The following is a 72,089-nucleotide window of genomic DNA, read 5'->3' on the forward strand; positions in this document are numbered from 1 at the left end:
TGTGAATCATCAGGGACATGCAAATCAAAGCCACAATGAGATATCATCTCACATCTGTTAGAATAGCTATAATCAAAAAGGCAAGAGATAACAAATGCTGGTGAGGATGTGGGAAAAAGGGAACCCTGGTGCACTGATGGTGGGAATGTAAATTGGTATGTCCACTATGAAAAACATTATGAAAGTTCTTCAAAAACTTAAAAGTAGAACTATCATATGATCCAGTAATCCCACTTCTATGCATATATCCAAGAGAAATGAAATCACTGTCTTGAAGAGATATTTGCACTTCTATGTTCATTGCAACATCAGTAACAACAGTCAAGACATGGAAGCAACCTGTGTCAATCAATGGATGAATGGATAAAGAAAATATGATATATATATATACAGACACACATACAATGGAATATTATTCAGCCACAAAAAGGGAAAAATCCTGCTGTTTGCAACAATATGGATGAACTTTGAGGCCATTATGTTAAGTGAAATAAGTCAGACAGAGACAGACAAATACTGTATGATCTCATTTATACGTGGAATCTAAAAACATGAAACTCATAGAAATAAAGAGTGGAATGGTGGTTGCCAGGGACTGAGAGGTGGGGGAAATAAGGAGATGTTGGGTAAAGGGTACAAACTTTCATTTATAAGATCAATAATTTCCGGGGATCTAATGTACACCATTGTGACTATAGTTTACAATATTGTATTGTATAGTTGAAAGTTGCTATAAGAGCATAGCTTAAATGTCCTCACCATAACAACAAGAACAAAATGGTAATTATGTGAGGGGAAATATGTATTAACTAACCTTATTGTGGTAAACTTTTTGCAATACATACATGTATTGAAGCATCACATTGTACACCTTAAACTTACACAATGTTATATGTCAATTATATTTCAATAAAGCCAGCAAAAAAAAAAGAACCAACAGAAATAACAGGCGTTAGAAAAGGCCTGGCGTATAATTCAAATGTTGGAATTATCATACACAGATTTTGAACAACTCAGCTCACCGTAGCTAAAGAAAAATGGATGAGCTTTAACATATTTTCAAGGTGACCTATTAAATTTGAATAAAGAACCAAACAGAACTTCTATAAATGAAAAATATAATAACCAAAATTAAAAACTGTCAGACAGCAGATTGGATTTAGTAAAAAAGATAATTAGAAAAATTGAAATCAGGTTAGAAGTGATCAAATTTAGCACAAACCCCACATGTATCTTCATTTATCAATGTGACCATCAAAAAATGGGACAAATTGGAAACAGAGTCATCCCTCCTCCAAAAGATTAACCTCTACCTAATCTGAATAAAATAGGTTCAAAGTTGAATAATTTCAACAGAGGGAAAAAATTCATGAAGCAAAATTTTTATGAAGTTGGAGGCAAAATTATCATTATTTTCAAGTTATCCTTGACCTAGAAAAAGTGGAATCTGCTGAGACCCATTATAAATAATACGAGACTCTAGTACAGTCATTGGTTGCAAGTGAACTCTCCTAAAATCAAGAGCTTTCTGACACATTCAAAATAACCAGCTAGACGTTATATAACACGCGTATTAAGATAAATAATATTTGTGAGAACTAGACATGAGAACTACTTACCATCATACATCTTACGTTTCTGGATGGAAAAAATAAATAATATGAATATGAATTTTCTACAAATGAATCTACATCCTTATGTAATCTTAATCAAAATTCCAATTTTAATTCAGGAAAAGAAGGCTATATATACGTAAAAATGTAAGTTAAATATATATGTAAATATAAATATAAATTAAATATATATACATACACGTATACACGTATACACATGTATACGTGTATGTATATATGAAACACTGTTGCAGGAATATATGGAAGTTGGTATACAATAAAAGAGGCCTTTCAAATCAGTGGAGAAAGATTGAGTTTGTCAGTAAGTGGAGTTGGCACAAGTGACAAACCATTTGGAAAAAATTGTTTCTCTGTCTTGCACTTTTACATGAGAGAATAAAGATGGTTTAAAAATTTTTAAAAGTTGTTTGTGTTTACTATTTTTATTATAATTATATACAATGTTTTATAACCTTGGAGTTTGGGAAAACTTTCTCAGCATGACACAAATGTCAGAACAGGAGAATATTTATAGATGTTACTATATAATAATTTTAAAAGTCAGAAACAAATTAAACAATGAAAAATGAAGTTTACCACATATATAACAAAACGTTATCATTGGTAATCTGTAAAATCTTTTCTAATTAACAAGAAAAAGATATACATGTCAACAGGAATTTGTTTTAAAAGAAGAAATAGAGGTACTTTGATAAGCATAAAAATAATATTCAAATTCACTAGTAGTCAAATCAAAACATTTTATAGACTGGCAAAATAGAAAAGGTTGGGTTGGTGGCAGTGTTGGGAAATGGTCATTCTCGTTCCCATGGTGACAGAACCTGTCTAGGAGTCACTTAGGTGACATGCATCAAATTGTTAAATATATACACTTAGCTTTAGAGAACCTACTTCTGGGACTCTGAATTCTATAGGAATATCTGAAGGCATGTGCAGAAACCTACGTGCACGCATATTCATAGCCAAGTTATGAAAACTAGAAACTAATCTATAATCAATATGATTGTTTAAATAAGTTAGGGGCAACCTTTCAAAATCTCTCTTTCAACATCCATTATATGATGTTTAACATAAAAAGCAGGTTACCAAACATCATCAATATTAAATAATACTTTAAAAAATTTTAGTATTCTGTGCATGAATATTTATGTATATAAAAATGTCTGGATAATATATCTAAAGTGTTATTAATACTGAGGTAATGATATTTTTATGTATATTTTTCTTTTGTACTTTGTTATATGATTTGATTTTTTCCCCACAGTGAGCATGTCTTGCTTTTATATTTGGTAGAAAAAAAAATTTAAGTTAAATAGTAAAGCAGAAAATTAGAATCAGGGCTTTAGGAGGTAGGCCTCAGGTACCTGGAACATTCATATACCAGAACTCTCGTTCACTGACAATGGTTAAATTAATAAAGCATTACTGTGTTTTGTGTGTATAGAACCAGCTGCTGAAATGAAAAATAATGTGCTTACAAGGAATATTTTCAAGTAAATATCAGGTTAATGTCTCCCAAAATATTTCTTACCTTTTCTCTTAGGAGAATCACTTCAATTAAAGAACTCCCAAAACTTGTTGCATATTCTTCTCCTCAAGTATATGTAACTGTCTGGTTCGTATCAAGGTTCATTGTGCTTGTGTCTTTCTATCCTATTGAAATACCACCTCTTCACCTAATACATGAATAAATAATACAATTCACAATAAATTTCCCAACTGTATTCTTTCTATGTTAAGGCATTTGCCTTGAAGCTGAAATATATTGTCCAGGGAAGTGGAAGGTGAATTCCACCCAGAACAAAGCAATCTCCTTAGTCTTTGAGTTTCAAAGTAGAGTTTTTAAAGGCCATAGCTAGATAATAGTCTAAAATTAATGCTTTTGATTTTCAGTAGCCAAGTTTCATTGGGAGTTGAGATTTATATACTAAAAACCAAGCCAGAGGGTATGGAGCTTAGATATTTTCTAGACGTCATAGTGTAGGCAGAGCAATATTGGTATAAAATTTTCTCTTACTGCTTACATAGGACTAAAGCCATTTCTGGGATTGAGGAGGAAGGGAAACTAATTAGACCTGAAAGTCTTGGCTCTTTTCTTCTTCTAAGTTACAAATACCTGTCATGAGATTTCCTTCTCTTCCCTAAACAGGTTATAGGTAAGCCAGGGTCCTGACTTCCTCAGCCTTTGGGGGGCTGATCAGAGACTACAGTGTCAAGACTCCCAGATCTTTGGCCTCTGGCTGTGAACAACCTCATCTATCTACCCAGTGTGCTTTTATAAATGATCATTTTCAAGGAGTGACATGGCCCAATGAAGATTGAGAAACACTGTTCTATAGACAAACAAATGTAAACCAGGATAACTACGTGGTTTACTTTTTTAAAAGGTTAATCTGTCAGTCCAGTGCCATACTGACTAATATCTGAATCATCAGGGTAACTCATTAAAAATCACAAATTCTTGGTTCCATCCAGGGATGAAAGGAGTGGGCTGAGAATTCTTTTGCTTTGAAAACTTCTCAGGTGATTGGATGCCCTATCAAGCTGAGTACTCTTCAACTACCTAGAAATGAATTTTCACCCAATCCCACCCAAGGATGAGATCATTCCCATTTTTAATTGGAAAGAAATCATAGAGATATTCAGAAGGTTATTTTCCAGAGCACTCAAGTGAAACTTTTGCTGGAAGAAGTCGTTAAATCAAGTCCCTCTGCTTTGTTATAGTCTTGTTCGGGAGGGGTTAAAAGCTATATTCTTTCCCTTTTTTTTTTGGCAAATGAAACTTTTGGTTTCTGTGTCTTGGTCAGAAGAGCTGCAGACTCACTGTGGTGGCAATGCAGATATTGACAGCTGCCTACAGAGTATCACAGGACACGTAATCACTACTCAGCTTCCCCTGCACATGTTCATTCCCCTGCAAATGTGTGATTTCTGAGACTATAAAAAGCTCCTCTGAAATTTGGTTTACTACCACTCTGTGAATGAGTTCCTTTATGGTGGGAAAGGAGGCATCCATGGATTTCTTATAGCAAGAGAAAAAAGTTTTTACCTTTGCAGATTTAGCAGGATATGGGGATCAGGATTGGAGGTATAGTTTGCTGTCTTCTGGGGGTAGATACTCTTTCTTAATATAATGAAGACGTAATCTAAAATCCATAAAACACAAAATTTGACTCTTCCTCTATTTTGCCTAATATGTTGAGGGCTTAACTTCGAACCGTTCCCATATGTGACCTCTCTGACTTCTTCAGCCCACAGTGGTTTCTCCTTGTTCCAGATTGGGCAGATTCCTGTGCAGATTGTCCACTGCATACATCTAGGGGTGCTAGTTACATTATATGTTTTGTATATGATACTTGCATATTTATGTAATATATATTAAATAGCAGTAAGATGTTTCCTGGAAGAGGCACAATTTTCTAATTTGCACAAAGGAGGATATGGGCTAGCAATGGGGCTGCCTTATTCTGGCTTTTTATAGTATTTATAGTGTGCATAATGGGATGCTACAATTCATCATTTATTTTAAATCGGCACATATCCACGTTTCTCGTTCCAATGAAAATGTGAGTTTCTCATATTAGAAGCTTACATTACACGTCTATATTTACTTACAGCACAAATAAAAGGTGGAGATGTAGTACGTTCTCAACAAAAAGATTCTTAAGCTGAGTCACAAGCACATAGAATATTAATGGTAGAAGAGACGACTGTAACATCCATGGGTTGAGGTCTTTCTGATTGAGATCGAGCAAAGTGAGAAACTTTTACTTTACTATCTTTGATTTATACTTAAAAAACAATGCAGATTTAATTTTTGGACTTCAATTTTTTTTTCCTGGGAATTTAATAATGAGTCACAGTTTTCACGTTTTGGATATTTAATAGGCTGATATATCAGTTAGCGATTGCTTTTAGCTCTATATAGCAGAAATCTCATCCCAGTAGCTTAATAAAATAGGGATCCATTTTTCTCATGTCATAAGGACTAGTGGTAGGCAGTTCATGTCTGGTCGGCTGTTGAAGGACTGAGGCTCTTCTGTTCCTGCTCTGTCATCTTTGGCATGTGGCTTTTGTCCCCATGGCTGCAATCTGGTTGTTGCAGCACCAAGTATCATGCTGCAATCCATACAGGAAAATGAGAAAGGAAAGAACAAAATAAGTTGGTCTGTTTTCAAGGAGTATTTCTGCGAATCCCCATTCAAAATCTTTCACTTAAATTCCATTGGCCAGGACTGTGTCATATGGCCAACCTTCTTGGGAGAGAGTCTGGAAAGGTGAGGATTTTTAATTAAGCATATTGAAGTTCTGTTGGGAAAGAAGAAAGGGAAAACGGATATTGGGGAGGCATTTTCTGCCATGCCTAATATTTCGGTTTTTATGCGTATTTTTATGGTGTCATTTGAGCTTATCTTCCCAACTACATTTAAATGTTGGTTGGGCTAGACACTGTCCACAGGGAATTCGAATGACTAGGGAGTTTCAGAGCTGGAACAAGAGAAAAAAATGAGCCAAATCACAGAATGAGTTTGGGGATACTAATAATGTAGGTAGTGGGGCCCCTTAGCAGGCCAGTTCAGAGAACTCTCAGGAGTCACTGTGTGTCCATCTGTAATATACCTTCAACTGCTTACTTCGTTGGTGGGAAGATCCAGATCTGATGACAATTTCCCAGGTCCTACTTACTTTTCAGCTTTAGCCAACAAAGTCATAGGATTTGAAGCTGTTGCACAGCTGACCAGTGGAAATCAAGATAGAGTAAAATCGGTTCTGCTGCTTATAAGACACGTGAAATCTTCATCTACCATGTGCAAATTTCAATCATTTTATTTTTACATGAGCAAATAATATTTGCCTTGTTGTTTCATTTCATTCTTAATTTTTTGTTATGGAAAATTTCAAACAAACACAAAAGTAAGGAGAGCGCATAAGAAACCCCCATGTGCCCATCACTTAGTATCAAAAATTGTTGACTCATGACCAATACTGTTTCATGTATAGCAATACCCATTCTTTTCCCAAGACTATTTTGAAGCAAATTTATGAAATATTATCATTTTTAATAAATATTTTAGTACAATTCTCTAAAACTTAAGGATCTTTACCCAGTCTGAATTTAGATTTTCCCATTGTCTAAATTTTGACGAGGATTGTCTGGCCTGATACCCAGTTGTGTGAGCAGTGCGGGATAGGTTGTGGAGACACCAAAGAAAAGACCTGAAGATGACAAACAAGACATAAGGGTTTATTGGGTCTTACTTATAGGGAGTGTCCAGGAGTGGCTGGCCGGACGGAGTTGTGTACTCACTTCCGTGGGCAGAGAGGGATTGCTTATATAGGCAGAGGACAAAAGCTACATGCTGCCAAGAGGGACTGTCCTTGGTACAGCTAGCATTCCCAGGAATGGCAGCTCATGTGGAAGTGCTCCGTGTTCCTTCAAGACATGTTCTTTGAGATAAGTTAGGATCTGGGTTGGCCAGGCCCTAGATCATTACTATTCCCAGAAGGACACATGGGTGCTATAGGACACGTAGGCTAGTGCTCCTACAAGGATCCAAATAAGAAATGTACATTGTAATTCATTCCTATGTTTCTTAAATCTCTTTTAATCTACAGGGTCCCCTCCTTTTTTGTTTTTCCTTGCAGTTTATTTGCTGAAAAATCCAAGTTCAACAACGTTTACAATCTTGTACATCTTGCTGCCTGCATCTCTGTGGTATCAGTGTACATGTTTCTCCGTGACTTGTTTATCCTGCAAGCTGATTGTTGGAACTGAAGTCTTGACCAGATTTAGGTTCATATTTAATGACTTTTGTCTTTAAGGAATTGAAATCCTTCTATAAGAATAAATTTAACTGTTATTTTTCCTATATATAATCTTTGCAGATAACACCTTCTTAACGTTAAAGAAAAATACTTCGAAGGAAAGGGTAACTGTCTCAATTCTCAAGCAATTTGAAGTTTTAAGTCCATACGGTTTAATTTTGCTGTTGGGTTTGATTTTATTCTGTGTTGAACTCAACAGATATTTTCCAAATAAAACAAACATTATTATGATCAATATTCTTTTTTCCATCCCTCAATATAGGGCTCCTTGACACATTATGGCCACTAATATCAGGTAGTTCTGATTTTGCCTGTATGATTATATTATAGTTAGCTATATATTTTTTCTAATATCTAATTTAGCCCATACTTAGGTATAGTTAATTCAGGTTGAATTAAAAGAAAGTTACTCTCAGTAATTAAAAAAAAATCCTGTATTAGACATATTGACACATCATTTAATTTTACATAAACCAACTATACAAATATGACTCTTTACTAACAATGAATGAGGGCTCATCCCACGTGCTTTAATCAGAATCACTTGTAAGTATCAAACTGTATGCAAACTTAGCCTGAAATTGGGTCAAGATTAAACCTGCCCTCATGACTCCTCAGTACTTTTCCTTGCAATCTATTTTTTTTTCCCCCACACATAGTGAAAAGGTCAATGTGATCATGATTCAGGTCTACATTGCCATAAACGATCAATTTATGAGTTCTCAATTCATCCAACTTACCTATATTTAAGTGTTTTAAAATGACACATTCTTGTAATTTTTTTCTAGTTATAATTTGGGCCAATTTATGGTCGTAGTCTGCAAACTTTTTTTTAAACCATGGGGTCTATTCTACTTTATTTTAGGTAAACATTTTGTAAAAGATCTCTCTATGAAAAATAAATACAGGGAGAGCAAGTCTACTTAAATCGGGGCGGGGGGTCTGGAGCCCTTTCACTTTGGTACCTCTTGCCCCTCTGTAACTGCTCTGAGTATCTCACATATTTCCTGAAGGTCACTGAAGCACCATTTGAAAATAACACCTTAAGGTGTCCCAGGCTCCATATTTCTCCATTATTTATGGAGGGACTGTGTTAAATATGAGAATGAATGAATAATGCAGGTGGAAGTGATGGGGTCAGCCAATGAGACAGTAAAGCGTCTAAGGCTTTTTGTCCTGGGTTCATCTCAGGCCTGCTCTTCTTCCTAAATGTTTCTTTCACGGGAATAAGGCAACCTCCGAGTGATATCTGGTTTCTAACATCAGCTCTAGAGTTAATTATGAAATGTAAATTTGAGCTTGTAAATCTTATGAGATATTTTATGTAAATTTTAAAATTAGTTGTGATTCAGAAATTCCTGTTTAATGAAATGTTTTGAATGCTCTTTGATGAATTCATTTTGTAGTACTCTAGAGAAAATCCCCATAACCTGGTTTTCACCATGCATTGTGAGTTTAAGTACCCATCAGGAGTCTTTTGGTCAACAAGCCCAAATTAAATTAAGCAACTTTTCTAATTAAGACAGAAATGCAGAGTACTTCATGCAATCGATGAATTGTAACTGAAAAAGGATAATTAAGTTTGGAGTTCATCATCTTAAATTGAATTGGTAAACTTGAATTCCCCACAATTTGAATTTGAATAAAATATTTAGAATTCAGGCCTTCTTTATTTTCAGAGCTATTCATTTCCCACCTTATTTTATATTACTCATTTGTCTCTCAGATTCTCTTCTCTAATTTATCCAGAATACCAATTTCTAATAAAATTTACTTTTAGTTAACAGTATTTTTATGTAGGATTCCTTTCAGCTCACTCTAGGCAATCAGACCAAATTGAAGCTCTCTTAAGGCCGTGTCAGCTGGCCCTACATACAGATCTTAGCTTCCCTTATCATGGCCCTACCCTTCCATTTCAGCTGATATTCTTAGTGGTCCAGAGCTGATATTCAAAATGTTTAACAATTGCTATAGCACAGGCACTGATCAATCAGAACAGACAATAGTCATAAGATTAGATCATTTCTGGACACTCAAGATGCTGGGGTGGCCCAGGCAACAAGGCAGTGGCTGGTTATACCAGAGATAGTAAAAGTATTTCAATATTTTAACCACTGGTGTGGTGGATGCAACCGCTAGTCTCTTTAGTGAATGTCTCAATGGGAAAGAGCCACACCTTTCTGGGATTGCCCCTACTCAGTGACTGATGGATGCCGGGGTTTAAGTGTCTGGACTTTTCAATTCTACTGATGATCACTCTGAGTGGGTGTTCTAGTTCTAGAGACCACATGGGATTGGCCAAAGCTGTCATTTGGCCTGAATCAGCTTTATTTCTCCCTCTGCCCAATACTGCTTCCTTCCCTTTTATTTCATAAGTGTGATCTCAAGGGCCTCCCCTAGTGAATGACCTGCCTGTTAAACTCCACCTCAGAGTCTGCTTCTCAGGAAACCCAACCTGAGACAACTGGTGTGGCTGAATATAATCCTGTACATATTTTTTAAAGTAATGAGTAGTAGGAAAAATATGTGCTAAACGAATATTTGTTGATAATTCAGACAATTAAGTTTTCTTGGAATAAATCCTCTTTACAACAAAGTGGCTCATCATTTTGTTGCCTGGTGACACTTAAATCGTCTCTCTGCTGATCTTAGTTTGTGCTTCAGCAGAAGACCATTGAAGATAAAAGACCTTAATGGCATGGTGAGATGTGGTTATTCATGGCTATAGACGGGGGCGTGGGTGCTATTTGATGTAATCAAACACTTTATTCCTAAGAATCCTCTCAGTTGACCCTTGGGAGAACCAGCAATTCTGCCATCTTAATCTACTCACACTAAATTTTGTACATTCTGAGATCATGGATAAACGCATATATTCTGGGAGACATCTTCATTGGCATTATCAATTTTTTTTTCTAATGTGAAAAAATGGAGTACAACCTGGGCAAGTTTTAAAGAAAAAAGTTTATACTGTCTAAGAAGGGACCTTCTCTGGAGAGTCTGGCCTGTGTGGGATGTCATGAAGTAAGATTCTGAGCAATCGGGTAACAGCAGAGGGTAACCAGCTTTTGGGAGACACGGGAAGGAGCGCAAGTGGGAGAAGAAGAGAGCTGGAGACAGAAGTCACTAGTTATAAATGTGCTGAGGACCAGCCTAGGGTGTGGCCATAGATTGAGTCTTATCAGAGGATTCAAAGAAGAAGGAATATGTGATGCTACCCTGGAAGGATAGATGTCATCAGGGCCAACTTTATGTGCATGTGACCTGTACAGTTGTACAGGACTCTGATTCAAAAGGGCTTCAGGTTGAGAAGGGCTCTGTGCTCAGAAGAGCCTCTTGCTTGGCTTAATGCTCTTTTCATCATCTTAAAATTCTTTTTTTTTTTTTTGTGAGGAAGATCAGCCCTGAACTAACATCCATGCCAATCCTCCTCTTTTTGCTGAGGAAGACCAGCCCTGAGCTATCATCTATTGCCAATCTTCCTCCTTTTTTTTTTTCTCTTTTTCTCCCTAAAGCCCCAGTAGATAGTTGTATGTCACAGTTGCACATCCTTCTAGTTGCTGTATGTGCGACGCTGCCACAGCATGGCCGGACAAGCCGTGTGTCGGTGCGGGCCCGGGATCTGAACCCGGGCCGCCAGTAGCGGAGCGCGTGCACTTAACCGTGAAGCCACGGGGCCAGCCCCCATCTTGAAATTCTTAATACTTTTTTAAAGAAAGGGCCTCACGTTTTCCTTTTGTACTGGCACCCAAAAATTAAATAGGGTCTTGGGTATATATGTATAGAATCAGCTGTGCTCTGTGGGAATGAATGAGACTCTGTCCCTATGCACAATGGCCACCAGAGCCACAGTCACCTCCCAACCCACACTCAAACATTGATAGGTACAGCAATTAAATGCCTGCTCTAAGTCCTTGAACATCTCGTGCCAAGAGGCTGTGTGCTAGAATTTAGCCCATAATTTTTCACCAGAAAAATGAGATCGCAAATTGCAGAAAGCCTAGGTTTACTTGATTTTCAGGTGCCAAAGAAAACAAGTAAAGCTTTAATCCTTGTTGTCAAAACATGGAACTAAATCTCTGCTTCTCTTCTTTAAGTGGAAAATATCACATTCTTTTGGGCTGTGGCCAAATGCACTGCTTTTCACAACTAAAGGCACAATGGGTTAAAGCTTACATTATTTCTACTCCCCTTTCACCGCCATCTCTCGATTGTACTGGGTTATGGGGACACCGTGAGATGAGGGGCACTCCTGTCTCTCTGGATGATCTCTGTCTTGGAAGCTTGGGCAGAGCCGCGCCCACAGTACCAGTTTATAATCTATTTCTCATCTCTCTCTAGCATGTCAAGTTTACAAAATATTTTCACACTATCTGATAAATGCTTCTTGAATTGAATTGGAACATGTTCATAAACATTTTAGAGTCTGAACTTTCAAGAGAAACTTATTGAAGTTCTGTTCAAATTATAGCCAAGGTCTATAAAGCAGCAAAATTTTCAGACTCCAGAATCATTTACGATTTGGTATCAGCCCATGAAATAGTGTTTTCATGATTTAAAGCCCATCTGTCTCCTATTCCTCAGGGCCTTTAAACTTTTAACAAATGCCTGGAGTTTCTGTTCAATGACTTCATACTTCAGTATTAAAAGGCCACTTTTTAGTGTAGGCTCAATATAGAGGGAGAGACTCTACTTCTCCTTAGGTTAAGTGCCCCGACATCTTCACTCGGATGTTTTTTTCCTGGTGCAGTGATTAGAGAAAATGATCTTTTTCCATTTGCCAAGCTGATGTCTTCTTGGAGGCTGCTTGATTATGTGATCATCAAGGTAAGGTAAGAAAAGCTGCCCTCATTCTTTAGAGAACATGAATGATGTTTGTCATTATAAAAATTTAAAAATAAAAGTCAGAAAGAGAAAATGATTTACTCATGGTTTGATCATCTAGCTATCTAAATATCATTGATCTTCTGGTGATTTCACTTCTAGTCCTTTCTTCCCTGGCATAAGTTTTCGTTGGTATTGCAGACTTGTGGTTATGCTCCCTGTATATTATTTTGTCTCCTGTTTTTTTCATTTGTCATGGAAGCAAAAATATTTTCATATTATAAATTATTTATAAATACATTTTATGTCATTACACAAAATCCATTAGGTTGGTGTACCAAGGTTCTTATCCATATTTCCATTGTTGGGCACTTAAGTTATTCCAAAATGTTGCCATTATAAATAGTTATGCAACAATATACTTTTTCTGTTTTTTTTTGTGAGGAAGATCAGCCCTGAACTAACATCTGATGCCAATCCTCCTCTTTTTTTGCTGAGTAAGATTGGCCCTGGGCTAACATCTGTGCCCATCTTCCTCTACTTTATGTGGGATGCTGCCACAGCATGGCTTGACAGGCGGTGCATCCATGCATGTCTGGGATCTGAACCTGCGAACCCCGGGCCGCTGAAGCAGAATGGGCGCACTTAACAGCTACACCACAGGGCTGGCCCCAACAATACTTTTTTATAAAGCTTTTTTTTCCTTCTCCACACATATCAAGTAACTAGCTAAGGATAGAGTTCCCAAAATGGGAGTTATTGTGACAAAGAATATTGGAACTTTAATTTATGTTCTTTATACTCATTGTTACATTGCTGTATTCTATTATATTCCCAATTATAAGATATGAAAAATATATCCTTCATATCACACTTTCAATTTTGAATATGCTTTTTAATTTTTGCTAATTTGGTAGGTGAAAAGTCAATAAGCAAAAAAACACAAAAATGTCACCAAATATTGCATTATTTTTACATTTGTAATAAATGCAGCTTTTTACAGCGTTATGTAACTCAGTTTTTTTGGTTTTGAAAACTTACATCTATCTCTGTGAAGGAGAGAGAATGTGAAAGGAAGTATTGAAGAATGGGCAAAAGGTGGGCCCTCAATGGTCCTTTGTACCTTTCAGGAGGGCACAAAATAAGTTTCTTCTTGTTGCTTCCAGAAAATCTCCCAGCACATGGTAGTTGTAGTAGCTTGTCTGCAAAATGGCTGCCGACAATTCCTTCCATCCCTGCATGGGTGTACCATTCTCCCATTGAGGGGTGGAATCTTTTCCTCAGTCATCTTAAACGTGGCTGGCCTGTGACTGCTTTGACCAATGTAATATGGCAGAAGTGATGCCAAACCTGTTCCAGGCCTAGCCTCCAAGAGAAGTGGTAACTCTGCCTGGCTCTCTTGGAATGCACACTCTGGTGGAAGCCAGCTGCCACGTAAAAAGTCTGAGTACCCTGACTACCCTGCCATACTCTGGAGAAGCTCATATCCGATAGGTGGGAGAGGCCATGTGAAGACAGAGATGCTGATCTGATGGCACCTCTTGCAGTCCAGGCACTAGATATGTGAGTGAAGAAGCTTCAAAGGACTCCAGCCACAGCTACCATCTGAATGACCCTGGCTGACAGACGCAAAGTGAGAATCTTTCCACAGATACTCATCAAGCCTCATAACCATGCGAGATAAGGGCAAAATTATTGTCGTTTTAATCCCATAGGTTTGGGGACCATTTGTTTTGCATTCACAGCTGAGCAGAACAGAAGTCAAAACAAAATAATAGAGTATTTAAAGTGCCTTCGCTCCTAGTAATTTTACATAGTGTCTCCTTCTGCTCTGAAATTTGACCATAAAAAATACCCATCACTCCTCCTTCAACCCATGAAACTTGCTCTCAGCACTTTGATTGGAACAGAGGGTTTATATGACTAATTAACTGCCTTGGAGTCAGGGCAGGCAGGTCTGTGGGAATTTTCCAACTTCAAACTGATGTGGCCTTGATCTAATGTGGTAGGGACAAGCTGCTCTAATGCTGGGAATTTAATCCAGTTTGCCTTGGGAAGCTTTCTATTCTGTATCTCTCTGGGTGTGTGTGCATGAGTGTATGGTTAATTGAATTTTTAAACTTAGTTTTAATTTATATCCAAGCTATACACAAACATGGTTTATTTTATAGAACATTTTTGACAGTAATCTCCCAAAACATCTTCCATATTTCCCACTCTTTAAACACTTATGAAATTTTTATCTATATTTCTAAATAATAGCTATATCTCTAAATAATCAAATTAATTTTTCTGTTGTAAGCATTATCTATTGACTTCCCACTACTAAAGAAGAGGATTTAGCATTTTCTCACACTTCTGACACAACTACACACAAAATGAACCCACACACATACCTGTTTTCCATTACTTTCAATAAATTCCCATTGTAATTACAATCACGCTAACATGCAGGATTTACATTATTATTACTATGTAACTTTGATTACTAGCTGAGCTCTATAGTTGATGAGTTTTCCTGTCTTGATCAACTTTTATTTCTCTAAAGTAATAGTTTTCTTGTGTTATTTTTTATTTGTTTAGTTTTTTATTTATGTGGACTAATTTACTCCCAAATTCTCTTCTATTCTATGGTATTCTCTTCTTTTATCATTGCAATATCTTCTTATCTCTGAGGACAAGAGTAAGAATTGTTTGTCTGTGAACCTTTCTTCTGTATTCATACTATTTTCTCAAAGTTTTCCCTTCCTTCTTTGGTGTGTAGGCTGTGTCTTTAATACTCAAGTTCTCCTGAGATTCTAGGCCACTGTCTGATCATACTTAAGAGAGGGTCATAAAAAACTCAAAGTTTTGTGTTCGTGCATGGGGTGTTTGACTGTGGTCTTTCCTATAGATTGATTTAACCAGCATCTTTCACTAGAGAATCTTCAAATCAGAATTTCTGGATTTTTTCTTGTGGGCTGGTTAGATTTCCCAAAGACAATTTTTCAATTGCCTATGTGGAAGGCAAAGGCTGGCCCCTGGTTTCCCACCAGGCTGTTCCAAATTTCATTTTAATATCATTAACTAAATCTCTGGCTTCAACACATCATCCTTGACTGTTAGTATCTATTTCCTCCACTCCAGATAACAGACTTCCAGTATGCCTCTAGTATTCTCTTCTGAAGACCAATTCTTAAAATATATGTATTTTCTAAAGTTGAAGACAGTAGAAGAAATGCCTCATTGTGATCTGAATACTTACAAACTGGATTTACTCAGTCAGGGCCAGGATAAATTTACTTTCGGCCAAGGCTGGGATTAGAAAAGCTTTAAGGTACGATTTTAACTGTCCTGAAAGATAGGTAGGAAGAAAGGCAAGAAAAGGACATCAGAGGCAGGTGTCAGACTGGGAGAAAGACCACAGAAGCAGTTAAACTCCTTGTGTTTTCGGTAGACTGTGAGTACAACACATTTAGGATGGATTGGAGAGTTAAAAAGGTGACTCGTTGAGGCTGTCTAGAAGGGTAGTTGTTTTCAAATGCCAGGTTAAAGGTGCCGCTGAACGTTTTTCAGTAGGAAACCTCGTGATAGAATGCATACTTTAGGGAGATTCATCTGGTAGTAATAAGCAGTATAGATGGAACTGTGGAGAGAGGTGGTTAACCAACATGCAGGCTCTTTCTTCACCCAGAATTAAAGTGACAAGGCCCTCAAGTAGGGTGATGGCAGTGGGAAAGGGAAATTGTAAACAGGAGAGTTACTACAAAGGCAGAATTGACAGGATCTGGTGAGTGGTTCTTATGGGAAGACATAACCCCTCCTGCCTCCTTGCAGAGGGAGACATCATTCTAGAGAGACGCCACCCTTGAGTTATTGTCTTCTGGAAGCTGGGTAAATTCCAGCTAGAGCTTAGTTTGTCCTCCATTGGTCTGAGGCAGATTACCGCAAATTAAATTTCATGCTAACCTGCTCTAAGCCAGGGACACATCATTAAGCTTCAGGGTTATCTAGTTGATCATACTAAAAAATCTATCTCCACTGTTCCCTTGATGACAGTTGTGAAAATATTTTAATCGCAGTGTGAAATCATTTTGCAATATTTCACCAAAGCAATTATGCACTCTCTGAAATGCAATACTGAAAGAGGCACATGGGATGAAGCCATTACTTCTTGGTTAGCAAATGCTCCAATTTCTAGGAATGGCGTTGACAGGGTTGCTAAAAACCAGGTCCACTCTTTAAGCCGGGTCTGCACCAGCTAAGTGAGGTGGAGAATTGAATTACCTTGGTAGAAAATTAATACTCTCCTCTCTCTCCTGCCTCCTATGTCTATCTTGCTCCTTCAACTTCCGATAAAATTTACACTCCTCTGCAAGCCCAGAAATACTGGAGCCGATGTGAGTTCAAATTGTGACACAAGGGAGACAGAGAAGAATCAAAGCGTGTGTGTGTGTGTGTGTGTGTGAGTGTGTGTGTTTTTGTTTACCAGGAGATAACTGAAGATTGCAGTAGGCAAGCAAGAGCCTTGACATTTAATCAGGGATTTAAAAGTTTACCAAGTGTTTGTACTGTTGTCCAGAATCAGTGTTAAACCTTGAAACCTTCCTGAAGAATGCAATGGAAACATGTGTGATGCTCTTGTAAAACTATACCCTGTGAAGATAAAGGCAAGTGTTTACCAACGTGAGGATCAAGAAATCAAAGCCAGCTAATTCAAAAGGATAAGAGAAAATATGAGTTATCTGATGAAGAACACACCTTAACATGATGAAGCTTTTGTGTCTGTGTGCCCTCCGTTTAGCATGTCATAGATGAGGTGGCCTCCCAGGCAGTTAGGCAAGCATATGAATAAGGAGTGAACAAGTATGGAAACATCGGAATTCATTTAGCCTCTAAATGACTGTGAATATATTGGATTCAATCTATCCAGATGTATTAGTCTGCTAGGGCTGCCAAAACAAAATTCCACAGACTATGTGGTTTAGGCAATAGAAATTTATTTTCTCACGGTTCTGAAGGCTGGAATTGCAAGATCAAGGTGTTTGCAGGTTTGGTTTTCTCAGGCCTCTCTCCCTGGCTTGTGGATAGCTGCCTTCTTGCTATGTCTGCAAATGGCCTCTTGTCTGTGCATGCTCGTCCCTGGTGTCTCTTCCTCTTCTTGTAAGGACACCAGTCATATTAGATTAGGGCTCCACTCTTAAGACCTAATTAACCTTAACTGCTTCTTAAAAGTCCCTGTGTCCAAATATAGCCACATTCTAAGTTACTGGGGGTAGGGCTTCAACATACGAATTTTCGGGGGGACACAGTCCAGTCATAACACCTGAATTCTTAATTTTTATTCCCCAAACCAGCTCCTTCCCTAAGCTTCATCATCGTTGTAAATGGAATTGCATCCTTCTAGTTGGTCAGATCAAAAATCCTAGGTCAATCCTGGCTTTTATTTTCATATTCCACATCCAATAAGCAAATCCTGTTGGATTTATCCTCAAAATACATGCAGAATATGATCCCTTCTTACCACTTCCAGTGCTCTAGTCTGATCCATTTCATAGGATGATAGCCTCCTGAGGCAGTAGCCTCCTGAGTGGTCTTCCAGCTTCTGCTCTTGCCCCTTCAGTCTAATCTCCACATGCTCTATATAAAAAGCAGACACCAACAATGTTTTACCTCACTATAGATCTCTTCCTAGCAGTTACCGGCACTTGAAATGTGTATATGTGTATGTAAATACGTGTACATTTTGTAGTGTATGTGAGCTTTTGCTCACAAAAGCAAAGACTTTGTTGTTTTGTTCCCTGACATATTTCTAATGTCTTGAAAATGTCTGGCACACTAAAAAAAATCATGCTTCATAAATATCACTTGAATGAGTAAATGAACTTATGCTTATATCTGCACACTCTGTTAGCTACTCTTTGCCTTGCCTCTCCCTCTTCTGTCTCAGTTGGTGCCTCCTGGAATAAAGGAGCCATTAGGAAGCACATCAAATGCCTACTGTGTGCCAGAGGCTATGAAAAATAAATATAAGATTCTGGTCTAGTAGGGGAAAAAGACATAAAGAAATGAAAGTAAAGGTACAAGAATGCATAAATGTCAAGAAAGTGGGAGAAAGATTAAATACTTGGTCTTCAGGCAAAGGCTATTATTATGGGTCAAGGAAGGCTTCTTAAAAATAGAATCTGGACTGAAGAAGGGAGTCAGCTGGGTGAAGGATATTAAAAGTAATAAAAAATGCCACACTTTTATGTCCTTTCCTAGGCTACTAGAACAATCGTTGCTAGTCATGGGTATTTAGAGAGAATTCCCAGGTTCAAGACTGATTTCCCAAGTTGTAAGAGACAAACACCACCAAGTCTGTATTGTTTGTAAAAAATCTTTGGAAAAATACAACTCAGGTGGCAGTAGTCATATTATTCTCTGTGTTGAGCATTGGATTTTGTACTTCTGTTGACTGATTTCAAAGTAAATCCCAGGAAAGAAATCTTTCCTCCCCCAGTCTGTTTTCAGAAAAAAAATTTTCAGAAAGTGGAAATAAGCTTTCATTGCAGTTAATTTAAACTAAGAAAAGTTATTTAAGTTTACAGATTACATCACATATATCTAATATAAAGATAGAGAAATCAATGAACCTTGTGTTTTGTCAGAAGAAAAAAGTATACATGACTAGTTTTGATATGTAGGTATCCATTTTTTTTAAAGCTGCAAATTTAGAAATACCTGAATTGGTACAGAATTAAAAGTTTGAAATAAATTACAATTGATTATAAATGCATATTTGCATATATCCGTAAATACACATAATGGTTTTCTTTATAAAATTTGAAGATAATGAAAGTATTTATTTATTTATACATTAAATAGCCAGTAAAAGTTTTTACTCTTAGATACCAAATTATATTGTTGGTGATATTTTGTTTTTTTCAACTTTGGATTTTTCCCTATTAACATTGTGATTTGGCTTAAGGGAGATTTTCAGTAAATGTTAGTGCAATTGAAATTGAGTGACAGTAGATGTGCTTCTCCAAGTCACACATAAAAGAGGCAATTTAGTATTTGTCTAAGAGGTAGTTACACTGCACGTATTATTTAGAAGGTAGTATTATAGTCTTTGATTTATAAATAAGAAAACAGAAGCATAATGAAAGAGATAGCAGAATTCATATAGACCATGAACAAATCAACAGCAATAATAATTAATACTAAATTCTGGGAGAATTTTGGTTTTTCAGAATATCTAATAACACTTACCCTCCCTTGATCCTATGGGATAATAAACTTAATCCCATTTTACAGATCAAGAGAATGAGATCTGAGACAATAGTCATTGCCTGAGGACAAACTGATAATTAAGAGAATGAGGTGGGGCTGGGTGGAAGCAGCATTGTTCTTCTGAGATGAATTTTATTCCTCTTTCTATTGGAGCACGTTATCTTTTGACAAATAACATTTCTCCCATCATTCCATCCTCCCTTTTGTACTTCCTAGCAATTAGTATTCTGCATGCTTAAGTGTGTGGGCTGCAGCTAACCAGAGACATATTCACTTTCTTACTGTTAGACACAAACTAAGCAAATTAATACTGTTGCTCCCCTCATGTTTTCCTCAAGGTAGGAATCATTTAAAAGCATATGCCATCATAGTTTTTTTTTTTTTTTTGGTGAGGAAGATAAGCCCTGAGCTAACATCTGTGCTAATATCTATTTTGTATGTGGGACGTTACCACACCTGACTTGATGAGTGATGCATAGTTCCACACCCAGGATTTGAACCTGCAGATGCCGGGCCGCTGAAGCAGAGCATGCAAACTTAACCACTATGCCACCGGGCTGGCCCAGTCATCGTAGATTTTTGACAAGGGTGCCAAGACCATTCAATGAGGAAAGGAGAGTCTTTTCAACAAATGGTGTTACGAAAACTGGATATCCACATGCAAAAGAATGAAATTGGACTCTTACTTTAGACTGTATATAACAATTAACTCAAAATGTATCAAAGACCTAACTGTAAAAGGTAAAACTATAAGATATTTGGAAGAAAACGTAGGGGGAAGCTTCATAATTTTGATTTGGCAATGATTTCTTGGAGATGACACCAAAGCACAAACAAGAAAAAAATAGAGAAACTGACCTTCATCAAAATTAAAAACTTTTGTGCATCAAAGGACACCATAAACAGAGTGAAAAGGCATGGGAGAAAATCTTTGCAAATCATATAGCTGATAATGGATTAATATTCAGAATATTTAAAGAACTCTTACAACTCAACAAAAAAACCCCCAAATGTACTTGAAGAGATATTCACGTAGCCTCAAAGTACTTGAATAAACATTTCTCCAAACAATATATACAGATATCCAATAAGCACAAAAAAAAATGCAGAACATCACTAGTCATTAGGGAAATGCAAATCAAAACCACAATGAGATAACACTTCACCCTTATCAGGATAGTTACTTAAAAAAAGCACAGAAAATAACAAGTGTTGATGAAGATGTGGAGAATTTAGAATCTTTGTACACTGCTGGTGGAAATGTAAAATGGTGCTGCCATTGTGGAAAACAGTATGGTAGTTCCTCAAAAAATTAAACACAAGAGCTGGCCCTGTGGCCTAGTGGCTAAGTTCAGCATCCTCTGCTTTGGCAGCCTGGGTTTGGTTCCCCTGTGCAGACCTACACCACTCCTTGGTGGCCATGCTGTGGCGGCAACCCACATACAAAATAGAGAAAGATTGGCACAGATGTTAGCTCAGGGCAAATCTTCCTCAGCAAAAAAAAAAAAAAAAAAAAAAAAAAAAAAATTAAACATAGCCACCATATGATCCTGAAATTCCACTTCAGCAAATTGGAAAGCATTAATAGAAAGTAGAGACTCAAATAGTTATTTATACCAATGTTCATGGCAGCATTATTCACAATAGCCCAAGGCTGTAAACAACCCATGTGTCCATTAACTAATAATAGATAGCCAAATGTGGCTTTATTAGAACCACATATAACGGAAAATTCTTCGGTCTTAAAAAGGAATGAAATTCTAACACATGCCTCAACATGGATGAAGCTGAAGGCATTATGCTAAGTGAAATAAGCCAGGCACAAAAGGACAAATGTTGTATGATTTCACTTATACGAGATACTTAGAGCAGTTAAATTCATAGAGACGGAAAATAGAATGGTGGTTGCCAGAGCAGGGGGAGAGATGAGAATGGGGAGTTACTGCTTAATGGGCACAGAATTTCAGTTTGGGAAAATGAAAAAGTTCCAGAGATGGAAGGTGGTGATGGTTGCACAATGTGAATGTACTTAATGCCAGAGGACAAACAGACAAAATGGGGGCTGGCCCTGTGGCCTAGTGGTTAATTTCAGTATGCTCCACTTTGGCGGCCTGGGTTGGGTTCCCGGGCACAGACCTACACCACTTGTCAGTGTCCATGTTGTGGTGGCAACCCACATACAAAACAGAGGAAGACTGGCACAGATGTTAGCTCAGGGCGAATCTTCCTCAGCAAAAAAAAACAAAAAAAAGTTAAAATGGTAGATTTTATGTTGTGTCTACTTTCTACAATAATAAGTATATGCCATCATAAAGAAGACCTATTTCTACGTTCAGAACTCTATATTACAGAGACCAAAGGACAAATCTTTAATGTAGAAAAAGTTACTGTTATAGTCAAACACAAGAATGTATTTACCATAATGGAGACAGAAAATATTATACAGATCATGTCCAGTGTCATTTAGCTATTAGTTTCAAGCCCTATTTCCACTATTGAATGGCCAGAGGGAGGAGTTAAAATAGCCTTTCTTCTTCTGCACATGTTCTGGAGGAGGAAAGAGCAGCAGCTGAGATTGTGTGCGCATGGGAGAGACACTTACTGTTTACTCCTTTCTCAATTGGCTTATTCTTGTTTATCTTCTCTGAATCCCAGTTCCAAGAGTCAATATGCAGCATGTCCAATGCCTCCCTTTTCTCAGATTGGGCCTTTGACCAACACAACATTCATTAGCTACCAGGCCATCCTTTACAATGAAGAGCCTGAAAAGGGTTCTTATCGGGGTAAACATTAATGGTAACAAGTGGGCTTCAACCAATCCTGTGTCTGTAATTTTTTATTCAGGCACAACTGAGTGAAAGAGAATGTTCCTTCCACAGTCATTTTGTGACAAGGAAAAGAATCAGTTTCTTTTGGTTTTATAAACAACGCATAAAGTAAAGTAATACTTTCGGGCTTTTCTCTTGCAATCTGTTTTCTACACCTTCCCTCTGCATTCTTTCTAAACTGCATATTGGAATATGTAATCTTTTCCTTTCTGGTAGATGGAGTCCAAATTCTTTAGCACAGGCTCTAAGCCCTTCCTGACTGGGAATTTTCTTGCCTAGCCTCATGTCTCACAGTGTCACCACAGTGTCCCCATGCTCCAGCAATGCTCAATGCAGCACAAATCTCTAAAGGTGCCTTACGTACTGTAGCTCCCTCCCTCTTTGCCTCTGTAAATTAAATGCTGTTCCCTCTGTGTAAAACACTTGACCTTCTCTAACACTAAGTGTCACCTCCTCTGTGAAGCCTACCTGCTCACACCAGGAAGAATCAAATGATCTTCCTCAGTGATTTCTCAGCATCTTGTCTATCTTTCCTATAGCACTGATAACACTGCTGTCATTTGATGATATGTTTGTGTCCCCTGCTGGAAAATAGAGACTTTTCTACTTGTCTCATCAGATACCTGGTCTGGCACACTTCAACAGCAGTTTTTTGAACAAATGAATGAAAAAATTTCCCATAGCCTGATTCTTTAACAACAGCAAAACCAACACTGGAGATCATGGGCATCTCATTGCCAAACAGTAAAGGTGAAAGTAAAACATGCTGATCAAAATTTTAATAATTGTAGCAAAAATTCTAAAGTGATGGTATTAGTCACCCCATCAACAGATATTAATGGAGTGTCTGCTATTTACTGGTTTGATCAGTCACCACTTCTGTGCCAGTTGCGCGCCACACATCTACGCCAACTGGAGAACTGAGAGAATATACAGTCCAACTTAAGAATGTACCAAGATTCTTAAGATTATAGTAGAAAATCAGGTGATTATGTTAATAAAATAGTTTTCTGATTTCTGAAATAGAAGCTTTGAGCAAAAATGATTTCCCTTCTCAGTTATACGGTTTGGGTATCAAATTGGATACTTGTGCTCCCAAGGCAATTGCTCAATTATACTAACCTACTCAATAGGCTCAAATTGACTTGCACTAGCCTGAAGCAAACCTCAGACTCTCTAGTATCATTTCAGCAATTCTAGAAATATTAGCAATAGGCACTGCCTGGTTTTGTCCTGGTCCGGTTGAGTTTCTTTCAGGACAAAGACTTTGGATGATTTGCTGATTCATATAGTGTTAGCACTGGAAAGAATCCATTGTGGCCATCTTTGCTCAACGCTCTCATTTTAAAGATGGGAACCCTGAGTCCTAGGTGAGTCAAGTGACTTGTAGAGAGCCCCAAAGCCAGCTGGTGGCAGGCATGGTTTAGAGTTCTGGTTTCCTACCTGTGAGGCCAGCGTTATGTTCACTACTGCGCTGCCTCTCACAAATGACTTATGGCTTTATGTATTCAATCCTGGGCAGCGCAAGTACATGGAGCCATGTGTGCATTGAAGGCTTTCAAATTGTATCTTCAAAGTTGGAGTTGGTTTAGGCACAGGCTTTGAATTTATTTACAATTTAGGAAAACAGATGTATGTGATATTCTCAACTCACTGAACCATAATCTTTCTACAAAATACTCCTGAAATACACAGTGTGATTCAGCTTCTCATCACTCTCCTCCCTGTGTGCACCCTCCTTCCATCTGCAGCACTCATTTGAAGGCAGTGGCATGCATACAGCCCCTTCCAGATAACCTTCATTACAGAATGTGCAAGACAAAGACCCCTTGGCCATGGGGGCATCAACCAAAGGATTTAAGAATAAGAATATTTTACAAAAGAACTGAAACCAAATAAAAAAAAAAAAAGCATGACAGTTCAGAAATTCTCTTCTAGAAAGAGAGCTGAAAGGAAATGAATCCAAGAATACGTATAATTTTAGCTGACAGAGAACATATAAAGCCCATGATGTCTCAATACAAACGAGAAGATTGTAGCTGCGTTTCTGAAAAGAAAGACCCTTAAAGACTGAGGCTTATGGGATTTTGGAGCAGTTTGAGTTTAATAAGATGGAAAAGGGAAACCAATGGTGGATGGGAGAGTGGAATGGCAAGGAGTCCCAGGCTGAAACTCAGAGCTAATATTGCTCGTCGCGTGCTGAACAATCTAAGCCCTCCAGAGGGCTCCACCACTGGTAGCAGAAAGAGCAGTGAGCCTTGAGTCAGGAGATGCATGGTTGAGGAGAGCACTTTTTCTCTAGTGGCGGATGTCTTATCTGGAAAATACTGGGGCAGGATCAAACAACTTTATAGCTTTTGCATTCTGGGCTTGTGGAGACCTTATCTTCTCTGAGTTCACGCTACAAAGAAAAGTGATAAAAGAAAATATGCTGGAGTGTTGCTTTGATTAATTCCTGGTCTTGGACTGTTCACTCTATTTAGGCCTTGGCTTGATGATTGGGAATCACAGAGGGAAAGTCTAGAGTAATCTCTCTCTCTCTCCATCTTACGGATGATCTAATCAAGTCCTTCCTCAAATATGCTGCTGAGCTTAGTCAATATCTGCTCGGGGCTCGTAAGTCAAGCTGCCTTGATTGAAATACTGGTACACCACTTCCCAACCATGGACCACCGACAAGTCCTTTATGGATCTTTAGAGGCAACTAATTCATAATTCTAGAAACTTCTGCTTTCACAGATAACTAATGTTCACCTCCCAGTAACTAATCCAGTATGTTAGTAAGGGCTACTAACATTTCCTCTTAATTTAAAACTACTGAATTGCTAGTATTTACTGAGGCCTGGAATTCAGAACTCTGCTCAGAGCCTTGTTGCAAAGCTTCTGGGCACAGGCATATGTGCAGAAAGTGGGATGGCCTCTTAGATATTGGTGGGGCATCCTCAGTTATTGTCTTGCCTTGGTGATGGTTTTCAATGGCTATTTTTGCTTTGTAATTATAAATTACCATTATATCATCACCATTTAGTTCATGTGTAGTTAATCTTTCAGCCTGTAAGTCTATATTTTTCTAAATCAAGTTTTAAGATATATTTGCACTGCTGTTCACTTATATCCAAATTTCTAAAGGAGGCACAATCACAATGCTCCCGTACTTTGTTTCTCCTATGACAGTTCATTGTCAATCAGCTGACTGTGAATTACCTTGCAACATACCATCAGAGTAAGTCTTATAAAATTAATCAATTAGTTTTAAGTTCATAGAGCATTGTTATTCATATAAGATCAGTGTGTATCATACTATACTTGTTTTAAACCAGGGATGGGCACATTATTTCCTATGAAAGTCTTGATAGTAAATGTTTTAGGCTTTGCTGGTCATATGGGATCTATCAAAACTACTCGATTTTGATGTAACACAAAAGCCACGACCCAATATGTAAACAAATGGATACGGCAGTGTTAAAATAAAAACTTTATTTACAAAAGAAGTTGGTGAGCCAGTGTGGCCTACAGACCACAGTTTTCTGATCCATGTTTTAAAAAGTAAATGATACGTAATTTGTACATGGTCCTCTCAAATTCTTTTTCATGCTATTCTTTTGCGATTGGATGTGAGAACGAGTTCAGCATCGGATCAGTTGATTTTTGCCTAATTTAAATCTGCTGTGTTCAAAAATCTTTGAGAACTGCTAGGATACAAAAGGCAGATTAGAGCTATCCGTATGGTACAAAGAGCCAACTTCATTCTTTAACTGGAGTGTTGGAGGCTGGCTTTTGTAAAACCAAAAAAAATTTCTTTATGTATTTTTGTGGGGAGGAGGGGGCATGGATAGAAGGAATAGGAAGGCAGCAAACTGGGCTAAATAATAATCAAAGCTTAAATATCTGTTTATCAGAATACAGCAGAGCACTCAAAAAATAGTGATAGAATTTCTTAAACTTCTTATTAAATAAAAATGAAACTACATCAATTCTGCAGGCAAGAGATTGGATTTAAAACTAATGTGCATCTTTAAACTAAGAATGAGACAGAAATATTTATTTTATTAATAGAATATGATTTTCAGTGGAGAACATTTGCAGTTTGTAACCCATACTTAAGCCTTAAGTATATAAAATTGCAGCTTTTCTACTATACATATGAAAATATAAATCATATGATATTACTAGTCACTGTTGCTTTAAATAGAAATAAATGCAAGCTGTTATACTGTATGTTAGGCTCTGTATTAAACAATGCACAGTATCTGATTTCTATCAGCATAAAATTGTTTTAACCTTGAACAACATTTATTTATAATTAATATAATAAATTAGACAAGGACTTTTTAAAAGTTCCAGCAAAAGTTAAAATTAAAAGAATGCTAAGAGTCCTATTTCTGGTTTAAAATGTGAAAAAGAGAGAACAAATGCATTTGAAAGTGTTTCATAAAAAAATACTTTACAGAATAAGTTTGTTAAAACTATGACATATTTGCGAGCACCTTCCAAGAGTCCTATCATCTTCAGCAATCAAGTAGAAATCTAGTTAAGGGTAAAATGTAGTCCTTATGGTAACTTTTTACGTTTGCTGTCTTTAGCGAATTACCTTTTCAAAGCTTGTGCATTATTTATATCCCACTGAGATTTCCAGACTCTGAATCACTGGAGAAAATACCAGCCTAGTACACAGGTCGGTGACAGTTTGGGTCTTCTGCAGCTTCAGAGACCAGAGACCAATGACCTGGCCTGGGAGCAGCCCTAACAAACCCGTATTTCAGCCAATGAATGAGACGACATATACAAAACATCTACCACACTGAAATTCTAACCGGTATGATGAATTCTTATAGAAAGACTTCATTTTATTTTCTGTGCAACAAAAGTATACAATTCCCCATCTTTGTTTATGCCAGGTAGTGCAGAGAATTGGATTTTTTTTTTTGTTTTAAAGTGAAAATTAGTGATTTGACTGTGATGCTAAAAAATTTTTGATGTTTACATAATCTCTACAGTCTGCTTGAGGTTTTTTAAATCCTTTATTCTTTGTTTCTTTGAACATCACTTTATCTTGCATTAACAAGTGTTTTGAAAGGTTCAACTCTATCAATAGAAATAGTCTAAAAACAAAGAGAATGCTTAAAGAGTGTTTGTTTATGGATTTCTCATAAATAATTACAAAATAAAGTGCTAAATGACGTGACGTCAGAATTTAGTACCTTAGCCTTTCTTCTTTACTTACTCTTTCTTGATCAAGGCTGTATGTGCAGAAAGTGGTGGATCTTTCATGCTCACGTTGTAACTACCAATGAGTTTCTTCTGCCCTGAGTTTCTGCAGCATCGGGTCTGCAGCAGACACATTCAGCCCTATGTTTCGCCATTGCTCACTATTGTCCAGTTGTGTTTCATGCATGTCAGTTTTATTTCTACAGTTTAATGGTGAGCTCTTTAAAGTGAAGAATCATGTCTATGATGTTTTTAGCATTTCTCAGAGCATTTAGTGTATTACCAGCCCTACAGCAAACATGAAGGACCTGTTTGTTGATTGACAGTAATTTAACATAGTCAGCATTCCTAATCCATGACTGCTTATGTGCTACTGGACCAAGATAGATCATCAATTTCGCAAAGTATCAAATAGAAATCAGGTTGAGTGACACAATGGAGTTGCACCTAAAATTTTGGATTGACAATTTTAAATATCTCTGCTCCTACTCATCATGATTCCTCAGGATACATTTAGATTGAAAAGAGTACCTCTGCCCTTTTTTTCCATTTCTTATTCAGAATTAAATCTAGGTTTTTTTCCTTTTTTAAAAAATTTTTTGTTTATTGCAGTAACATTGGTTTATAACATTGTATAAATTTCAGGTGTACATCATTATACTTCTATTTCTGCATAGATTACATCGTGTTCACCACCCAAATACTAATTACAACCCATCACCACACACATGTGCCGAATTATCCCTTTTGCCCTCCTCCCTTTCCCCTCCCCCTCTGGTAACCACCAATCCAATCTCTGTCTCTATGTGTTTGTTTGTTGTTGTTATTATCTACTACTTAATGAAGGAGATCATATGGTGTTTGACCTTCTCCATCTGACTTATTTCACTTTGCATAATACCGTCAATGTCCATCCTTGTTGTCACAAATGGCTGGATTTCATTGTTGCTTATGGCTGAGTAGTATTCCATTGTGTATATATACCACATCTTCTTTATCCATTCGTCCCTTGATGGACACTTAGGTTGCTTCCAAGTCTTAGCTATTGTGAATAACGCTGCAATGAACACAGGGGTGCATGTATCTTTACGCATTGGTGTTTTCAAGTTCTTTGGATAAATAATCAGCGGTGGAATAGCTGGATCATATGGTAGTTCTATCCTTAAATTTTGAGGAATCTCCAAACTGTTTTCCATAGTGGCTGCACCAGTTTTCACTCCCACCAGCAGTGTATGGGAGTTCCCTTCTCTCCACATCCTCTCCAACACATGTTTTTTCCTGTCTTGTTAATTATAGCCATTCTGACGGGGTGAGGTGATATCTCATTGTAGTTTTGATTTGCATTTCCCTGATAGTTAATGATATTGAACATATTTTCATGTGCTTTGTTGGCCATCTGTATATCTTCTTTGGAGAAATGTCTGTTCAGGTCTTTTGCCCATTTTTTAATTGGGTTGTTAGATTTTTTGTTATTGAGATGCATGAGTTCTTTGTATATTTTGGAGATTAATCTCTTATCAGATGTATGGTTTGCAAATATCTTCTCCCAATTGTTAGGTTGTCTTTTCGTTTTGTTGATGGTTTCCTTTGCTGTGCAGAAGTTCTTAGTTTGATGTAGTCCCATTTGTTTATTTTTTCTATTGTTTCCCTTGCCCGGTCAGACATGGTGCTTGAAAAGATGTTGCTAAGACTGATGTCAAAGAGCGTACTGCCTATGTTTTCTTCTAGAAGTTTCATAGTTTCAGGTCTTACATTCAAGTCTTTAATCCATTTGGAGTTAATTTTTGTGTATGGTGTAAGATAAGGGTCTACTTTCATTTTTTTGCACGTGGCTATCCAGTTTTCCCAACACCATTTGTTGAAGAGACTTTCTTTCCTCCATTGTACATTCTTGGCTCCTTTGTGGAAGATTAGCTGTCCATAGATGTGTGGGTTTATTTCTGGGCTTTTGATTTTATTCCATTGATCTGTGTGTCTGTTTTTGTGCCAGTACCATGCTGTTTTGGTTACTATAGCTTTGTAGTATATTTTGAAATCAGGGAATGTGATACCTCCAGCTTTGTTCTTTTTTCTCAGGATTCCTTTAGCTATTCGGGGTCTTTTGTTATTCCGTATAAATTTTAGGATTCTTTGTTCTATTCCTGTGAAAAATGTTGTTGGAACTTTGACAGGGATTGCATTGAATCTATAGATTGCTTTAGGAAGTATGGACATCTCAACTATGTTAATTCTTCCAATCCAAGAGCATGGAATATCTTTCCATTTCTTTGTGTCTTCTTTGATTTCTTTCAGCAATGTTTTATAGTTTTCAGTGTACAGATCTTTCACCTCTTTGGTTAAGTTTAATCCTAGGTATTTTATTCTTTTTGTTGCAATTGTAAATGGGATTGTATTCTTAATTTCTCTTTCTGCTACTTCGTTGTTAGTGTATAGAAATGCAACTGATTTTTGTATGTTGATTTTGTATCCTGCAACTTTACTGTATTCATTTATTAATTCTAAAAGTTTTTTGGTGGATTCTTTAGGGTTTTCTATATATAAAATCATGTCATCTGCAAATAGTGAGAGTTTCACTTCTTCCTTTCCGATTTGGATCCCTTTTATTTCTTTCTCTTGCTTGATTGCTCTGGCTAGGACTTCCAGTACTATGTTAAACAAGAGTGGTGAGAGTGGGCATCCTTGTCTGGTTCCTGTTCTTAGAGGGATAGCTTTCAGTTTTTCACCACTGAGGATGACATTAGCTGTGGGTTTGTCATATATAGCCTTTATTATGTTGAGGTACTTTCCTTCTATCCCCATTTTATTCAGAGTTTTTATCTTAAATGGATGCTGTATCTTGACAAATGCTTTCTCTGCATCTATTGAGATGATCATGTGATTTTTATTCTTCATTTTATTAATGTGGTGTATTACGTTGATTGATTTGCGAACGTTGAACCATCCCTGCATACCTGGAATAAATCCCACTTTCTCATGTTGTATAATCTTTTTAATGTATTGTTGTATGCGATTTGCTAGTATTTTGTTGAGGATTTTTGCATCAATGTTCATCAGTGATATCAGCCTGTAATTTTCTTTTTTTGTGTTGTTTTTGTCTGGTTTTGGTATAAGGGTAATGTCGGCTTTGTAGAATGAGTTAGGGAGCTTCCCCACCTCCTCAATTTTTTGGAAGAGTTTGAGAAGGATAGCTATTAAGTCTTCTTTGAATGTTTGGTAGAATTCACCAGGGAAGCCGTCTGCTCCTGGACTTTTATTTTTGGGGAGGTTTTTGTTTACTGTTTCGATTTCCTTACTGGTGATAGGTCTATTCAAATTCTCTATTTCTTCTTGATCCAGTTGTGGAAGGTTGTATGATTCTAGGAATTTATCCATTTCTTACATACTGTCGAGTTTGTTGGCATATAGCTTTTCATAGTATTCTCTTGTAATCTTTTGTATTTCTGAGGTGTCTGTTGTAATTTCTCCTCTTTCATTTCTGATTTTACTTATTTGAGCCTTCCCTCTTTTTTTTCATGCTGAGTCTAGCTAAAGGTTTGTCAATTTTGTTTATCTTTTCAAAGAACCAGGTCTTGGTTTTATTAATTTTTTCTATTGTTTTTTAGTTTCTATTTCATTTATTTCTGCTCTGATTTTTATTTATTTCCCTTTTTCTACTGATTTTGGGCGTAGTTTGTTCTTCTTTTTCCAGTTACTTTAGGTGCAGGGTTAGATTCTTTATTTGAGATTTTTCTTGTTTGGTGAGATAGGCCTGTATTGCTATAAAATTCCCTCTTAGAACCGCTTTTGCTGTATCCCATAAATTCTGGCATGTAGTATTTTCATTTTCATTTGTCTCCAGGTATTTTTTGGTTTCCCTTTGATTTCTTCGTTGACCCAATCATTGTTCAGTAGCGTTTTGTTTAATCTCCACGTATTTGTGGCTTTTGTGATTTCCTTCCTATAGTTGATTTCTTGTCTCATACCGTTGTGGTCAGAAAAGATGTTTGGTATTATTTCAATTTTCTTAAATTTATGTAGACTTGTTTTGTGGCCTAATATGTGATCAATCCTGGAGAATGTTCCACGTGCATTTGAAAAGAATGTATATTCTTCAGTTTTTGTATGGAAAGCTCTGTATATATCTACTAGGTCCATCTGCTCTAGTGTGTCATTTAAGGCCAATGTTTCCTTATTGATCTTCTGTTTGATCTATTTGTTGATGTAAGTGGAGTGTTAATGTCCCCTACTATTATTGTGTTACTGTCTATTTCTCTTTTTATGTCTGGTAATAACTGCTTTATATATTTAGGTGCTCCTACATTGGGTGCATAGATATTTACAAGTGTAATATCCTCTTGTTGGATTGTTCCCTTGATCATTATGTATGCCCTTCTTTGTCTCTTTTTACAGTTTTTTTTCTTAAAGTCTATTTTGTCTGATATAAGCTTTGCTATCCCAGCTTTCTTTTCATTGCCATTTGTGTGTAGTATCTTTTTCCAGACCTTTGCTTTCAGTTTGTGAGTGTCTTTATGTCTGAAGTGTGTCTCTTGTATGTAGCATATATATGGGTCTTGTTGTTTTATCCAATCAGCCACCCTATGCCTTTTAATTGGAGCATTTAGTCCATTGACATTTAAAGCAGCTATTGATAAGTATGTACTTACTGCCATTTTTTAACTTTTTTTCCTCAGTGTTTTAGTAGTCCTTCTCTGTTCCTTTCTCCTTCTATACAGAATTGATGGTCTCTTTAGTTTGACCTCTGTCTGAAAGCTCTACTCTTTAACTCCCATCCTCCCTCATTTTATGTTTTTGACATCATATCTAACCTCTTTTTTGTGCATTTGTATCCATTACCCTCTTATCATGGAAATAGATAATTTTTCCTATTTGTGGTCTTCTCTTTTCCCCTTAAATCAGTCCCTTTAACATTTCTTGTATCACTGGTTTCTTGGTGACAAACTCCTTTAATTTTTGCTTGTCTGGGAAACTTTTGATCTCTCCTTCCATTTTGAATGATAACCTTGCCAGGTAGAGTATTCTTGGCTGTAAGTTTTTTTCCTTTTAGCACTTTAAATATATTTTGCCACTCTCTTTTAGCCTGGTAGGTTTCTGCTGAGAAGTCAGCTGATAGCCTTATGTGGTTTCCTTTGTACGTAACTTGTCTTCGTCTTGTGGCTTTTAGGTTTCTCTCTTTATCTTTAATTCTGGACATTTTGAATATGATGTGTCTTGGTGTGGGCCTCTTTGGGTTTATCTTGTTTGGTGCTCTCTGTACTTCCTGTACCTGGATGTCTGTTTCCTTCCTTAGGTTAGGGAAGTTTTCATCTATTATTTCTTGAAATAGATTCTCTGCCCCTTTGTCTCGCTCTTCTACTTCCAGGACACCTATAACATGGATGTTAGTGCACTTGATGTTGTCCCAGAGGTCCCTTAGACTGTCCTCACTCTTTCTAATTCTTTTTTCTTTTCCCTGTTCAGCTTGGGTAATTTCTTCTAGTCTTTCATCCAGCTCGCAGATCCGTTCTTCTGTATCCTCTACTCTGCTTTTGAGTCCCTCTAGTGAATTTTTCATTTCCAGTGTTGTATTCTTCATTTCTGATTGGTTCTTTTTTATATCTTCCATTTCTTTGTTGACTTTCTCACTGAGTTCATCCATTCTTCTCCCAAGATCAGTGAGCATCCTTAACACTCTTTGTTTGAACTCTCTGTCAGGTAGGTTGCTCATTTCTGTTTCACTTAGTTCCTTTCCTGGCGTTTTGTCCTGTTCCCTTGCTTGGAATGTATTCCTTTGCCTCCTCATTTTGCCTCTTTCCCTGAGCTTGTGTCTATGTATTATGTAGGTCAGCTACATCTCTTGCTCTTGCTTAGGTGACCTTATGTAAGTGATGCCTTAGGGTGCCTGCAGTGTGCTTCCCTCAGTTCTCAATGTTCCAGGGGTGCCCCCTATGTGTGCTACGTGTGTCCTTCTGTTGTGGCCTGTTTGCTCTCCCTGTAGGTGCCCAGGGAGGCTGAGTTATGCTCCTGGCAAGCAGTTTTAATGCTCAGCTGCTTGTAGTTGTTGTGGGCCCTTCAGTTTCTTTATTAGGTGTGGGGAGCCCCAGCACAGTTGCTGCAAGTTCTAATACCACATTTGTGTTTCAGTATTTCTTTTAAGTGAGTAAGCCCCCAATGTGGCAGGTTGTTAGGCTTAGGGGCTTACAATTGCTGTTAGCCTCCAGCCTTTAGGTCTCTTATCAGCTCTCTGAGGATTGCAGCTGGGTGGGGCTGGCCTCAGGCACAGGAGCACCCAATTGTTTCAGGCTTTGGAAGGTGGGTCAAACCCACTATGTGGGTCTTTGAGAAGTACAAGTCTTCTGCAGCTGATGAGCCCTGCTGCCCACAGGTCCACACACATAGTCAACACAGTGCTGCCTTGTGTGCATGCCCCGACCTCCTGAAGTAGACCCAGTCTCTCCACGGTGGGAGCCCCACACACTCCACCACCACCCCACACTCTCCACCTGCTCCTTGTGCACACCCTGCCCCACTGAAGTGGGCTCAGTCGCCAGGCTGCAGAGAATCCAGTCACCAATCTATGCAGGCCCACAAGTTGCCTGAGGGCTTGTTGTTGGGTGGGGCCAGTCTCTAGGGTGGGCTGCCTGCCCTGGCTGAACTGGATTAAATCCGTGATCTAGTGAGTGGGGCAGACCCTGGGCTAGCAGGCCCCAGGGTGAACTCCAATGGCATCCGCCAGCGGCTGTGTCAGCACGCCCACACCAGGCCACAATAATGGCCTCCGCCAATGTCCAGTCCCTGGAGAGGTCTCACCTCTCACTGCAATGCACTCAGAGCCTATCAGGTGAGTCTCATTTCACCAAAGCACTGTGCACCTTTCTTTCCGGTAATTTTAGGTTGCTTTCTAAAACAGGTGAGTTTGCGCGTGGGCCCTTTAAGGGCCGGTTTTAATTTCTTTGTGAACTAGCTTTTCTGGGGGTACTCCCCAATGTTTTAGTAGCAGGCAAAGTCAGATATTATGCCGCTCGTCTCAATTGTGCTGGGTCCACAAAATGCCCATAGTGGGGGTGCTCCCAGCTCAGGCCCCCGCTCCTCCAGGGAGGGCTGTGGACCTCTGGGCTGCTCCTGGGCGGCCGGGAATCTGGCGGCTTGTGAAGGCGGAGTTTTTTTCTCTCCAGAAGGGAGTTTCTGCCTCTTTCACCTCAGTTAGGATTGTCCTTTGTTACAAGAGTTCCTCTTATCCAGTTTTCCGTTCTCTCTCTGTGGTAATTTTTCCACAGTAGTTGTAAATTGGCTGTGTCAACGGGAGGAGGTGAGTTCAGAGTCTGCTTACGCTGCCATCTTGACTTCTCTCTCTAAATCTAGGCTTAATGGTTGAGGAAAGAACATCCTTTATCAAACTTTCACTGATAAAACCTCTCTCTCTCTCATTGATAATGGCTCAAAAGAATTGAAGAATTTCAACCTGTGATATATCATAAGCAATTTGGGTTAGAAGAAAGAGGGCTTTATTTTTCACTTTAGCTTATCGTTTGCTTATTTTCCTATTATAGATACATCTGATAATTTGGCCTGTCCAGTGTTCCTTACTCTGCTAACAGTTCCCCTTGTTATTTTGGAAAATATTACTTTCATATTCTGAAGACTAATTTTCCTTCCCCTTTACTCCAGAGACAGAGTCATGACCCCTACCTGGCCAACCAGAGTCCCGGTGACTGGTTAGGGCAAGGGCCTGGGCTCTTTGCCCATTGAGAGGCTGGCCTGGGACATCTGCATGGACCTTTGGGAAAGAGGTGACTGCTTTCTGATAGCGTTGCTGAGGTGGTAGACTATATGCCTTGATTGGCTTGTCACCATCTTTGTCAATACATGGAGAGATGTTTTCTGAAAAATAAGTTAACACCAAAGAAACAAGAACTGAGAGATAGCAAGAAACAGATGTTATATAACTTAGTTTGAACACTTTTTCATTAAGCAATAAACTCCCTTTTTAGCCGAGTCCTGTTTGATTTGGGTTTTTGTTATTCACCACCAAGAGTTCTACATAATTCATCAAAAGAAAATCTCACAGTGTGTGTATGTGTTTTTCTCACCATGTTAAAAGTAACAGATTATCCTGCCCAGCACTGCAGTGGATAGGACAGACTCTCTCCTTGGAAGTTCAAGTTTTGTCAGATGGCATAGTTTTAGTGAGGCTGCATGATAGGTTTAATATTTCTAGCACTATGATGACTGCCACATCATGTGTAACAATTGCTTGATGCTCAGTTTTATTTTCAAGATACTATGAATAAATTTCTTACACTATAAAAGAATATTAAATCAGTAGGATATTTTTTCACTAAAAGATTAGACATTTTTACATGAACAAAATTTGTGAGTGTAGCAGTGTTGCCTAAATCTGTTTACCCTTCAGCATAATGCCTGTGCAAATTCCTATTTCTTTGAATGGCTACATACACTTTAAATGGATTAGCATTTCTCACCTTCTCAGTGCTATAAGTGCTGCATGTGAAAAATGTAAATTGGAAGCAGAGTGTGTGTTCGCCACAGCAGTGATTACACACTGGTATCACTACACTTTTGGCTTTCTGTCTTTTCAATGGACCATGTACTTTGCATCAAAGCAGTGAAGTTAAATGAAAATAGATACCAAGAGACTGAATGAAGAACTCTCTAGAAGGAGATTCTGTGGAATGGTGAATATGGTGAATATGTAGAAGGGAACTTAGGGAAGAACATTATGAAGAGTAACCAAATGTAAGGGACTGATGTTTATACAGTTCTAAAGAGAGACAAACATAACTAGGGGATAACAGTATAATAAGTCTGTCTGATGTTTATGCAGTTCTAAAGAGAGACAAATATAACTAGGTGATAACAGTATAATAAGGCTGTCTGACAGAAATACAACGTGAGCCACATATGTCATTTCCAATTTTCTAGTAGCCATGTTGAAAACAGTAAAAACAAAATGAAATTAATTTTAATAATATATTTTATTTAACCTAATGTAGCCAAAATATTATTCTTTCAATATAAAATCAGTATAAAAATTATTGAGATATTTTACATTCTTTTTTTTTCCATATTTGGTTGTCCACATCTGGTGTCTATCATTCAGTTCCAGAAAATCGCTAGCTACCTGATAAGTGCTCAATAGTCACGTAGGGCTAGTAGCTATTGTGTTGGAGAGAAGAGAACTGATTAGAGAAACGGAGAGGACAAAATTCATCCTGGCTGGTGTCTGAACTTTAAATTTCTAGCTCAAAAAGGAGAGCTAGAGGGCACATCTTTATAGCTACCATCTCTCCAACTCTAATCTTAATCTCAGCTCTACCCCGGCCTTACGCTGCTTCAGCCTCAGTAGTCAGTGCATTTTGGTGAATTATTATGCATCGATTAGTGTTTTCAGGAAACAGGTGGCACTCAAATTGAGTAAATTAAGGTGAAATTAATAAAAGGACGATTTACAATGTTGTCTTCACAGGGTGTAGAGAAACCACAGGAGATAGTGTGGTACCCCGGGAATTTAAAATTAGTGGGCCTTTACCACCTTAAACCTGAAGGCGCAGGGGAGGGAGTAGTGTCCTGAGTCTGGCGTAGGAAGGTCTTGTGAAGAGAGCCATGGGACAGGAGCTGTGACCTTTGGTCAGAGGACACTGCCCGTCTGTGGTAACCCTGCAGGAAGGAGCAGGGAAAGGAAACCTCAGACCTCTCTTACCCTCTCCCTCCAATCTCCTGGTGGTTATTCCCATTGACCATACAGAATGCCAGAGGGCAAGCAGCCTTTTGATGGAGCCCACATAGTCTGTTACTGGAGCACAGAGAAGGTGGGAAGGGCCATCTGCAGGATCAATTAAACATATCCAGCACAATTGGCAACTTGAGAAAATTAAGGAAGAGCAAAGCAAAATAGAAGATAGAATACAAAATTAATGAGGGCTTGAGAAGAGTAAAGAATCCTAAGTGTGTGTTTTCTTAATCTTCCCTTCTGGCATTTTGATGTCTTACATTGTATTCCCTGTCTTAAATTGTGTGTCAGAGTCAATGGTTTTGAAACTGAAGTCCATAGGTAGATTTCAGGGAGCTCAAGAACCCTCAGAAATTATATAGAATATTTTGTGTATATATTTTTGTGTTTTTTTTTTCCTGTGCAGAATCCATAGCTTCCCATAAATTCTTGGCTGTGGGTACTGCAACAGAGGGCAGAAAATAAAGCTGTGCAAATTGCTAAATGTTTCCCAGGGGAGGATGGTCAGCAATGTCCTGAGGTTGAGTTTCCCAAAGTAGACACTGTTCATTAAGGCAGTAAGCCCAGGAGAATCTGGGGGGGAAGTAGAGGAAGGAGGTCAGGGAAGGCACAGGAGCCAAGCAAGGGTGCGATGGCAGCCACAGTCCTGAGAAGGAGGGTTTCAGCCCAGCCCTACAGGGGACTCGACAGTGTTGTTACAGTTGTCATTCCTCATGGTCTAAAGGCTTCCTTGGAAGATGAGAATTCCTGGGAAATTTCTGCTCTCTGTAGGAGATGACAAAGCAGCTTCAGGCCATGGGCCGTACTCCGAAGAGCCAGAGTTACTGGCAGTAGGAAGAAAAAGGTCACCCAAACTTGTGAGGGCACATGGAACAGGTAAAAGGTATCCAACAGTGACCACTAAATTCAGTGCCAATGATGGCAGGTAGTAGAGGTGAGTGTCAGGTAATTAGTTTATTAAGACCTATAGAACCCAGCTCCTCACTGCTGAGGCAAAACGTGCAGATTATGGAGTGGGAAGGGGACAGCTGGGCCAGGGTACCACCCTCTACCAGCAGCCACTAGGCCACAGGCTCCTGTCTTTTGGCCCCATGGCAAGATCTTAGAGCCTTTTCTGATACATTATTTTGTAAGCCAGCATCTTATGGTTCTCGAAGTTCTCCAAGCGCAACACATGCAGTGAGTTCGAGTGTCGCCTAATCCCAACACAAACTCTAGTCCCAGCCTCAATCCATTAATTCTTACACCAATAGTAATCAACACAAAATGTCAAGCCTGTCCTAAACCCTTACACCTTTTTCTGATTCCCTTTCCCCTGCCCTTAGTCTCTTCCTCTCTCTTAAAATAATGACCCTAATAATAATAACAATGGTGATCATAGAAACTTACTAAACACTTATCCTGTGTAGGCTGTGAGCTAAGTATTTTATGTGGATTGCTTAATTTAAATGTCAAACCACCCGATAACTCAGATAGGATTATTATCTTCCTTTCATAGTGGAGAAAACTGAGGCTTAGAGTTGAAGTAATATTCCTAAGGTCACAGCACTGGTAGTTTGAATCCAGACTCACTGATTCCAGGGTTCGAATATTCTGTATTCCAGTTTTTCCTCATAACATTGTGTTTCTATCTTGCATAACACTTACTCCATGTGATTCCATGTTTGAAGATCTCCTCTTGCCTTGGTCTGTTCAAGTGTCTATTTCTTCTTCTGGTAATGGAACAGCTCTTCTTCTTTAGGGACTCCTCCCCACCATGTAGTGCAGGTGAAGCAGCCTCTCCCAGATCCTCTCCTCTTTGTGGAAGGTGGTCAGGGCATGTAAACTAAGATGGATAATGACAATCTTTTTCTGGCTATTTGTTGAAATCATTTGTAAAGAAACATTTTCTACTCGAAAGGCTGAGGGTACTAAGACCCATAAAACCTGGAGCTGTGGACAGGCCATTACCAACATCTTGGGAAGAGATCAAGCCTGAGAATAAAGGCAAAACAGAGGAAAAAGATCCAGGACATTGCTAGAATCCTGATGACGTTGTTTAAGCATCTGTGTCCACCCATCTGTGGGAGAAACCAGCTCTATCTAGTTTTATTGCCAATAAATTCTGCCCCCCTGCCCAACACACACAATTTTTTTTGGCTTAAACTATTTCACTGATTTGAAATTTAAATCATATCATAATATTTAAATTTTATCTCGTTGTCTTTTCTTTGCCACTAGGTTGTGAATTTCTTGAGGACAGGGACCATGTCTTATTTATTTTCACACTCCAAGTGCTTAGTGCAGACTCTAGCATGCAAAAGTTGCTTGCACTAAATTGAGTAGTTGGGATCAATATATGAAAAAATATTACTCGAGTATGATGTGGGCAAAACTACCAGGGAAACCAGTGATAACTCATATCAGGGGTCATAGCCTCAACAGGCAGATTTCTTTGAAAGGCATACTCAAATGCCTTCTGAGCATCTGGGACATGTTAAACATATGACACCTTGAACACATGGGTATGTGGCTCATTTTCTTGATGAGCAAGACCTCCTTCATTGTCTCTGAGTGGTTTGATAAACACCTCGCTTTCCTTGTAATGTGAACAAGCAATGCCAACCCCTCCCTCCGGTGGCCAGGGGACCACAGGTGAACTGAGATTGATGGAGTTGCTGTTCTCTCTGGTGACTTGGGTTTGTGGAATTGGCCAGGTTTCTCTGGAAGGATGGAGATCAACAGCAGCCATATGGTAGAGACCATTTTCCCACTTTGCCTCCTCAGTGGGAGCTAAAGATTGGTAGGTTCAACACTCCTGGTTTTTATGCGGGAATCTATTGTCAGCATCTCTATTCCTCAGTAAACCCAGCTGTCCAGCAATCACAGCTGAGCGGCATGTGTGTGCCTCTTCCATCTGCATCTGGGGACCCTTTCCCTCCAAATTCTCACTCAGTCATTTAAGTCAAAGGCACTTAGTTCCTCTTGAGTGCCATTTCCATGTCAGATAGAAATAAGCACACAGCTCAAACTCCAGAGAGCATATGGCAAAACCAAGGTCTGCTCCAGGCTTAGGGAAGGGAGGACTAAGCCAGAGTGGGAGGTACAGAGTAGGAGGCAAAAATACTCTGGTTGAGAGTATTTTTCTGGTCTTACTATTCATATTATTCTCATTCTAAGCTATGGAATTATATTGCTGATAATGTAACTGTGCTGTAGATGTGGAGTGTTGTTTATTTCTACGTATCTGTGTATTTATAGCTAGCTCTGTATTTCGGGAGACTAAAAGACCATGTGGCATAGTTTATGTTAAAATGCAAAGATAGAGTCAACGTATCCCAATTTTGTAGAAACTCTTCTGGATTAAAGCCATTGTTTCCACAAAGACTAGTTAATTGCCACTCATTATGCTAACTGGCTGAGAAAAATGATCATTTCAATCACTTCCTTAGATCTGGTACAGCACCTGGAGTATCATGTTCAATCTTGAGAGTCCTGCCTTAAGAGGGACATCTGCAAAGGGAGATGAATCCAAACCAGAATTAATCCAGACTATTTTAGATGAAGTGGGGTAGAACAAATACAACAAAACAAAATAACAAGGACAACAAAGGGAACTTTGGGGAAAAGTTATGTTTGTCTTCAGGTATCTGAAGGGCAAATGTAGAAGAGGAATACTATTCATTCTCATCAATGCCATAGGGCAGAGCTAGTGTTTAGGGAGAAGCATCATGAAGACAGATTTCAAGGAAACAAAGGAAAAAGTCAGTCTGCTACTAAATTGATTTGCTTTTGGTTGTGGCAGATTTCCCTGTCACTGGAGATGATCATCCGGAAGCTGGATGACAATTTGCGAGAGGTGTGGTATGACAGTGACAGCTCAAGGCTTAACCAGCATCCATTCTCCTCTTCTTTCTCACTAACAGGATCTGGGATTATTGTTTCAGATGAAAAATTGCATTTCCCTGCTCCCCTTGCAGATAAATGTGATCAATGAGGTACAAGGAGCAATCATTGGATGGAACTTCTGGCCAAGTCTTTTTGCCCTTCCCCTCTCTGTTCTGGCTTCTTGGTTGGCATGCAGATGTGCTGGCCATAGCTCCAACTGTATTTAGGATGTTGATATGACCTTGAGGATGAAAGAGACACATTTGGTAGGCTGGAGCAGAAAGACAGAAGCAGCCTCAGTCCCTGACGGTCATATCAGCCTGGACTGCCTACATCCTTTTGTTTGTAACCTGAAAGAAAAAATAAATTTCCACCTATTTATAGCCTTTTGCATTTCCAATCTCTCTCATGCACAACCACATGTAATTTCTATCAGAAACGTGTGTTGTCAACCACCCACCCTTATGGTCTTTTTCAATTCTAAGCAACCATGGATATAAGAAGTCATTATTTCACTTCCACCTATTATCTTTATAATCTATTGCATATAACAGTTAAAATATTGGAAGGTATAATGCAAGAATAATATCGAGATATTATACAGAAGTATTTTTATTCTAAATTGTCCCTAGAACCTAAATGACATTGATTTGGGGCAATTATTTATTTATTTGCTTCAGGGAAGCCTAGAACAAAGAGGTTATTGTTCAACTCCAGTTTCGAATTGTTATTTTATAGGTCCCAATGAGAAAGTGTCTTCAGAGCAAGGCTTTATTGAGGGAGAAGAGGGTTTCTAAATTCCAAAAGCATCCTTCTTCTAACAAGAACCAAGCCTGGCTGACTCAGATAATAGAGTTTTTATAGAAGACATAGAATATAAGAGGAGATGGCGATGAGTATAATGAAATGGAAGTGCTCTTCTCTCCACTAATAAAAGAAAGGTCATAAGCTTCCTGTGCTGGTAGAAGGATATAGAGAGATGGGAGTGAAGAAACTGAATGTAGACTTGAGTGCTTTGCCTCCTCAATCATGCCAAATACCCTAAAATAGGGATAAGGCAGAAATCCAGGTAAGTTAGGCACAGTCTGAGAACATGAGGGCTGGTGTTCCTCAGAGAAGACCTCTTTTCTGGAAAGCTGCTGAGGCCAACAGGGCACAGGAATAGAGAACAAAACTGGCGGAAGGAATGGTCTAGAGAGGGTCTTGTGCCATGTGCCCAGTTCCCTATGGACTCTGTATGCTTATTCAAATGTCCCGTGTGCTATAGGGTGGGTAGATATGTTGATGCTAAGAGGACTAGTGTAAGACGAGAGGCCTGTAATTTGTACCAGCAAGGTGCCGATGTGGGTGCATTACCTGCTCCTTGAATCCAGGTTTCACTTTGATGAGAAAGAAATACCTTGACAGTCAAGAAACGACCTTGACCTTTTAAATGAGTATTCACTCAGAGTCCATTTTTAAACTGGAAGGAGTCAGGATACCTCTAATTGTCAAATCTTAGTGTATCAGTCAGAATTCGATCAAGCCTTATGAAATTGTGCCAGTAGTCAATGCAAGGCTCGTCCTTTCATGCCAGGTGTTGGACCCGAAATGACTATGCATCAGCTGGGCTGGCAATGGAGAAGGAGGTCAGAACATGAAATTGGGAAGAGCAAGGATAAACTACAATCTTCAAGGAAGGACCAATTAGAACCCACGAGGGCAAAGTAAAATCTGCATCTGAAGAGCACCACGTCCGGTCTTCATGATGTAGGTGACCTGCAGGAGAAGCGGGTGCCTTCGCCATAAAAGCGCACACACATCCAGCCTAGGGCTTGGAGAAGTCAGATGGGGCTACATGGTAGGAGATGGAGAAGCTGAGGCCTGGCTTGTCCCCCATCAACACGGTGAGCTACAGATCAGCGATGGCACTTGCAAGCTACTGCCACAGTAGCCAACCTCCCGACTGTAAAAAATGCCTACTCCTTCAACTCTACCTTCCAACTCTCATGAATATTTCTCTTGTGACCAACCACAACCGAGAACACACAGGCAAGAATATACTGGCAAACACAATGCCCACTTAACTAAAAAGTTACATAGTATGGAGCCCCCAAAATTAGTAATTGTCATTCCAGAATAAGATGAAATTAGTTTTAGAAAAAAGTTGGATGTTCAGGAAATCGGAGTTGAAATATATATATTTCAACTCCATTCCACAAAATTTTGTTTATCAGATTGTTTACCAGAGAGTAAAGTTCTTAGGGAATGGTGTGCAGGTCAGGAAATTTTTGGTAATCTGCGGAAGTGGTGGGAAAATGGTGTGGTTTTGGATAAGGCATGGATAGGATAGCATTACGTAGGTTTCTAAAGGAAGGTATCAACAGGGAAAACAATGAGTATGAAGAAAAAGATGATCAAAACAAATACTTTCCAGTGTTCTCTTGGACTGGCAAAATGCTTGTATGTGAAACCTTGACTTTATTCTATAGCCAATATATCCAATAAGAGAGAAAGTAGGGCAGACAAGGAGAGCAGTCTCTGTTAAATTCTCTTTACTGCAGAGCTAGATACTTCTCCAAATTCTTTTCCCTGCCCCTAGGGGGAAGAAGGGAAGAACGTACATAGCTTCTTAATGAAGGTTCCCATTCATAGAGCTGTAAGGTACATATTCTTTGGTCCATGGGATGACACTTATTTTTAAAGAATTCTCATAAGGACACTTCATACTGACAGACCCATCCAGTTTACTGTTACATCAACTTTTTGCTTCCTTAAACAGATTGAGCATACTTTGGGACTGTACATCCTTTTAAGAATAGGAAAAACTTCAACAATGAAGAAGACAATTTTCCAGTTTGTCTACAGCCCTCTATGATTAAAATGCCATTTCTTGCTTCTGTAAATATGATATTGTGATTTATGACAAGAAATATGTATTTGGTCTTTATCCTGTTTCTGGCACAGAGCTCCTAAAATACTTGGAATTTGTCTTTTGTTACGTTAGTGAGGTGACTTTTAGAAAGCGCCTAAGGATGGGGGCTGCTTGCTAGGGGAACCAACCACGTGATTAAAGGATTGGCTCTTTTAGTCTCACCCTCCTGACCTCCAAGGAGGAGAGAGGATCTGGAGGTCGAATCAATCGCCAATGGCCAGTGATTTAATCAGTCATGCCTATGTAATGAAGCCTTCATAAAAACCCAAAAGGAGAGGGTTTGGAGAATTTCTGGGTTGGTGCACATGTGGAGATTGGAGAAAGTGGCCACTCGGAGAAGGCATGGAAGCTCCGTGCCCTTTTCCCATATCTTGCTCTATGTATCTCTTCTATCTGGCTGTTCCTGAGTTAATATCCTTTTATAATAAACCAGTAATCTAGTAAGCAAAATATTTCTCTGTGTTTTGTGATCTGCTCTAACAAATTAACTGAACACAGCAGGGGATTGTTGGAACCTTCAATCTACAGCTTATGAATCAGAAGCACAGGTGATAACCTGGACTTATGATTGGCGTCTGAAATGGGGAGGAGAGTAGCATTGTAGGACTGAGCCCTTAATCTGTGGGATCTGATGCTGTCTCCAGGTAGATAGTTTCAGAATTATTTTGAATCGTAGAACACCCTGCTGGTGTCTGAGAATTGCTTAGTGGTGTGGGAAAAACCAACCACACATTGGAATTTGGTGACCAGAATTGTAGTGAATCCTTGGCGAGACTCTCCTTAAATATTCCTCAGGCTCTATCATGCCAGATAAACACAAAGAAGCCTGATGGACTTGGTTGTTCCACCAATAATATTCTGTAGTATTTAGCTTTGGCTAGAATGTAACTTTTTTAATGCTTGTGCAACATGGAAGGTGTAAGTAAAGTCGTGAGGGATCAGGCGTGTGTGCCTGGGGGCATTCATGATTATGGGTATATATGTTGGGTGAGAGTGGGGATAGAGCAGGTATGGGCTGGTCTTTCAACAGAGACATGCATTAGCTGTGTCATATCCTTTTAACTAGAGGCATTTCTACCCAGGATGGGCAGAGGTTTTGGTGCCCAGGATGGGCGCCCAGCCCTCTCTCAACATGACATGGCCTCCTGATGATCTGCCCTCCCTTCCATCTGTCAGGATGGCCCTGGTTCCCTCCCCAGCCACTTGGCCCTCTCTCTTTTGACATAGGTGCTAAGCAGCAGTGAATTTACAGGAAACAGCCCACAGAACCCTACCCATTGCATCCCTTTTTATTCTTCACAGCAAGTGCTGTAGTGGGAGTTCTTTGCCTTTTTTTAGTTTTCCTTTGCTGTCATGGGCTCAGACTTTGGTTCATTAACTCAGACAACTTTCTCTGGGTTTCCTCCTCCCTCTTCCTCCGGTTTTTTTGTCTGCTTGGCAAATTGCTACCTGCTCACTGAGAATTATTTCTCCAAGTTGTACCTTTTCGACTCTGGTCTCCAAGCTCCTGAAAAGGCTAATGAGCACTGGTGCTTGGATTGTTAACACTAGACATTTGCCACAGAGCTAATGCAAAATGCATGGCATGTGTCCAATATCAGAAAGCAAAGGGTTGCACTGTGAGGGGAAAAAGGAAATGCTTTCTTTAGTTTGTGTGACATGATTACCTGGAGATTTGCTTTTAAAGACACAGTTAAGCCTTAGGAAAAACCAGCTGTCATCAGGATGAACTTGGAGCAGAACTGAGTCATGAGCATGTGGTAGGCATCTTGGAAATTACGTGGAAATTCATCTCTAATCAAGGAGAATTTTAAAATTAAGTTTACAGATTTTAGACACAGTCAGTTTAATTGCTTGGCAGAGAGAGAATCTGGACTGTTGTCCAATTTATAGGTTTTAATTTGTCTTCTTTGAGGGCAAATATTTCATATCCTGGGAAAGAAGATGGTGATAGGCATGTGAGCTGCCCCATGCCTTTTATTTGGTAACATTTCAAAGTGGATTTGTGCCAGAATATTTCTGCATGCCCCAAATCCTCTCACCCTTCTCCACTCTCCTCTCTGATTCTACCAGGCTGATCTGTACAGGCCATAACAATGGATCCCTGCCACCGGTCTGACTTTCAGTTGGGTTTCCCCAATGGTGAAGCCCCAAGAACAGACTGGAGAATGGAGAGAGAAGTCATGGTATTTTTTTCTCTAGCTACCTCCCTCGAGGTCACCTTGAGCTGGCTGTGACCCTTGACTTCTCATAGTGGCTCACTTTACAATCCTTCCTTTCTCATGATTCCAGAAACTGGCCTCCCCTAATACCTACAGATCCAGGGGGTGATAAGGACTCGGCTGCTACTAAGGCACCAGTTACAGCACCATTCCTTGTTGTTTTCCTACACCTTCACTTTTGTAAACAGGCTTTTTGTAAATATATCCTCTGCAGTTATTCTATTTTGAGTGCACCATCTGTCTCCTATTGGGACCCTGACTAACACATATATTACTCAACAGGATGAATCCTACAAATAGAAGTTTCATCCACTAGAAATTTTGGTTAGTGTAATTTTAAAGAGTGTAAAATCTATATATAATAAACTACGACATTGGAAGGCAGGATAGCATAGTGGTTAAGAACACAGACTTGAAAGCCGACCTGCCTGGTTATGACTTCCATAGGGTTGTCCTGAAAATTCAGTTAGGTAATGCATGTAAGTGTCTGGCATTTAGTGAATGCCATATAAGTACAAACTATTATTATTATTTTTACTACAACTACTATGTTTTAAAAGATGAAACCTTCTAGAAGGTTAGGAGGACCTTACTGGGGTTTGGTGCCTGGAAATCAAGAAAAAGGATCATACAGTTAACAACAGGAAGCACTGGTTCAGAGTTTCGTGCGTGCCAAGCATTATGTTAATAAGTATTCTAGGTATTCAACAAAAGTATATATAGCCTTCTGCCCTTAAGAAGCTTAGCTGAATTTGATAAAGTGAAGAATAACGTACAAAATGAAAAGAAATGAAAGGAGTTAGGATTTAACAAGAGAAGGAGAAGTAGAACCATTAAGAATTGTATCTATACGTCTGTCTGTCCATCTATGTATTGATATCTGGATTTATTATAGGGCTTTGACCTTATAGAACTGTAAGAACTGGCTGAACAGTCATGGGAAGCTGTTTCTTCTGTGTCAGGATCCTGAAGTCCAAGGACAGGTGGTCAGGAAGAAAAGATGGATGCAAAGTGAGGGAATCAAGAACAAACGAGGATGAGGGGAGCCCACGATGATGAACTGGAACCTGCGTTGGTTTCTCATCACCTCCAAGCCTCCATATTTTCTGATAGGAGTGTCCTGCAGGAGAAGGTGGCGCCCTTTGTTATGAAGCTACACACACCTTGACCAAGGAGTTAGAGAATCTGCAAAAGGATCTGGAATGAGTTGGAATTGCTGTGGGCCCAGAAGCTGCCCCACACCAACAAAGCGAGCCAGCAGATAAGCGACTGTATGTCTGAGCTGAGAAAGTATTTTGTGTCCTGCTCAGAACTCCCCCAGTATAAAAAGCCTTAGGGGCACTACTACATCCCTCAGTCACATGCGGATCTCTTGTGGCTCATGCTAATCAGCCTCGGGCCCTCAGAGAACCCTGTTTTATATGTGCAACACTAAACATAGTGCTTCTGGGCACCTCTGATTTCAAAATGGCTGGATCCGAACCGGCTATATCATAACCTTTAATATAGTATCTGCTACAATTTTTATTAGTAATATTCCATGACCAGAATTCTAGACCTCCTGGGTGTGTAAGGGAAATAAATGATAGAGGAGAAGACTGCTTATTTAACCCCTCAGCATATGTGTGTCAAGAGCATATACATATCAAATTTGAGCGAAGTGGAATGCAGATTGAGAAAAAGCTGAATATTGACAAGCAGTCTGAGACTGGTTAGAAATGATCTCAGTGATGACACCCTGGCAAGAGCAAGAAAAGATCTTCGGATATTTAAAATATTGAGAAAATCAGCTAGAGAAGCTGAACAAATATCAACAAAACAAAGCATAACGCTGTACAATAGGAGAAATTAAGCTATTGAAAACACGAAGAAAAAGGGTTGACAGATCAACTCAAACTATTGGTGGTCATTTTGAAGGAAAAAAAGAAAGATGTGAAAAGAAACTGTGAAATGGAAACAAAATAAGATGGTCAAAAAACCTGAGACCCCTCTCTATGGGTTAACCTGTAAATGTCTACAATGTGTCATTAAATGACAAAAGCCGGCCAGGGAATATGCATTCTTCTAGGAAACTACTTACAGTGGTTGACTTGTTTAATACAATACCCTATAAGGTAAATATGATTATGACCCATATTTTACAAAGGAGGAAACTGAGAGCATCGCTTGAGCAAGATCACCTAAGAGTAAATGATGACACTAGGATGCTTATCCAGGCAGACTGGCCCCAGAACTCATGCTTTTAAGGCTGTGTGCTACATTGTACGCAAATATAGTTACAGGTACATAGACTATTTCTGAAACTTATTTATGAATATAGTAGCAGATTTTGCCTCTAGGTAGAAGGAGTAGGAGCTAGGGGTCTAAGATAGGTGGGATACTGACTTCTCTGCATTTAATCATCATCATATGCACATATAACTTTTTCAGTAACAGTGTAAAAATAATTGAAAAGAAAGAATAAAAAAGACAATAAGCTAAGAAGGCAAATCCTGCTTAACCTATGCTATGCTGACTTTCTTTTTTACACCTTCTGTTTGCCAATGCCTCTTTAATTTTGACGGTTTAAATGTTTACTATTCTATGACTTCCACCTTATACCTCAGGCTCTGACCTACTCCCTCCTGTATTCCAGTGGACATATGAAGTCACATTATAATCATTCATTTGCATGTACCCGCTTCTACATCATCAACTCCTTGAGAGCAGGGGCCATGTCTTATTTATCATGGACATTTTGTGTCTACCTCTGTATCTGACAATTGATAAGTTTTTATCAAATGAACCAAAATGAATATCAAAGAGCTGGAAGTTTAAATAACATAAATCTGATCTTCAGTTCCTCATGACTACTTATTTATGCAATAGTCTCATATGGCTCACTATCAGTTGTGCATATGGTTCCTTTGAATTGATTTACATGAGAGAGCAGTGGGCCAGTTTCAATAAGAAATTTGTCACCTGTGAAACATTGGGACAAAATTAATCAACAGACTCTCCCCAAACTGATGTCTAGAGGAAGAGAGCTAGGTGTAGTCATTGAGGAATTTCTTCATAGTTACTTTTTTGGGTTAAATTATCAGAGAAGATATATTAATGCCCTCATCTGGTGTATTTCTTTCCTAAAATTGTCCTACTTCTTCAGTAAATCCATTTGCATAAACCCATACATTAAAATGGGGTGAGATGAAAAACATAGAATCTAAAAAAGGAAAGCAGATAAGGATTATGCAAGAAATTTTCTTGAAGGTCTTTACTCACAGGTTAGAAACTGATAGACTTACAGATAAAAATATTTTTAAGAAGCTACAGGAAATAGAACTGAGACAAAAGAGTGATACCATGAGCAATGCTTATATATAATGTTTCTAGGGGTGGGGAAAACCATACATGTTTAATTAAAAGATGTAGTAAGTAGAGTGTTATCTAAGATTTGGGAAAGATAATAGGGAGCATAGGAAAGCCCCAGCTACAAAGAACAGAAGTTACAAGTAAAGAGGGAGAAGGAGAGAGACAGACGCTAAAACAATAATGATAGCTCAAGTACTGAATTATATAAATGCTTAAATAAGCAAGTGAAAGGTTAAACAGAAAGCTAAATGAGTAAAATCATTGAAAAAATACAATCAAAGCTTACTATCTATGTGTATATTGTTTGGGAATGAAAGCACTATAAATAGATATTTCATGTAATTACAGTTTCAGGAAAATAAAACATATGAGGATCAAATGCTATACTCCAAATAAAGTGCTTTGAAATATAAACACTATAAAGATACAACATTTTATTATTAAAATAACAGCATCTAACACATTGTCATAAAAATAAAAAAACTATCTTGATCTTTGAAGCTGTGGTGGAAGTCTGAAGAGATTATCTTAGGTTGGAAAGTACTGATCAATCTTCTTGTGTAGAATTTGGGTATCATTTTTTTAAAAAAAGCACCTTTCAATGAAAAGATCCCCGAAGTTCAGCTGAAATAAAATAGTTCATTTTAGTTTTTTTTCCTTTGTTGACTTCCACAGGGCTTTTTTCCCTTACAAGAGACACACTATACAGCTAAAAATTACAAAAAGATTGATACCCAGAAAAGTGGAAAAAATACAACACTGAAAATAATAATTGCGGTATGAAAACAGCCAGTTCCTTCTAAGTGTGTGTTACAGGAGAGAGGACTAGGCATCTTTATAATTTTCTTCCACAGCTAAGGGAGAGATGGTGGGATAAATCCTAATTCACCTACATTTAGTGATTAAAAATCATATACATCATATAATAACAGTTCAACCTATGCTGCCCAGTCACTTTCTTAAAAAGAGGAGGCAAGAGCCATTAGTTTTCTGGGCAGAGTGTTGCACACGAAGCTGAGAGTTGGGGGGTCTTCCTGCCTTACACCATTCCTAGTCCCACAATCAGTGCAGAGCATCAAGACAATATCCCTGACCCAGCCCTGGTCAAGGGTTTGGTCATTTGACCCAGTTAGAAATGCACAGGGTTCTTGCCAGGGTACTTCTTGTAGTGGCAAATCTTCCTCACACTAACTTGTACAGTAGTGAGGCTTCGAATATTAAAAAAAAAAAAAAGTCTCAAGTAGCTCTTTTATAATTCTAGTGGATGCCCTAGTGAATAGAGTTAAAAACTAAATGCTTCTTCATAAACAGTAGGGGAGCTATTGACTTCAAGGGCAAAATATATTTTTTTCTTCAGAATTTTTTTTTTGATAATTATTATTGGTTAGTCAGTGATTCCCCAGCTTTGCTGCATGTTTAATCAACTGAGAAGGTTTCAAACCACAAGAAGGTACCTGGGCCCCACACACAGATGCAAATTCATTTGGTCAGGTCTGGGGCCACAGCAAGCTACGGGGATGCTACTGTGCAGCCACCACTGAGAACCACTGTGTTAGAGAAACCGGCAGATTTGCAGTTCACGCTAGTGGAAATATTCACTCTGTACTTAATTATGAAGCGCCTATGATGAACATGATTCAACTCTGGTGCTGAGGGAACAGCAATAAGGAAAGCAAACATCTCTACTCTCACAAAGTTTATGTTTTAGAGGTGAGAGATGCTGATGAGGACAATGAGAAAGGTCAAGTAGGGAAAGAGCTAGGAAGGCGCTGTGGATCTGGGGAACCAGGTATGCAGTTCCTAATAGGGTGTTTGGGGAATGTCACATTAAGATGACACTTGAACAAAGACCAAAGGAAGTGTGGGGTCAAATCTTGTGACTATCTGGAGAAAGAGCGTTCCAGCCAGCAGGAAGACAAGACCATGCTTGGAATGTTTGAGGAATCCCAAGAGGGCCAGAATGGCTAGCAAGAAGTGAAGTAAAACCATAATAGCAGATAAGATCCAAGATCAACAGCTCCAAACAGAATGAAGGTTTTATTTCTGGATATCCTTCTCCTAAATCTTAAGATAACAGCTCCTCATTACTCCTTGTGATGTGTGGTATGTTAAGGTAATGTGAGGAGAACTAATCTGAGGGGGCTTGTGAATGACGTGGAAATATGCTTTGAATGTGTAACATTTTGTAATGGTGACGTCCTGTGAGATGGGCTTGACATGCCGCCTGACCTACTCCCATGATGCTATTGGGCATTGTGAAATCAAAAGTCACACCTGTTGGCCTCCATTACATCCCTGTCGTGAACCCAGGGTCTCTCCCACATGTGGGCAAAAGGGAGAGGAATGGTGCCAGTTACTTGTAAAATCATGATTCAATGTTCAACTTGAAATTTTCTCCAAACATTTTTTGTAGCCCTGTTCTAATTTGTCAGATGTCTCCTAGATTTCTGATATTAATTTTGTTTTTGATGCTATGCTTTGTTTTCACTGAATAGATAAAGGAACAACAAAATTAAGCATTTTTAGTTAAGTTTTTTTTGGATTTCCCATGACTTTTCCCACATTCACTACTCCCAAATAAATCTATCAAATTTTGGGTACATAGAGAATCGAAATATATAATTTTGCGTATGGGTTAGTATTATTATTCTGTCTGTTCAAAATCTTCTACATGTTGAGCCTTGCCAACATTATCCATGTTAGATTATAAATCCCTCTTAATCAGAGAGTGAGACTATGCTTGTCTAAATCTCTCTGTAGCAGCATTAGTTAGTGATCATAGTTATCAAAAGTCATCTCTGTGTACAGAAAACCATATCATTTCATCAGCTCAGTAGACCAAAGAGCCTTCCAGAAATAGCTTTGAGCCCCAAGGCCAGTCTGACTATTGGTTAATGCAAATAAGCATTGCAAATGTTTCTGCTCTGCCTCAGTAACCAGAGTCTCATTTGAAACAGAGTTATGTGTTATGCCATTGCCAGGCAGACCCCTTCAAGCAAGGCAGATCTGCATGCAGTTAAATAGAATGTTCAAATTGGTTTCTCTTTTAGAAGCAGGTTTAGGTTTGTTGATCAAATCACTTAGAGTGGTTTCACCAGTTCACTCTCAGAATGGGAAATTGCCTTTCCAAAGCATTGGAGAATAGCAAGGACCCCATACAGAAGGACCAAAGAGTTTAGATATGCAGATCTGGAAACCAACCTGGGGTCTGTTTGTGTAGTTGTACTTGTAGTTCTCTCTATTTTCGATCACTTTATTGAAGTATAATTTACACACACACAATAAAATGTCCATATGGTAAGAATGCAATTGCATGACTTTTGACAAATGTATACACCCATGTTACCAGGACCCCATTCAAGATACATAATATTTCCATCGTCCCAAAATGTCGCTTGTACCCTCCTTTGTAGGCAAATTCCCATACTCTCAATTGTTGTTCTGAGCTGATCTGATTACTATTATCATAGCTTAGTTTTGCCTCTTCTGCATCTTTATAAAAATTGTCATATAGTATGTACTCTTGGGTCAAGCTTTATATACTCTATACAATGCGTTTGAGATACATCCTTGCTACTATGTGTTTCAATATGTTATTCCTTTCTATTTTTGATTAGTTTTGTTTTGCTATTCACCAGGTGATGGACATTTGGGTTGTTCCCAGTTTTAGGCTCTTGTGAATAAAGCTGCTATGAACATTCATGCACAAGTCTTTGTGTGAACATGCGTTTTCATTTCTCTTGACTAAATTCCTAGGAGGCCATTAGACTGAGGCGGCTCTAATACCCGGCAGCCTAAGTAGGAAAACCAAACTCTAAGCCTGTAAATGCCTCAAGGGTAGAAACTGAAACTTAAGGACAACCAATCACATACAGCTGACTAGGCTTTAAGCTACAGCCAATCAGTAATCTCCTTACTTTGCTTCTGCCTTTTCTCTATACAAGTCTCTCCCTGAGTTCTTGTTGACAGCGCGCTCCTAACCACTTCCGGTTTGGTGCTGCCCTAGTTGAACCAACCTTTGCGATTTTTGCTCTGATAAACTCTTAAAATTTTTAATATGCCTCCGTTTATGTTATAACACCGGTTTCCAAAGGGATCGTACCATTTCACATGCCTACCAGAGACACCTAAGAGTTCCAGTTACTCCACATTTGCTTCAGCATTTGCTATTGTCAATCTTTTAAATTTTAGCTATTTTAGTATGTTTGGAGCTTTTTCTCATGGTTGTTTGAATTTGCATGTCTCCAATGACTAATGATTTTGAGTATCTTTTAATATGCTTATTGGCTTGTTGAATATTTTTTGTGCAATATCTGCTCAAGTCTTTTGCTCATTTTTTAATGCTATTCATTTTTTATTATTGAATCCTGGGAGGTTTTTAAAAATATATTTTGGATACAAGTTTTTTGTCATACATGTGTATTGAGAATGTTTTATCCTGATCTGTGGTTTGCCTTTTGAAGAGCAAAAGTTTTAAATTTTGATGAAGTTTATTTTATCAATGTGGTTAGTTTTTGTCTAAGAAATCATTGCAATTTCTTAGCAAAGATCATTTCCTATGTTTTCTCCTGGATACTTTATATTTCATATATACATTTAGGTCTTTGATCATTTGGAATTAATATTGGGGTATAGTATGAGGTTGGGGTGGGGCTCTTTTTTTTTCCCATATGGATAGCCAATTTTTTTAGCATCATTCATTGAAAAGATATTTTTCCCTCAATATCTTGGAAGTTTTATTAAAATCAATCAACCAAATGCATATGGCTCCAGTTTTAGAGCCTATTCTAGCCCATTGATCCATTTTTCTATCCATTTGCCTATACCACACATCTTAATTACTGTACCTTTAGAGTAAGTCCCACAATCAGCTTGTGTATTTCCATCAACTTTTTTCAGATGGTTTTCACTTTCTAAGTTCTTTGAATTTCTGTAATAGAATTAGAATCAGCTAGTCATTTTGTACCAAAAGCCCTAGTAGGATTTTGCTTGAAATTGTTTTGAGTTTATAGATCAATTTGGAGACAACTAAAATCTTAACAATACTGAGAATTTAAATCCATTTGTTTAGGTCTCTTAAAATTTCTCAATACTCTTGTAGTTTTAGTGTAGAGGTCTTGCAGATTTTTATTAAAATTATTCCTATTAATACTGTAATAATAATATGATGTTATTGTAAATAGCATTTTATGTTTTTCTGTGCAATTGTAAGTGGTATTTTTAAAAATTCATTTTCCAATTTTTTATTATTAGTAGATAGAAATGTAAATAGTTTTTGGACTTTGCAGCTGATGACTTTTAAATTTTATTAATTATAGTAATTTGTTTGATAGAGGTTTTATGATTACATATGCAAAGACTCAAGTTATACTCAAAGAAAGGAAATTTTGCTTCTTCCTTTCTAATCTTTATGTCTTTTTTTCCCTTACCTTATTGCTCTGGTACAATGATGAATAAAAATGGTGAATGCAGACATTTTTGCTTTACTCACATGATCCTGGGGGAAGAGTTCAATGTTTCAACATAAGATATAATTTAGCTGTAGATTTTTCATAGATGCCCTTTAACAGATTGAAGATGTTATACTTACGTGATGAGAGTTTTTATCATGCTTATTAAATATTGTCAAATACTTTTTCTGCATCAATTGAATAATTTATGCTTTTTCTAGTTTATTGTTAATGTGGAGAATCCCAGTGATTTATTTTTAAATGTTCAAACAACCTTGCATCTTGGGATAAATCCCACTTGGTCACTATGAATTATCCTTTTTATGCATTGCTGTGTTGATTTCTTAATATTGTGTTTAAGGATTTTTGTGTCATAAATGTTGTTGATATGTAATTATTATTTTTTTTTGTAATATCCTTGTCAGGTTGTGGTATCAGAGTTGTTCTAGTCTTACAAAATGAGTTGGGAAGTATTCCTTACTCCTTTTTTTTCTTACAGAGTTTGTAGAAGGTTGGCGTTATTTATTTGTTAAAATGATATAATTTATCATTGAAGTCATCTAGACATGGAGGATTTTTTTTGGTCAGAAGATTTTGTTGTGATTTCTTTAATAGAAATCTGAGTTTCTCCTTTTTGTGTCAGTTTTCAAAGTGTGTTTCATAATGAATTTATCCATTCTGTATAAGTTTCATATGTATTGGCATAAAGTTTTTTCATGATCTCATTGTTTTTGAATGTTTGTAGGCTGTATGGTCATGTGTCATCTTTTATTCCTTGTGTTGGTAATTTGTGTTTCCTTCCTTTTTATTTCTTGTTCTGTCTAGCTAGATATATGTCAATTTTTTAATCATTTCAAAATCACATTTTTGTCTTTTTATTTCCTATTTGTCTTTTTTTTGTTATATTGATTTCCGCTCTTGTAGTTTTCATGGATGTCCTTTAACAGATTGAAGATGTTATCATACTTACGTGATAAGAGTTTTTCTCATGCTTGTTAAATATTGTCCAATACTTTTTCTGCATCAGTGGAATAATTTATGCTTTTTCTAATCTATTGTTAATGTGGAGGATCCCAGTGATTGATTTTTCTCTTCTGTTTTGGGGTTTACTGTATTCTTTTTATGGCTTCTTAAAGTGGAAGTTTTAGATTATTGATTTAACTCTTTCTGTTTTTCTTCACTTAGAATTGTTTTAGCTACATCCTATACGTTTTGTTTTTTGTGTTTTCACTAGTGTCAGTTTGGAATAATCTCTAACCTCACTTTTGGTGTCTTCTTTGATCCACAGGCTATTTAAAAGATGATTGATTATTTTCCATATATTTGAGATTTTCTATATATCTTAAAGTTATTTATTTTAATTTACTTTTGTTGTAGTAAGAGAATATACTATAGATAATCTCAAACCTTTGAAATTTTATTTCGGCTTTTATTATATTCAGTATATGGTATATCTTAGTGAATGTTCTATGTGATTTGAAAGAATGTGTATTCTGTTCTTATTTGGATGTAGTTTTCTGTAAATGACAATTGTGTCAATTTGGTTGATTTAAATAGTCTTACTAATTCATACTGGGTTTTTTGTTCTATCAAGTACTGAAAGAGAGGGATAAAAATATTCCTTTATTGCTGTCAATTTTTGCTTTATGTATTTTGAAGCTTTGTTATTAGATGTATATACATTTAAGATTGTTGTTTTAATCCTTTTATCCTTTTGAAGTGACCCACTACTTGCCTTGAAGTCTAATTTGTCGGATATTACTACAGCTTCACAAGTGTCCCTATGGTTTGTGTGGTGTATTTTGTCCATCCTTTTATTTTCTTTTCCTGTCTTTTTTTTCCTAGCATTCTGTCAATAGTCTTTATAAGTCATTAGTAAAAATGTTTAATAGTAACAAATGTGTCATTATTCCATCCCATTTCTCCACATTCATTCCCCCCCCCACCTATGGACATTTTTTTAGCATCCTTAAAATACTTAGATTAAGGCTGAGGATATCATAGGCAGTTACTAAATATTGATAGCTTTAAATTCATGAACAATTGTTTTTTTTTCTGATTATAAAACTACTTACTTTTGGAAACCTGTAAAATAAAATATCCCTCATAATCCCAAATCCCAAAGATTATGAAATCTGTTAATATTTGGGTATATTTTTATTGGACTTTTTAAAGGACATTTTTTAATTTTTAAGATTTTAATAATTAATTTTGGAATAATTTCACATTAACAGAAAAATAAGAACTATCAAAAGAACTCACATGTCCTTTTTACCCAGATTCTCCGATTGTTAATATTTTACTACATTTTCATTACCCTCTCTTTTTCTCAACTTTTCTTTCTCTCTCTCTCCACACACCGCCCCCTACACACATTATTATACACTCTCAATAATTTAAGAAAAATTATTGGGAGTAAGCTGAAGACATAATGTCCTATTACTCTTAACAATCCAGTGTTTACTTCCCAAACCAAGGATGTTCTCCTACACAGCCAGCATCCGGCCCTCCAAATTAGAAACCAACATTGGTGCAACACTACCATGTAACCCATGGACTCCATTCAAATTTTCCTCACTGACTCCAAAAAAATGCCTCTTTTCTTTTCTCCTTCCTGCTGGAATTCATGTTGCTTTAGTTGTCACATTATTTTAGACGCCTACAATCTGAACATTTGCTCAGTCTTTCCTTGTCTTTCATGATCCTGACAGTTTTATACAATACAGGCCTTATATACTGTACGGTGATCCACAACTTGGACCTGCCCAATGATCCTCTTATGAATAAACTCAGGTCATGCATTCTTGGCAGGAATACTCTAGAAATGCTGTGGTGATAGTCTCAGTGCATCATATCAGGAGGTGCATGGGGTCAACCCATCTACCACCAGTCATGTTAACCTTGATCATCTAGTAATATCGGTGTCTGCCGGGTTTCTTTAGTTTAAGTTCATCATCATTCCATTTAGAATTGATAATCATTTTAAGGGATGGTATTCTGACATTCTTCCGGTATCCTATTCCTTATCAAATTCTCACCCACCATTCATGACTCCTGCCTAAATTAAACATTGCCAAATAGTGGTTCTCTATTTTTTTCCTTCTGCATTTATTAGCTAGCATTCTACTGTGAGGAAGAGCTGCCACTTTATCTATCTATCTATCTATCTACCTATCTATCATCTATCTATCCACCTATCTAATCATCATGGACTTACAGATTCTTGCTTATTCAATGGGTTGTAATCTATTATTGTCATTATTTAATTTGATGTTCACATAGTTCCTATTTTGGCTAGTGGAGCCCCTTCAAACTGTCTCGTCTGTACTTTTGCTTTCTCCCCATCATTTACTGATTATCTCATTCTTTTTGGCATAACATCTTCCAGCCTCATCTTGTATATTCCATTTTTGGGCCTAGGAATTGGTCATTTCTCCCATGAGCTTCAAATCCCTTTGGCAGAGGATGGTATTTAGAAACCAACATCTGGGCACCCAGTGTACTCATTGCTACTGAACTGTCATGCTTCCAGGCCCACTCATAAGGTAGAGCTAAGAAATAAGTGTATGACTATATGTACATACAGAAGTATACACACATAAAATTCTATAGCTATTTCTATTTCGTTTTGTTTATATATTATAAAACCATAATTTCATACTGATATCTCCAACTTCAATTCAGCACATCATAGTTCTTTCTAGCATTCTTGTATTTCTACATTTTAAAATCATCTCCAACAGTGAGAAACTCACTTGGCTCTCATTATTCTCAAAACATTTGCTCAATTAATTTACTTATTTGCTTGATGTGACCAATTTCACTGTCACATCAGCTATTTCCTCTGCCTACCACCTCTGCTCCCCCTCACCTTCCTGTTTCCTTGGCAACCAGACCCACTGGTCTATGCCTCTGCATAGCTCTCCAAGACCCTCTCACTGACCATATTTCTGTGTGGTTCCCCAATGATGGCACATGACTCTGTGTGGCTTCTCAACCTCTCCTAACCACCTCACATTCTCAGTCGCTATGTTGACTCATCTGTATTTAGAGAAAAAGAAAAAAGAAGGAAAGAGGAGAGAAAGGAAGGTGAGAAGAGCATTAGAGAAAGGAAGACGGAAAAAGAATTTAGAGGATAACGGGACATGAGAAGGGAAGCAAAAGGAAAAGTGGGAAAGATGGGAAGTGTATCCTTTTACTTTACTCAACCTATCTATCTCTTTGTATTTAAAGTGTGTCTCCTATAAGTATATACAGTCAGAGTTTAATCTTTTTCTTTTTTTTTTTAGTCTGGCATTCTATCTTTTATTTGGAGTGTTTAGCCTATTTTCTTTAATGTAATTATCAGTTGGGTTGGATCTAAGGCTACCATTATGCTATTTGTTGTTTATTTGTCCTCTCTCTTTTTTGATCTTCCTCTTCTCTCTTCTTTTGGGTTAATATGACATTCTTAGTATTTATTTCAATCTTTTCTGTTGGCTTCCTATCTATGTCTATTTCTTACTCTTCAGTAGTGCCTCTGGATATTACATTGTGCATTCTTTACTCATAAATGATTTATCTTGAAAACATTTTACCTTATAGTATGATTTCATTTATACCTCCTCTAGGACTTTGTTCAATTGTTGTTACATATTCCACATAAGTTATAAACTCCACAATATATTGTTATTGTTTCTGCTTTTAACTGACAAGTGACTTTTTGAAATTTGAGAAACAAAAAATATTTTATATTTACTCACATATTTAGCATTTCTGATATTCTTCATTCAATTTTCCATCTGGTATAGTTTCCCTTCATCATGAAGAGCATCTCCTACCATTTTTTTGTGTTGCATTTATTCTGGCAACAAAGTCTCCCAGTTTTCATGTGTCTGAGAGTGTCATATATCTTCATTTTCGAATGATATTTTCTTGTACTTAGAATTCTGATTTGATAATTTTTGGCACTTTAAAGATGTTGTTTCATTGATTTCTGATTTGCCTTATTTCTGATGAGAAATCATCTCTCATTTTTATCACTTATCCCTTGTATTAATGCGTCTTTTCTTTGGATGCTTTTATAATTTTCTTTCTTTATTTTGGCTTTAAGCCATTTGAGTATGATATTCTTGGGTGTGGTTTTCTTTATATTTATTCTATTTGGTGTTTACTAGGCTTCCTAGATCTCTGACTTGATGTTTGTGATCAGTTTTAGAAAGTTTTTAGCCATTACTTTGCCTAATTTTTTTGTGTGTCATCTCCCTCTTCTTTCTGTCTGGGATGCCAATAATGCATGTTTGACTACTTAATACTGTAACATTCCAAGCATTATTTTACTTCCTATCTGTGGTTTAGTTTGAGTGATTTCTAATGCTCTGCCTTTAAGTTTATTGATCCTTTCTTCTGTTGTATCCAATACGCTCTTTTACATATCTAGTGAATATTTTATTTCAGATATTCATCTCTTAATTTCAGGATTTCTGTTTTGGTTTTATTTTAGAGTTTTTAAATCTCTCCTGAAATTTCACATTTGTTTTGCTCGTTATATTTATAATATCCTGTAGATTTCTATGCAAATTCATTAGTAGTTTTTATGTTCTTATTTTGTAATTCCATCATCTGAGCTATTTGACTATTTTTATTAACTGATTTTTCTCTTATTTGTCAAGATCACATTTTCCTGTTTCTTCACTTGTCTTGTAATTTTTGATTGAAATCTGGACATTATGTGCAAAGAAAAGTAAAGGCTGAAGTTGACTCTTATATTGTGAAACTGGAAGTCCTTTAGATTTTGAAACTGTGAGATAGTGAGAGTACAAAAACACGGACCTTCCACATCCTAACTGCAAGTTGAACGTCTATGTAATTTTAAAAATCACAGTATTTTTTTTTTTTAAAGATTTTTATTTATTTATTTTTCCCCCCAAAGCCCTAGTAGATAGTTGTATGTCATAGCTGCACATCCTTCTAGTTGCTGTATGTGGGACACGGCCTCAGCATGGTCAGAGAAGCGGTGCGTCGGTGCGCGCCCGGGATCCGAACCCGGGCCACCAGTAGTGGAGCGCGCGCACTTAACTGCTAAGCCACGGTGCCGGCCCGAAAAATCACAGTATTGAGGCTTATCTGGCCCCAGCATGGTGGTCCCTAAAATTTCTCCCAAAGAACAGAATTTATCTGTACACAGTCACCTAAAGCAGTGTCTGTTGAAGAAGGAACTTGTCTTGAGAGAATAAAGAGTTTACATGAAAAGGCTTAGTGAGTAGTCATCTATTAGGGATCATGGGAAAAGGAGAGAAAGGATGCTAGAATGGTCTCCTATGCAAACCCCAGGGTGTGAAATCCAGAGGGAGGGGATGTGAAAATGATTAAATAGGAGTGATTTAAATTATGTGCAATATAACTAGAGATTTTGCAATAAAATCAGAGCACAAGGGATTTGATTCTGTGGTTTATAGAGTGTAATGAGAGTGTGAGCCAAGGGCATGTTCTCCACTTCCGTGGAGAAACTATTGCAGCATAATAAAGAAATATAAGCTACTAAGTATTTTTGGGAACCACAAAAAAGGAAATAGTTGATGTCACGTACCATATAAAGTATTCTACTATAGCTATTCAGCTTGCATGTAAGATATCTGGTGAACCCTTCTGACTTTCATTTCTCAAACAAATTTGCTACTTTTCCATATATGTAAAATAGAAGAACTGTGTGCTATTGTTATTATCTCCTGGTGAGAGATGGGCCAGAGATTTTTGGCTTGGAAAATAATACTATGAATTTATCGTATTCCCTGGCTGGTGTAATCTGGGGGAAGAAGGCTTACAGACCCTGGAAGGAAGGAACTAGACCATCTTCTGACCACACAGACACAGCAATTCTTTGTAGTGATTTGTTTCTTGTTCTTGACTATATAACTCTTAGAGGAAATAGTAAGAACTGCCTAATGTCGTTTCTCATTTGATGCAGGAAAAGATTTCATTGTGGTTCCCTGGAGGGGAGGTAAGGAAAGGAATGGGCTATTGCAGTAGTGAATAGCCTTAGGTATGGAGAGCCAAAGCAAGGTGTCCAAAATGGGTCACAAAGCCAATGCACAAAATTAAATGTCTTGAAGTGAGGAAGTAAATGGAAGCTAAACAACTTAGGAATATGGAAAGCAGGCCATGAGCACCTAGGAAACATTGGGCAAAGAAGTTCTATCATTTATTTATGCTTGCACTGGCCTTAAACTTTAAAGGATTTAATTGTGACTTCTGTGAGAGGCTGCTTATCCTTGGGCCACAAAATGCGTCCATCATTATTTTCTGAGGAGGTGGCAAAATTAAAGTATTAACATCTGCAGGTGAGTTATTTCTCTGCTTTGTATCTCATGGTAGAGATATCTTCTTCTTTGCCTGCTGATTGAGACAAAGCTGGGGAGGATATCAAGAAGCGATTCTCTTTTGATGACATACATTAACTTTTCCTTTATTCCCTCTAAGATGAATACACAAAGATTACAAATAAATTCAAGCAGACTTTTGCTTAAGTCCTCTAGTGACACATCTAATTTGTAAAGGGATAGAAGCAATGGAAAGCCATGTGTTGTGGGTGCTTATACAGTTTTCTTATCCCATTTGCACATAGAAGAGTACAAGGCCTCATTGCTCTGACTTATAGGATGTCTCCCACAGCCATTTCACAGGCTAGAGGAGTGGGCTCCTTGTAATCACCTTTGCTCCAACCATCTTCTTCTAATTCCTGAACTCCAGACCATAGTTTACATAACAAAGTCTCCTTTTATTAACTTGACATCAAATGGCACCATGATCTATTGTTTCTTTCCAATACTTGGATTTCTTCCATTGATATGAGGGATCAGTCTGGGAAGAAATTTTAGTTTGTCCATATGTGCCAGTTTCTCCCTGTGGCTTACAATCTCCTTTAGTACCGCTTTATCCTTCAGTGTATTTCTCTTGGGCCCAGCCTTACCAAACTCTTGTCAATTGAGGTGCATTTGCTTATATTTCAGGGCACTCTTATAGTAGCTATGTATGGTTTATAACCTGGCACAAAAGACGTGCTCTTTGAGTTGTTTTTCTATTACCACTGAGGACAAACTTTTGAGGTTATCCTTCTATACTTTTTTGCTTAGGGACCAAAGTACATACTCACAGAAAATTTACCCAAGATTTAGAGAATAATTTTTAGTTTTGGTATAACAGCCTCTGACCCTTTGCAAAATAAATTAATGAACTATCTTTCATAGGAATTTATTCAACCTGTTAGTCCAATATCTTTTGCACTGTGCTTAGATATCTCTTAGACCAACTTGCCCAGAATTCCCCTTGTAGAAGAATATAGCCCTTATTGAAAGTAATATTGAATATTTATTCTGGGTACCTGAGTAAGTGAATACTTAACCCATTCTGAACTAGAAAATAGAAAATTTGTATAGTGATCTTACCTGTGTTGGGCTTAGAAGGGGGGCAATAGCAAGAAGGGTTCAAGTTTATGAATGAAGCTAAATACCTTCGAGATGTAAGTCAACCACATAGCCAGAGTTGAGGCTGGAAATAGAATTAGTGTTGAAATGAGAGGTGGAGGGGAAAGAATATTGCAGTTTTTGCTATTACTTGTCATAATGTAACAGAAAAGACACAAAGAAATAACCAATATAATAACCTGCTGAGAGGATGGACTACTTTATAATTATCCCAGAAAGACAATCATACACCATTTTCTTTAGACTCTTTACATCAGAAAAATTACCACCTCAGAGAGAAATTTCCCGAGGGTCTACGAGTCCTTACATTGCCTAACCAAAATCTCTTGTAGAAGTTTAACATAATATATTTAAGAGGTTAAATTAGGACTAGAAAGCCACACTGCTGAGGTTCAAATCCTGGCTCTGTCATTTATTAGTTGGATGACCCAGCTTTGTGATTTCTCTATATTTCATTTTCCTCATCTATCAAATGGGATTTTAAAGAGTCTCTATAAAAAATAAATTAATAGACATACGTAAATTATTTACAACAGCCCCTGGCATGTATTGGGAGCTTCATCAGTGTTTATTTTCATTCCACATTTTTTCCAAGTGAAAGAACTCAATGTTTCATTCCCAATTTTTCGTATAATATCACCTTAAAGTAAATACCATCTTCTATTAAAAGGTCAAACCTTGATGAGTCTAGGAGAATGGCTTCATAATTCTTAGAGACGATGTGCCTTCCCTTGGTAGCAATTCTGTTAAACTGAGCATATGCCATCTGTTTGACAGACAAGACAGCTAAGAGAACCTCCTCCAGAGCGTGACACAAGGGTTTTGTTAGCAGTCAAACAAGAAGCTCTTGAACCTAATAGAATAGGAAGAAAGGGAGAAATTAATAATTTCAAAATAAGGAAGAAAGGTGAGACTTTGTGGAAGGGCAGAGAAAAAAGCCAAATACACACACACACACACACACACACGCTCAACATTAGGTTAATAGTCTATAAGCCATATTGTCTTTTCTCTTGAGAGTAGTTTCTCAAATATATCACGAATTTCCAGCATGACCTGATTTTGCAGAGGATGTTCATATACACAGAAAAATTGTACTTTAGCATTTTTTTATTTGCCCAAAGTCTTATTCTCCATGATAAGAATATATTCGTGTGGCATTCCTGTGTTACAAATCCATTCTGGCCAGTGGGTCGTAATTTCCTCTCCTCCATTTGCTCCGTGATTCCCTTGTGTCACAGGAAGGCAATGTTTGAAATGTATCACCTTGATGGTGCACTCCATCACCCTGTAGCAAAACTTTTCACCCACAAGCTAGCTACTTAATTCATATGTACTTTCCAATTGGTTTAAACTTTCAAAAAAATCAAATATTGTTTTGCGTGACACAGGTGATGCTCATGAACTTATTACCTCTCTCAAAGGCTATTTCTCTTGGCAGCTGCTTCACACTGAATAAAGATGAGGCTTCTTCACTCCATCAGTTGAGACGAACATTAGTGCAGCTGTGTCCTATTGAGGCTGAAAGAAGTGAAAAAGAGATTAATTTTTCAGCGAGTTAGATGCATCTATAGTGAATTTAGGGAGAATTCAAGCCAGACAACTTTGTTTTGGGATGTTTCACACCTCTAGATTATTAACAAAGTTGCTTCAATCCTTACCTTTAATTTTGACTAAGCTTTAAGGTTTAGACATTTTTGCTTTTTATTAGAATTGGTAATCTGTGTTGTCCAGGCCAGAGAATTCAGTTGATTTTTACTTGGTGTCAATTATATCTGGTCTAAGGCCATGCATCTCGTCCTGGCTGTGCATCAGAATCACCCAGGGAATAGGAAAGATGTAAACAAACTCAGGAAACACTGTCGATATGTTTATTCTTTCATATTCAAAAATTCACTGAATGCACATTTATGCAGTGACATATTTATTTATTGAGAGTCAGATTTTTGCCAGACACTGGAAATTAAAAAAAAAAAAAAAAAGGACAGATTCCTTGATTTTAAGAAGCTTGCAGTTTATTGACAGGGAAATTAATAAAGAAAATTTCTATACACAATTTGTCTCAAATTATACGAGAAAGATGGGGGTCCTCTAACACAGGGGTGCAAAGGGTAGAGCTGGTGGCTAGGGAGGCTTACTGGAGAAAGGGGCTGCTGAACTGAGTACTGTAGAATGAAAAGAAATTAGCAGGATGAAGAAGAGTAAAGGGAATTTCATGAAAAAGGACTGCATGAGCTGAAACATGCATAAAAAACCCCATTTGTTGTGTTGGGGGAAACAAAAGCAGTTTGATTTTGCTGGAACATCAAGTAAAGGGAGACAAATAGGAAGACTGCATCATGTTCACCACCGAAACACTAATTACAATCCATCACCACACGCATGTGCCTAATCATCCCTTTCACCCTCCTCCCTCCCCTTCTCCCCTCTGTTAACCACCAATCCAATCTCCATCTCTATATGTTTGTTTGTTGTTGTTTTTATCTTCTACTTATGAGTGAGATCATACGATATTTCACCTTCTCCCTCTGACTTATTTCACTTAGCACAATACTGCCAATGTCCACCCATGTTGTCACAAATGGCTGGATTTCATCGTTTCTTATGGCTAAGTAGTATTCCATTGTGTGTATATACCACATAGTCTTCATCCATTCGTCCCTTGATGGGTACTTATGTTGCTTCCAAGTCTTGGCTATTGTGAGTAGTGCTGCAATGAACACAGGGGTGCATGTATCTTTACACGTTGGTGTTTTCATGTTCTTTGGATAAATACCCAGCAGTGGAATAGCTGGATCGTATGGGAGTTCTATCTTTAATTTTTTTGAGGAATCTCCATACTGTTTTCCACAGTGGCTGCACCAATTTGCACTCCCACCAGCAGTGTATGAGAGTTCCCTTCTCTCCACATCCTCTCCAACACATGTTGTTTCCTGTCTTGTTAATTATAGCCATTCTGATGGGGTGAGGTGATATTGTTGTTTTGATTTGCATTTCCCTGATAGTTAATGATTTTGAACATCTTTTCATGTGTCTGTTGGCCATCTGTATGTCTTCTTTGGAGAAATGTCTGTTCAGGTCTTTTGCCCATTTTTTAATTGGGTTGGTAGTTTTTTTGTTGTTGAGACGTATGTGTTATTTATATATTTTGGAGATTAACCCCTTATCAGATATATGGTTTGCAAATATCTTCTCCCAATTGTTAGGTTGTCTTTTCGTTTTGTCAATGGTTTCCTTCGCTGTGCAGAAGCTTTTCAGTTTGATGTAGTCTCATTTGTTTAGTTTTTCTATTGTTTCTTTTGCCTGATCTGACATGGTCCTTGAAAATATGTTGCTGACACCAATGTCAAAGAACATACTTCCTATGTTTTCTTCTAGAAGTTTCATGGATTCAGGTCTTACATTCAAATCTTTAATCCATTTTGAGCTAATTTTTGTGTATGGTGTAAGATAATGGTCTACTTTCATTTTTTTGAATGTGGCTGTCCAGTTTTCCCAGCACTATTTGTTGAAGAGACTTTCCTTTCTCCACTGTATGTTCTTGGCTCCTTTGTCAAAGATTAGCTGTCCATAGATGTGTGGGTTTATTTTTGGGCTCTTGATTCTATTCCTTTGATCTGTGTGTCTGTTTTTGTACCAGTACCATGCTGTTTTGGTTACTATAGCTTTGTAGTATATTTTGAAATCAGGGAGTGTGATACCTCCAGCTTTGTTCTTTTTTCTCAGGATTCCTTTAGCTATTCGGGGTCTTTTGTTGTTCCCTATAAATTTTAGGATTCTCTGTTCTATTTCTGTGAAAATTGTTGTTGGAATTTTGATAGGTATTGCATTGAATCTATAGATTGCTTTAGGAAGTATGGACATCTTAACTATGTTAATTCTTCCAATCCCAGAGCATGGAATATCTTTCTATTTCTTTGTGTCTTCTTCAATTTCTTTCAGCAATGTTTTATAGTTTTCAGTGTACAGTTCTTTCATCTCTTTGGTTAAGTTTATTCCTAGGTATTTTATTCTTTTTGTTGCAATTGTAAATGGGATTGTATTCTTAATTTCTCTTTCTGTTGCTTTGTTGTCAGTGTATAGATATGCGACTGATTTTTGTATGTTGATTTTGTATCCTGCAACTTTACTGTATTCATTTATTACTTCTAAAAGTTTTTTGGTGGATTCTTTAGGGTTTTCTATATATAAAATCATGTCATCTGCAAATAGTGAGAGTTTCACTTCTTCCTTTCCGATTTGGATCCCTTTTATTTCTTTTTCTTGCCTGATTGCTCTGGCTAGGACTTCCAATACTATGTTAAACAGGAGTGGTGAGAGTGGGCATCCTTGTCTGGTTCCTGTTCTTAGAGGGATAGCTTTCAGTTTTTCACCATTGAGGATGACATTAGCTGTGGGTTTGTCATATATGGCCTTTATTATGTTGAGGTACTTTCCTTCTATCCCCATTTTATTCAGAGTTTTCATCATAAACGGATGCTGTATCTTGTCAAATGCTTTCTCTGCATCTATTGAGATGATCATGTGATTTTTATTCTTCATTTTATTAATGTGGTGTATTATGTTGATTGATTTGTGAATGTTGAACCATCCCAGCTTCCCTGGAATAAATCCCACCTGCTCATGGTGTATAATCTTTTTAATGAATCGTTGTACGTGATTTGCTAGTATTTTGTTGAGGATTTTTGCATCGATGTTCATCAGAGGTATTGGCCTGTAATTTTCCTTTTTTGTGTTGTCCTTGTCTGGTTTTGGTATCAGGATAATGTTTGCTATGTAGAAGGAGTTAGGGAGCTTCCCCTCCTCTTTAATTTTTTGGAAGAGTTTGAGAAGGATAGCTATTAAGTCTTCTTTGAATGTTTGGTAGAATTCACCAGGGAAGCCGTCTGCTCCTGGACTTTTATTTTGGGGGAGTTTTTGATTACTGTTTCACTCTACTTACTGGTGATTGGTCTATTCAAATTCTCTATTTCTTCTTGATTCAGTTTCAGAATGTTGTACAATTCTAAGAGTTTGTCTATTTCTTCTAGATTATCTAATTTTTTGGCATATAGCTTTTCATAGTATTCTCTTATAATCTTTTGTATTTCTGAGGTGTCTGTTGTAACCTCTCCTCTTTCATTTCTGATTTTACTTATTTGTGCCTTCTCTCTTTTTTTCTTGGTGAGTCTAGCTAAAGGTTTGTCAATTTTCTTTATCTTTTCAAAGAAACAGGTCTTGGTGTTATTAATTTTTTCCATGTTTTTAGTCTCTATTTCATTTATTTCTGCTCTGATATTTATTATTTCCCTTCTTCTACTGATTTTAGGCTTTGTTTCTTCTTCTTTCTCCAGTTCCTTTAGGCGTGCTGTTAGATTGTTTATTTGAGATTTTTCTTGTTTGTTAAGATAGGCCTGCATTTCTATAAACTTCCCTTTTAGAACCACTTTTGCTGTACCCCATAAGTTCTGGCATGTCGTATTTTCATTTTCATTTGTCTCTGGGCATTTTTTGGTCTCCCCTTTGATTTCTTCATTGACGCAGTCGTTGTTCAGAAGCATTTTGTTTAATCTCCATATATTTGTGTCCTTTCTGTTTTTCTTCCTGTAGTTGATTTCTAGTTTCATACCATTGTGGTCAGAAAAGATGCTTGGTATTATTTCAGTCTTCTTAAATATATGGAGACTTGTTTTGTGGCCTAATATATGATCAATCTTGGAGAATGTTCCATGTGCATTTGAAAAGAATGTGTATTCTTCGGGTTTTGGATAGAGTGTTCTGTATATATCTACTAGGTCCAGCTGTTCTAGTGTGTCATTTAAGGCCAATGTTTCCTTATTGATCTTCTGTTTGGATGATCTATCCATTGGTGTAAGTGGAGTGTTAAAGTACCCTACTATTATTGTGTTACTGTCTATTTCTCCTTTTATATCTGTTAATAATTGCTTTATATATTTAGGTGATCCGACATTGGGTGCATAGATATTTACAAGTGGTATATCCTCTTGTTGGATTATTCCCTTGATCATTATGTAGTGCCCTTCTTTGTCTCTTGTTATAGTTTTTGTTTTAAAGTCTATTTTGTCTGATATGAGTATAGCTACTCCAGCTTTCTTTTCTTTGCCATTTGCATGGACTATCTTTTTCCATCCCTTCACTTTCAGTTTGTGAGTGTTTTTAGGTCTGAAGTGTGTCTCTTGTATGCAGCATATTTATGGGTCTTGTTGTTTTATCCAATCAGCCACCCTATGCATTTTAATTGGAGCATTTAGTCCATTGAAGTTTAAAGTGGCTATTGATAAGTATGTACTTACCGCCATTTTTAAACTTTTTTTTTTTCTTGGTGTTTTAGTAGTTCTTTGTTCCTTTCTTCTTCACTTGTTCTCTTCCCTTGTGATTTGATGGCTTTCTTTAGCATTATGTTTGGGTTCCTTTCTCTTAGTTTTTTGTGTATTTATTATGGGTTTCTGGTTTGTGATTACCATGGGATTCATATACAGTAACCTAGGTATATAGTAATCTATATTAAGTTGATAGTCTCTTTAGTTTGACCTCTATCTGAAAGCTCTACTCTTCAACTCCTCTCCTCCCACATTTTATGTTTTGAATATCATATCTAACCTCTTTTCTGTGCATTTGTATCTGTTACCCTCTTATCATGTAAGTAGATAATTTTTCCTATTTGTGGTCTTCTCTTTCCCTCTTAGATAGTCCCTTTAGCATTTCTTGTAGAACTGGTTTCTTGGTGACAAACTCCTTTAATTTTTGCTTGTCTGAGAAACATTTTCTCTCTCTTTCCATTTTGAATGATAACCTTGCTGGGTAGAGTATTCTTGGCTGTAGGTTTTTTCCTTTTAGCACTTTAAATATATCATGCCACTCTCTTCTAGCCTGGTAGGTTTCTGCTGAGAAGTCAGCTGATAGCCATATGGGGTTTCCTTTGTATGTAACTTGTCTTTCTCTTGCGGCTTTTAGGATTCTCTCTTTAGCTTTAATTCTAGACACTTTAATTATGATGTGTCTTGGTGTGGGCCTCTTTTGGTTTATCTTGTTTGGTGTTCTCTGTGCTTCCTGTACCTGGATGTCTGTTTCCTTCCTTAGGTTAGGGAAGTTTTCATCTATTATTTCTTGAAATAGATTCTCTACCCCTTTGTCTTGTTCCTCTCCTTCTGGGACATCTATAACACAGATGTTAGTATGCTTGATGTTGTCCCGGAGATCCCTTAGACTGTCCTCACTCTTTTTAATTCTTTTTTCTTTTATCTATTCAGCTTGGGTGATTTCTTCGAGTCTTTCCTCCAGCTCACTGATCCATTCTTCTGTATCTTCTACTCTGCTTTTGAGTCCCTCTAGTGAACTTTTCCTTTCCAGTATTGTATTCTTCATTTCTGATTGGTTCTTTTTTATATCTTCCAATTCTTTGTTGATGTTCTCACTGAGTTCATCCATTCTTCTCCCAAGATCAGTGAGCATCCTTAACACTCTTTGTTTGAACTCTCTGTCAGGTAGGTTGCTCATTTCTGTTTCATTTAGTTTCTTTTCTGGCGTTTTGTCCTGTTCCCTTACTTGGAACATATTCTTTTGCCTCCTCATTTTGCCTCTTTCTCTGTGCTTGTGTCTAATTATTAGGTAGGTCAGCTATGTCTCCTGATCTTGGAGAGGTGACCTTATATAACTGATGCCTCATGAGGCCTTGCAGTGTGCTTCCCTCTCATCACCAGTTCCAAATGCTCCAGGGGTGACCCCTGCGTGGGCTACATGTGTCCTTCTGTTGAGGCAGGGTTACTGTTCCCGTAGGTGCCCAGGGAGGCTGAGCTGTCCCCCATCCAGCTGGCTGTAATGCTCAGCTGCATGTAGTTGTTGTGGCCCTTCAGTCTCTTTATCAGGTGTGGGGAGCCCCAGCACAGTTGGCTGCAAGGTCTAGTAGCACATTCATGTTGCAGTTTTTCTGTTAAGTGAGTAGGCCCCCAGCCTGGCTGGTTGTTAGGCTCAGGGGCTTACAATTGCTACAAGCCTCTGGCCTATAAGGCTCTTATCAGCTCTCTGAGGATTGCAGCTGGGTGGTGCTGGCCTCAGGCATGGGAACACCCTATTGTTTCAGGCTTTGGAAGGTAGGGCCAATCTGCTATGCAGGTCTTTGAGAAGCATAAGTCTTCAGCAGCTGCCAAGTCCTGCCATGCACGGGGCCACACACACAGTCAACATAGTCTTGGCCCACATGCGCACCCCAACCCTCTTAAGTGGACCCAGTCACTCCAAGGCGAGAGCCCCACACTCTCCACCCGCTCCTTGCACACACGCTGCCCCACAGAGGTGGACCCACTGGCCAGGCTGTGGAGATCCAGTCACCAATCTATGCAGGCCCACAAGTTGCCCGCAGGCTTGTTGTTGGGTGGGGCAGGTCCCTAGGGTGGGCTGTGTGCCCTGGCTGAGCTGGATTAAATTGGTGTTCTAGTGGATGGGGCAGACGCTGGGCTAGCAGGCCCCAAGGAGAACTCCAATGGTGTCTGCCAGCATCTGTGTCACCATGCCCACACCAGGCC

This window comes from Ceratotherium simum, chromosome 9 (genome assembly GCF_057802395.1).
Source record: "Ceratotherium simum simum isolate JZ-2026a chromosome 9, ASM5780239v1, whole genome shotgun sequence".
Lineage (NCBI taxonomy): Eukaryota > Metazoa > Chordata > Mammalia > Perissodactyla > Rhinocerotidae > Ceratotherium > Ceratotherium simum.